The 67,744-nt window shown below is 40.5% G+C and overlaps 2 pseudogenes across 1 annotated transcript; one reads left to right on the forward strand and one right to left on the reverse strand.

The window, feature by feature from the left end:
- Positions 1–856: 856 nt before the first annotated feature.
- Positions 857–4,418, reverse strand: LOC144374056 (arylsulfatase D-like; annotated as a pseudogene).
- Positions 4,419–14,339: 9,921 nt separating this feature from the next.
- On the forward strand, positions 14,340–36,936 carry LOC144374057 (uncharacterized; annotated as a pseudogene). The gene is made up of 4 exons (XR_013433584.1): positions 14,340–14,520; positions 31,742–31,868; positions 32,048–32,108; positions 33,142–36,936. The product of XR_013433584.1 is annotated as an uncharacterized LOC144374057 (transcript).
- The last annotated feature ends 30,808 nt before the right edge of the window (positions 36,937–67,744 follow it).

Raw genomic sequence — 67,744 nt, forward strand, 5'->3', positions numbered from 1 at the left:
TTTCCTCCTCATATTCCTCCTTCTCTCCACCTCGTTCTCCTCCTTTTTCTCCTCCTCAGCCTCCTTTTCCTGCTCTTCCATCTCCTTTTACTACTTCTCCTCCCTCTCCTCCTTCTCCTCATCTCTCGTATTTTTCCTCCTCTTCATCTCTGCTACATCTCCTCCTCCTTCATCTCCTCTTGCTTTTATTCCTCCTCCTCTTTTTCCTCCTCCTTCTCCCCTCCTTCTCCTCTCCCCTACCACCTCCTCCTCCAAATTCTCTTCCTTTTTCTCCTCCTCTTTTTCTCATCCTTTTCCTCTTTCCCATCCTTTTTTCCCTTTTTTTCTCCTCCTTCTCTTCCCTCTTCCCCTCCTCATCTCTCATCTTCCTCTTCATCATCAACATCATCTCTCCACCTCCTCCTCCTCCTCCTCCTTGTCTTTCTTTTTCATCTTCTTTCCACCTCTTATGCCTCCTCTTCCTTCTTTATTTTTTTCCTCCTTCTTCTCCTCCATCTCCTCCTTCACCTCTGTCTCTTTCTCCTCCTCTTCATCATCATCCCTCCCTCCTCCTCCATAGTCTCCATGTTCTGGAACCTCCAATGCGGACTCTTTTGGCTCCCTGTCTCCGTCCCTCCCTGTGGCTAGCCCCTCATCTCTGTAGATCCCGTTGCACCTCCCCAGCTGCTGGTGTTCATCTGTGGCCTCAAGTAACCCTCCATGATCGGAGTCCTAATAGGTGATCGTGGAGTTCTTCAGACGGTTCTAATCAAGAGCTTGGAGGGCTTTAACTGTGGAGAAGGTGGAAGGTGTCAGAGAGAGCGCTCACACGGGTCTCAGCTGGGGGCATGAGCTTCCCATTCTATGCACAAGCCACCTTGTACTGGACCGTCACAGAAAGAGCCCCCTGCCCAGAGACTACAGGGATATGTGTCATCACGGTGCTGAGACTGTCATGCCCAGGTCTTCTTAGCACTGTGTCACCTCGAAAATCAGGAGAGACTTGCAAAGAAATATCCAGGACGTCGTCAGCAGGCATGGTTTTGATGTGCAGTGCCGGTGGGGTCAAGTGCCCTAATAAAAGGGTGAGAGGGTGGCCAGGGTGGGGAAAAGCCATGACAGATTCCAGCCCACATGGAAGGAACCACAACCAATAGCAGCAAAGTTTATGATGGCCATGATCAGAAGAGCACAGGACACCTGCAAACCCAGCAGTATCTCCCTGCACCATGGAGACCAGCGGTCCTTCCTACCTCTGAAGGCACAGAGGCCAATTCACAAGGGACGTGAGCTGCTGTCCTCCTTGGGAACATGTGCCTCTCACGTAGTTCAGATGTCAGGATATTCGTGCAAGGACATGTCACCTGACCTGTGAGGGCTTTTATGTCTCCAGGAAACCCTCGCAGATGGAAGAGTCTGCAAGTTCTTCCTTCTCTCTAGCGTGTCCCCAAGCCCCGAAAGCAGAGCCCTTTTTCTCCACGATGCTGAAAGCTAACGTTTTCTCTCTGCTTCCTGTAACCACTAAGGGTGACGCTGAATGACAGCTTCTCACAAAACTGACTGCTAACGAAATGATTGGTTTTGTGCAAAATTAGACTATCACTGGGAAGAAATGAACAAACAAGTGACACGAGTGGGGTGTACTCTCCCCGGTTATTGATCTTGACTTACCTACAAACCACTCCATCCCCTCCCCGTTGTCTCTGTATAAACCATGGCATCTTCTCCTGAGGAAGGCTTTCAAGGTCACCAGAGGAGTGTGGACGTGCAGCTGGAACACAAAGAGGAGAAAGGGCCTGTCCTTGTTTGTGAAATTAGAAAACCACTGGAATTATTGACGGGAGATGATGGTGTCCACAGTGGACCTTGAATGTGCTGCATCCGTTACCTGGGTTCACCTGCTGGGATTTCACTGTGAGGGGTCCCCTCAAAAACTCATGAGTGAGACCATGCAAGAAAGTTCACAGGTAAAATGATTAGATTATGAGAGGTGTGACCTAGAAGTGGATTAATCCACTTGGATGAACTCACTGGGTGGTGACTGTAGCACGTGGGGTGTGGCTGGAGGAGGGGATCCCTGGACTGTACCTTTGGGGTCTCTATCCTGTCCCTGGTGAGCAGAGCATTCTCTGCTTCCTGGTGCCCTGTCCTGAGCTGCTCTCCTCCTCCAGGGCCTTCTGCCATTTTGTTCTGCTCCCCTTGGGCCAGAACCATGGAGTCAATTGGCCAACCATGGACTGAACCTTGGAAACCATGAGCCCCAAATAAACTCTTCCTTCTCCAAATGTTCTTCTTGGGACCTTTGGTCACAGTGGCAATTTTGTCTGAGTAAAACAATATCCATGGTCAGTATACTACAGGAAGATATTTTGAGAGGGAGCGACGGGACACCCCACCCACCCACCCTGCGTTACAGAACATTGCCATCATTATTATTTTATTATTAGGTGCTGCTAATTTCTGACTTTCCCTAATTTATAAATTAAATATCTTCATAGGTATGTACGAATAGGGAAATAGTTATATATTATACTATATGTATGAATATTTATTTATTATTTATATATGAATGGTTGGGTACTCTCTGGGGTTTCAGGCATTCCCTGGGCCTTGGAAAGAGTCCCTGATGCATGACCACTACTTGGATACTTTCCAGTGCAACCCGGTAACTCAACGCAGAGATCCAAGTGTGGAAACCAATTCATACAAAGAGGTTGGACCTTTCCTTTTTCTTTTCTTTTCTTTTTTTTTTTAGCACCAGAGATGAAACCCAGGGGTTCTTCTCCACTGAGTCCCTTCCCCAGTCCTTTTGATATTTTATACAGACAGAGTCTCACTGAGTCTCTTATGGCCTCTCTCAGTTGCTGAGGCTAGCCTCCTACTTGCCATCCTCCTGCCTCAGCCTCCCCAGCTGCTAGGATGACAGACATGGGCAAAGTGACTCCATAAAAAAATCCTTCAGCATATACACTGTGGATTACTATGTAGCCATGAAGAAGGATAGCTTCCTTTTATTTGTGAATGAAGTGTGAGTTTGGACCTTTTCAATGCTCCTGCTGCTATGGGACCCCAGGGTAGCTCATGGCTCAGAAACTGCCCCACACCCCGGATCGTTAGGGTCTCCACCTTTGAATGTAGGCCGTGGCTTTCTGCAGCATCCGTCTGGTGGTGCTCCCCACATCCATGGGCTGCTCGGTGACCTGGTGGTTCCGCATTAGCAAACAGTTTTCCAGAGTCGCAGGAACCCACAGCTGGAGAACCACGTGGTGAAGACGAGGCTGGCTGTGCGCCCGACTGCGGTCTAGGGATCCGAGAGGAGGCCACTGAGTTTGGCAGCCATGGGTGTCAGGACGCCCAGAGCCAGGATTCGGGTGTAGCGGCTGAACTGGGCAGCCACTGTGACGCCCAGCTCTGGGGGCCTTTCAGGGTCGCAGTTGTTGATCAGGGTGAAGGGCAGTCCATAGAAGTAGTGGAAGCTATGGTTCAGCGGGTGGTGGCAGTAGTCACCGCGGCATGCGCAGCTCACGCCCTGGTGCCACTTTCCTGCTAGTGGAAGTGGGTGGTCAGCCACACAAAGGGCGCACGCTTTTGCCTGGGACAAAGAACCCCGAGGCCATTTGGATGCAGTCAGGGGAAATAAACCCTCAAAAGAGCAGATCCTGAATCAGCAGAGGCTATGAGTGACCTCAACCAAGACTTGCTTTTGGTTTTGGGTACCAGGGATTGAACTCAGGGCCACTCGACCCCCGAGCCCCATCCCCAACCCTTTTTTGTTTATTTAGAGACAGAGTCTCGCTGAGTTACTTGGGGCCTCGCTAAACTGCTGAGGTGGGCCTCTAACTTGCCGTCCTCCTGCCTCAGCCTCCCAAGCTACTGGAATTACAGGTGGTGGAGCCAGTCTCTGAAGAGCTTTCTGATTCCTTGGGGCTGAAGAAGATAGACAGGTTCATAGAAGGAAAGAAGGCAAAATATAAATCAAGAACCCAAACCTCTGCAATGAGGAGAACTTCTGAACTGAAAACCATCCGAGAGGGCCGGAGTGGAGCCAGATACCAACTCAGGAGGCGGAGAAGGATGAAAGTTTTGTTTTTTTTTTCCTCCAGAGGAAATTGGTCCCTTGACATTTGGATGGGAGGGGAATCAGGTGTTCAAATACTTATGAGGCTGGTAGCATAGCCTTGTTCCTTTGGGATTTTTGCAAAAGTGGTTTCATTGGCAGGAAGCCTGCCTGAGCCTGCATTCCAGTAGAGGACCAGGTACTCATTGTTGTCCATTCCTGCGGATCCCACAGCAGAGCAAGGTTCATGTTCCCTTTGCCAGGAACAGGTCTTAGCAAAGGGATTCTGAGCACCAGGGGACAGTGGGCAAGAATCTGGCTGTCAGCACTTGGGGAAGGTGGAGAAGTGGTGCTCTAGGTAGGAAATGGGTGCACATCAGAGAGGTTGTTGAATGTGCTATTGTGCACAGCATGACCCCACCACTGAGCATCATCTGCCCCAATGTCAGCTGCATAAGTTGGACACACCTTGCCTATCATGAGAACCAACCCAGTCTATCTATCTATCTATCTATCTATCTATCTATCTATCTATCTATCTATCAATCATTACCTATCATCCAGGTGCCATTACGTTGCATCTATCCCCTTTCTATCCACACATCATTTATCTGTCACCTGTATATGCATTATGCATCTGTCACCTCTATATACCTCTATCACCCATCATTAGCTATCACCTGTTCCTCTATTATCTATTGACAGGATTGCTATCAATTGAGCATCATTAATCCATCTCCTTCATTGATGGTATCACCGTCATCATCTATGGAGCATTGTATCTCACCTGTCAATCACCGTATTTCTGCTTCTCATCCACAAATGATGGTGGTTATCCCATCCCAGAAGGCTCTCTCTGCACAGCCTACCAAGGGCACCTACCTGGCAATTTTATGAGACAAGAGCTGGTATGTGGAAAATATCAGAAGGAAAAGAACTTTTTCCTGTACCAGACGTGCACAGATATTTGTGTTGGGTGTTTTTTCCCTGAGCAATTTTTTTCTCTGAGTATCAGCACGATTCCCGCAGAACCTGCAGTGTGCTGTGTGTCCCAGATCAGCTAGGGATGATCTAGACCTCAGTAAGAGGTGTGTGGTTATCTGTGACTCCCATTTGATTAACCCAGGGGTACCTAACCCCTGAGTCCCCTCTGTAACCCTATTTTGCATTTTACTTTCAGACAGGGTCTCACTGAGTTGCTTAGGGCCTCCTTTTGGCTGAGGCTGGCTTTGAACTCGTGATCCTCCTGCCTCAGCCTCCCAACCGCTGGGATGACAGGCGTGTGCCACCATGCCCGGTATTGTGCGTAGGTTTTAACACCCACAGGGGCTGAGGGTCGTGAGGGGTGAGGGCATCGAGGTCCTGTTCAGAGCACACACTGCAGGAAGGTGACAGGATGGGACATTAGCTTTCAATTTCCCAGTATCTGCGGGATCACTACCAAGCTAGAGTGGCGATGGGGTCCAGGCTGCAGCCGGGAGCTGCTGCCCAGGGTCCCTGAGACACCCACCTGATTGGAGTGGCTCTGCTCGGGGTTCAGAGAGGGGGGGCCGCCAGGTGCTGTGTGAGTCTCATGCCCCCCTCCACCAGCCGGTCGATATTGGGGGTCCTGAGAAAATCAGATGAATGTCCCTTGGGAAAGGGCTGGGAATGCTCTGGGCCTCAAACAAGGCCTACATGGAACTTCCCGGGGCTGCGTGGCACCTGTCTTAGTGCGCCCACTTCTCTGAGTTTGCAAAGGACAGATGAGGCTCACCCTGGGCGGTTCCTCCTACAGCCCTCCTCCCACCTCAACTGATGCCAAAGCAACAAAGAGCACCCCAGATTTTGAATTTTGGCTTTGGCCTGGAGGGCTGGCACAGAGACACCTTGCCTGTTTCACTTTCTGGGAGTCATGAATGACAGATGTTGCACAGTGATTATAAAAACGGGCTGTGAGAGACACTTTTGTCCAGCTGGGGAATGACGTGGGTTCTGAGCCCAGGCAGTCTGGGCTCAGCCAGGACCTTAGGTAGGTTCGGGGTACAAAATGCACATCTGTGTGGTGACATTCTCCTCTTAGGGTGGGTTACGGCGGACCCCTTGTCACAATAACACTGTGGTTACATCGCAGGGCTTCTTAGAGGAAGATGGACCCCAACAAAATTACATTTAAAGGAAGAGATGACTGATCTCACACACAAAGGCAAAGTTTTTGGCTTTTTCTTATTTTTTGGGGGGGTGGTATGCAACCCAGGGGGGCTTGTATGCTTTAAATATCCCATCAGCATCCACGAAGGGTGCACTCTGAGTTTCCTACCAGGTTTCTCAGGTGCAAAATTCAAAGAGAAGATGAAAAACTTCTCCTAAGAGCTTTTGCAGTCAGATGTGCAAAAATAGATTGAAAATCTCACTATAGATGCAAATCCCAAAGGCAGTGACCCAGCCCCTAGAACTCAAGGAATTCCCCAAGGACTGTCAGATGACAGGTGCTACTCTCTTCCCTTCTCCCTTGGAGGAGGCTGCATCTGGTGGGAGCTAAGGTATAAAAGCTCAGACCTTGTTCTTCATGCGCCTAAAGCTGACTACTCAGTGAATTCCCATAAGAAAAGTTTTGCTCCCCTGAGGACAACTGGAAAAGTGCAGAGACACTGGAGGTGTCCTACTTTGGGATGTGGTGCTATTGGTGAGCAGCAGGTGGAGACCAGAAATGTTGGTCAACATCCTACAATGCATAGGATGGGCCCATCACACAGAGTGATCTGAGCCAGTGTACCAGTAGGACCAAGGCTAAAGAACCTTGTCAGTCCTTCCATCCATCCATCTACTCACCCACCCACTCATTCATCCACCATTCAACAATCCATCTATAAATACATCCATTCATCCATTCACCCATTTGCACATCCACAAACCCACCCATCCATCCACCCACCCATCAATCCATTCACCCATCCACCCTTCTACCAATTTGCCCATCCAACCACCCATCTGCCCACCCATCTCCCCACTCATCCATCCATCCACCCACCAAGCCACCCATCCATTCATCCATTCATCCAGGCACCCATCTATCCATCCACCCACCCACCCACCCACTCATCCATCCATCCACCCAACCACCTATCCATCCATCCACCCATCTATCCATCTATTCGTCCACCCATCCACCCACCATCCACCCATCTATCCATCCATACATCCAGGCAACCATCTATCCATCCATCCATCCATCTATCCATCCATCCATCCACCCATCCATCCATCCATCCATCCATCCATCCATCATCCATCCATCCATTTATCTATCCATCCACCCATCTATCCATCCATCCAGGCAATCATCTATCCATCTACCCATCTATCCATCCACCCACCCACCCACCATCCACCCATCTATCCATCCATCTATCAACCCACCCATCCATCTATCCATCCACCTATGGCAGATAGACAAATGGATGATGCCTGGATAAAAACATGGACAGATGGGTGGGTGGAGGAATGGCTCATTCATAAATGGATAACTAAGATTCAGGCTGATGGATTTGGGGTAAAATTCTAGTGATTTGCTAACCCTGAGAATAAAGGACTCAGAACTGAGTTCTATTTTATAAGCCTGTGTGTAACCCTCTACCCAGTTTAGCCAAAATAAGAAAATACCCCACCCTCTCTAAGATCCTCTGGCCTCCAAAGACCCCCATTCAGACCTTCTCCTGGCCACCATTTTGGCCCTGGCTCCCCCACACCCCACTAAGACATGCGTTTTGCCCTAGTCTCCAGACATACTGGGGATCAGGGTTTCTGTGAATACAGGATATTTGGAAATTAAAATAATCAATACAAGGTAAATCTGATCATTTAAATACTTGTACTACTATCTATAACTTAAATTGATGATACTATGACTTATGCCAAGTCTTTACTCAATTTTATTAAATAAAGAAAAGGGGGAACACAAGACCCCAGAGGCACACACTAGATCTTACAAAATATTTGATTTTTTTCTTAATTGTAATATTGAGAATCTCAGGGGATATAACTCAGTTGTTAGGGTGCTTTGTTCACATGCACAAGGCCCTGGGTTCAATCCCCAGTACCACCAAAAAAAAAAAAAATTGAGACTGCTGCTGAATTTATTGAATCATGTTCACTGCTGCTGAACATGATTCAGTAAATTAAATCAGGTTTGAAAAGATAGAATTTAAACCTGTCATCATTAAAATGACTGAAAAACCTGACACAGGAAGGTAAATCTTCTAACTGCAGAGTTTACAACCATGTAGCTTCATGAACTTGTCAGGTAAGCAAAAAATTATGAAGAGACTTCTATGGACCCATTTCTCAGATCTATTTTTTTAATTTGTTTTTTAGTTGTAGATGGAAACAAAATAAACAATTTTGTTTATTTTCTCATGTGGTGCTGAGGATCAAACGCAGGGCCTCGTATGTGCTAGGCGAGTGCTCCACCACCGAGCCACCACCCCAGCCCTCAGATCTATTTTTAATGTGCATTGTAGTGTGGACTGGAAAATCCACCCATGAAACTAGATTAATCCTACTGACTGTAGTGGTCAGTTATATGTCGATCCTATGGCAAACAGATTGTCTGGGTTTTTATTTGAGGAATAGACACCATAGGAGAAAGCTAAACCAGATAATCATGCTGCCCTTGGAAATTAAGACTATTTATCTGAACAGTTGTCCAAAAAGAAAGATTGTTGAAATAAAATTTTTCTCTATAGGCCAGTTATTTACATAAGGTATCAACAAATGTAGGGTTGCCCTGATCATTCTACAATAGAAATGGGCACCTTTCGTAAGTATTATTCCTGAGTATTCCTGAGTATTATGCAAATGTCTAGTCAGGACAACTCAAGAGGTCTAGAAATAGTGGATGCATTTAGTCTGGTCTCCTAGAATGGACAAGAATAATTATAGGAGGATGCCTGTCACCTGGAAGTTTATTGGTAATACCCTAACCCTCAGTGAGATGAAACCCAAAAGGATGTTAGGATGTTTGTGTTCTGCCTTCAGAATATCTACATCACTGACAGACCTAACAGACTCCTTACATGTGAGAATTAAGAGAAAAGATGATGACTATCCTCTAGCCTGTATGAATACAACTCATCTGATGGCATCACTAGTTATTGCCAGCTGATATTTCAGAGCTATACTCTGCTGAAGTTAAGGTTCAGGTCTGACAAAGGTGCATTCTAGTTAACCAGACCTAGGCCAGCTCTGGTTCTCATGATCTTTGAAGTGACTACTTTAAATATTATCCCTCGCTTCTTTATGGCTCTGTTTCAAACTTACAATATAGGGATTCTCTTAACGTTGAACTTCAATTCCTTCCAAGAGCTTTCATAGTCAGATAAATGCTGATGGAAAAACTAGAGCTGAGTTAAAATGCTCTAAAGGCCACTGTGATTAATGTTGTGACTGAGCCCCCTGCTCCGTGGTTTGTGGAGAGGCTGAAGCGTCATGCCAAATGAAAATGTCTGTGTTACCATTGCCAAGTGCAAGGCTTCCAAATAAAATCGAGAAAAGATAAAGAATCTTCTGATGAGTGTTTGGCAGAATAATAATAATAATAATAATAATAATAATAATAATAATAATAATAACAACAACACCAACACCAACAACAACAATAATAACCTGGATCTTCCAAGTTGGTTATGTCCAAGAGATAGTATGTTTTCTACTAATGCCTTTTGTGTTTCAATAGTAGATAATGATGACCTTGGACAAAGAATCCAGTGACTGAAAGATACAATTTCCCAATCGCCTGCAAATATAAAGGAAGAGGAAATATATGGGGTGCCACTCTGAATGACCCCCCGCCTTCCAGTCCTGAAGCAAGAGGCTCTGATGGATCACTACATTAATCCCTGAAACACTCTTTCTCTCTCTCTCTCTCTCTCTCTCTCTCTCTCTCTCTCTCTCTCTCTCTCTCTCTCTCAATTTCTGTGAACCCTTAAGGTCATAGGAGCCATCACAGAACCCAAAGAAAAAGGTATCTGTGTCTCTTGTGTGGTTATTTCCTGCAGCCCAGTTCTCCTGGCATGACCCTGAGTGTTTTAGTGTAAGGAACCAGCAGCCAGTGATGCAGACATAATCCCTGTCCAGCTTTCTGACTCTTAAGCTTGTATGTACTGTGAGCTTCACCCTCACCATGTTGATGTCGTTAGATTTATATCTGCCCTTTTACATTCTATTTTTTTATGTGTTTTTTGAGGGGGGTGGGGACTGGGGATTGAACACAGGGGCACTCAACCACTGAGCCCTAACCCCAGCCCTATTTTGTATTTTATTTAGAAAAAGGGTCTCACCAAATTGCTTATGACCTCAACAGCTAAGGCTGGCTTTGAACTCATGGTCCTCCTGCCTCAGCCTCACAAGCTGCTGTGACTTAAAGTGTGCGCCACCATGCCTGGCCCTCGGAACTACATGACCTAAACTACATCTCTATTGTAAGTTTTATTTTGAGACAGAGTGAAGCTAATTGTGGAGGCTGCTCTAGCAGTTTATTGATCTATTTTTGTTGTTATTGTTTTTTTTTTTTTTGCTGTTTGTTAATGAAAGTTTCTGATTATTTTAAGTGAATAAACTCATTGTAGACCTGGGACCTCCTGAGTAACTGAGGCAGTGAAAAGACCCTCTTGAACCCTTGATTTTTGCAATCACATCAGAAAGTTTTCAGACATGTCGCCCTGTAACAGGCATGAACTTCTTGAAGGGGAAGGGGACATTCTCAAGGGCGAGAGTGGGTCCTCTCAGACAGCAGAGGGACCCTGTGCCTCTTCTGCACTCTAGTTTTATTGGAGTTCGTGGGAAGTTTCCAGAGAATCCTGCCCAGGTGAACTTTTGGACTTTTGACAGCAGGGTGACATCATACTTTCAAGTCTCGAGGGTCATGGCAACTCTATGTCACCTTGGCCCACACTGAGCCATTCTAATTGGATTCTTATCCAAAAAATTATCCTTTCTTCCAAAATCTGGTCTGTGGAAAGAGTTACAAAGTCTGTCCCGGCATAGTCACTTGGGTTCCTCTTAGGGGGTTTCCTGCCTGCATTTCTCATGCAGATCACAGGCAGTTGGCTGTGGAATGTGACATCTCCTATCCACTTGGGCCAGGCAGAGTTGCAGGTAAATTGCTTTTTGGAAATCATGCATGTGCAGGTCAGCACGGCGTGCCCATTTTAAAGGATTATTCTCTTAACCGTCTGTTCTCACCATTCTTGCCTGTGTTCCTTAAAAGACTAAGAGACACAGGTACAGAAAAAGCACAGCTTTTGCTGAAAGTGTGACAGGATGGAACATCTGGGCGAGTAGGCAAGTTGCAGTCAGCATTCTATCCTCTGGTTCACAAGGGTCCCCGCTTTCCACCCCAGTTCCTCTTTGGCAAAGTACTATGGGGTGCACCAACTTCCAGATCTTCACCTGGGTTTCCCTGTGTCCCACTGGGCTGTTTAAAGAAGCATGCTGCAGGGCAGAGTGGCACATGCCTGAAATCCCAGTGGATTGGGAGGTTAATGCAGGAAAACTGCAAGTTGGAAGCCAGCCTCTGCAGCTAAGGGAGGCCCTTAGCCACTTAGCAGACCCTGTGTCAAAGTAAAAAAGATCTGGAAGTTTGGCTCAGTGGTTAGGCAGTGCTCAGTTAAATCCCTGGTATCAAAACCCCCACATATTTTCATATAAAGCAATACACCCTTATTTGTCCCCAACTCCCTTTGTCCTTTTGTGCCAGGAAAGTCTTCTTGGACTGAGTGCATGTTGGACCTAGTCAGTTTTGACTTTCCCTGAATCAACACTGTTTCTTTCTCTCTTGGTCAGGGTGACCCCTCCCTGACCTCCTGTGTGTCCAGGGTGGTTCAGGTGCACGGACTCGGGATCTGCCACATCCACAGTCAGGTTACTGTATAGGTTACTCTCCATTTTGCTCTACTTGCCCTCAGGCTGCCTTTCTTATATCTCAATTGTATATTTAATGCAAAATACTATATTCTCACACTCAGCCATGTTTGATATTTTATTTAGAGTCAGGCTCTCATTGAGTTGCTTAGTACCTCATTTTTGCTGATGGCTAGATTCGAACAAGCAATCCTCCTGTCTCGGCCTCCTGAGCCTCTGGGATCACAGGCATTAACAACCATGCTTGGTTTCACCCTCTGATTTGTCAACTTCTTCATTGGATTGATAGTAGCTTGGAGTCATCATCTGGAGTTATTCTCTCAGGCCCATTACAGTTATGCTCACACCCACCTTCTTTGAACCACAATAAAAGGGATGCTCAGTGGCAAAGTGCCCCTGCCCTCAATTCAGTCTCTACCATGGGGGACAATAAAGGCACCTGAAATTCAATTCTCAGCCCTGGTAGCTATGTGTCTACTTTTCTAATGACTTTTTACACATTAGCCCCCTTGGCCATGGGCAATATTGTTCGGTAGAATGAACTTGGGCCAATGAGCAGGATGTGATAGACTTCACAAAGCCCAATTTAAGAGTAGAGAAAAAAATTGTACTTAATTTCCAAGAGGGGTTAGACATTACAGGCAGTGTTGGCCCCAAGTGGCAATTTTTTATGGTTTAAATGCAGGGTTAATGGGCCCAGGAGAGCAGGGATTTGGTTTCTTTCTGGTTGGACTATCAGTTGAAACCCAAGATGCTGAGAGTGCTGGGTCAGCTCCTGGGGCTATGTTGCTTCCTATGGCTTGTGGCTTTTGTTGAAAACCTTGACATGGAAAGAATACACTGGAGGGGGATTTCCTCCTGACAAAGTGAGTTCAGTCTGTGCAATAGAGTGACATGCGTCCAGGGGGCAAGTGAGTGTGAGTTCATAGACAGGTTATAAGACCACAGATTCCTGAAGCTTAAATCCTACAGATAATACTAAATTCTAGATACAATCTCCCCTATCCATACATGCCTATGATTACCCTTTCTACAAACCTCAAAGTCCTTGTCAGCATCTGAAGACAGGGTAAGGACAGGGTTTCCTTGTCTTCCTGGTGTAGCTGCACTGGTCAAAGTTTCTTTCCTGGTTTGCATCATAACCTTATCTGTTTGGTTGTGGGTGAACACCTGACCAGACCTGTGGGGTCACCAGAGTCACAACTCTGCAGAAGACTTCCTAACAGTTGAAGTAGAACATCACACTAAGCCCAAAGCACCCGTTTTATTTCCACCCCACATTGCTGCCCTAGAGGATCGCCCTCCTTCCTCCCCACCCTTTCTACTGGGGAGGAAGCCTTGGCCATCAGAGCCAACCTCAGTTGCTTCTTTTCATAGATTAGGAGCCTCCTCAAAGAAACAGAGGCCAGGAGATGAGGAGAGTGACTAAATAGTTTTCAAATTGTTTTTATTTTTAGTTATTATATATGAGTCATATATATATGATATCTTTAAAAAGTATTTCAAAAATTTGGAGACCGTATCTTTCTAAATCACTTGAGGTCGCATCAGCTAGGGAAAAAAAAAAAATATATATATATATATATATATATATATAAATATAAATATAATATATACATGTATTATATATATTATATATATATAATATATTATAGATAATATTCTGATTAGATGTATTTGGTGTGAGAAATATATATATATATTATATATATATAAATATATATTTTACATATAAAATATATTTTATATATAAAATATATTATATAAAATATCCATTTTATATATAGAATATGTTATATAAAATACATATTTTATATAGAAAATATATAATATATTATATATATTTTACAAAAAATATATGATATATATTTTATATATACAAAAAATATATAAAATATATAGTATATATATAATAAATAATAAAATATCGTACTTTCTTTTTTAAGGTACTGGGGAATAAACCCAAAGAGGCTTGACCCCGTCCTCTGAGCTCCATCCCCACCCTTTTCAATTTATGTGAAAACAGGGTCTCACTGTTTGCAGATGCAGACCTGACCTTGGGCTCCTCCAGCAGGAGCATCCTGGAGAAGCTCTGCTTTGCTTTTGTGTTGAGGTTAAACCCAGGGCCTCGCCATGCTTGGAAAGCACTCTATGGCTGAAGCCCAGCTTAGCGCCAGGCGTCACCTCTGTCACAGAGGCTAAGCCAAGGCTTCCCACCTTGATTCATTCCCAGCACAGCCGGGAAGCTCCTCCTGAAAAGGGCTGGGACCAAGAATCTTTCACTCTACCCAATTTCAGCCAGTGATTGGGCGATTTTAGCTGTCAGTCACGATCCAGAGGCGGGCCTGGAGGCCATTCATCCGGGTCGCTGGGGGGAACTGTCCAATCAGTGCGCAGAGGGAGGGGAAGGGCGGGCTTCCGCAAGCTCGCGGGCTTTTCTTCCTCACCGACTGGGCTACTCCTGCTCCAGGCCCCGTGTTCTCTGCTCCAGGGACTCAGGTGACTGCGCTGCCCGTGTTCTCGGGGATCTTGGGTGCCCAGAGATTCCTCCAGAGGACGCCAGGTCACCAGAGAAGCCAAAAATGGTGAGTTCGCTGAAGATAGGCGGTCAGCACCTGCCTTGGGGCCTGGCGGGCGGGAGAGCTGCGGACTGGCGCGCGGAGTCGCCGCTGTCAGGTGGCCCTGGGCCCCGTCCCCTGGTTCCCTTGGTTTGGAAGGGTAGCTCAGGTCCCAGGTGTCCCCTTTGCTCTCTACCTGTGGCCCGCACTCACTTTTCCCAACGTGTAGGAAGCAGGACCATAAGTGCACCTTCCTTCTCCCAGTGGAGCTCCACCCAGTGGAGGTCCTCCAAATTGCAGGCGCCTCCTGCCTTCTAAAAGGCCACCTCCCTCCACCTCAAAGCTCAGCCAGACATTCTTCTTCCCACTCGTTTCAAATAGACACCGTCTGCTAATTGTCATCGCTTAGTGAAATATTGGAAAGAATCAATCAATCTTCCTTCCCCTCTCCCTTTCCCCCTCCCTCCCCCCTCCTTCCCCCCTCCCTCCCCCCTTCCTCCCCCCTCCCTTTCCCCCTCCCTCCCCCTTCCTCCCCCCTCCCTTTCCCCCTCCCTCCCCCTCCCTTCCCCCTCCCTTCCCCCTCCCTTTCCCCCTCTCTTCCTCTCTTCCCCTTGTGTTGGAATCTGGGCTGGCCTGCAGTTTGTGATCCTCCTGCTTCAGCCTCCCGCTTAACTGGGGTTACAGGCCTGTGCCAATGTCCCTGGCAAGAACAACACTTTTGAAAGCATTTGTTTTCAATTTGTGATTATTATCCTTGAGGGGAAAGAATGAGCACTTAACACTTCCTTGTGTTTGGTCAGAATAACTGCTTTAAAGGGAATAAGTGGGTTGTTTATAGATCCCAGGGATATGGAATTCTGGGCTACATCAATATCGTATAAGTGCTCCTTTTTCTGATAGTCCATTTTGTAGAGTCACACCAGTCCTGTAGTTAGGTAAGCTCACAGGGTAATAATGATGTAGGGACTAAGGAGGCAAGGCACTGAAGGTAGTTGTAAACAGTTTTATCTGGCTGCAGCCAGTCTCAGAGGGCACTGTTTTTGCTGTAATCAATCCATCCATCCCCTGAACCCCGAGTTCAGGTGGTTTCAGAATTTTATACCCAGCATGTAAGGGGAGAGGCTCAGAAGTTCACTTTGTAATAGCGGGACCCCCAAATAACTCTCAGACCACACAGTCTCATTCCAGTTAAGCCTTTATTGCTGGCCAGTGGCAGACACTCTGCTCTCGAAAGAATGAGATGGTCAGAGTGGTACCCCTGCCTTCAGTTGGCTCCATATTTAAGCACAAAAACCACAAAAGGGAAGTTTGGGGGTTCAGGCAAAATAAGCAAGCCTGAAAGTTGTGGTCAGTTAGTCTCCAGTTGGCCCCATAGATCATTCTGTGTTCTTGGGGAATTTTCATGAACAAAAGAATCCAAACTGCCCCAGTCATGAGCTTTTTGAGTGTAATGGCTGAGTTCACAAAGTGAAGTCACCATAGTCAAGTTGTCACATCACACACATAAAAGCTGGTTTTTCTTTCTCTATTCTGACCAAGTTAACCCTTCAAGGACAGCACCTGAGGAGGGGAGAGCTTCTTCTCCCCTTTCTTTCCTCCCCCACCAGCTGTTACCATGGAGCCCAGTTGGTGACTTGTCTGTGAAGCCCAGCTCAAGGCCAGAGGCCTTGTTTGCACATTTCTACAAACTATTATTCTGGATACAAGTGTGTAAAAAACTAGTAAAGGGGAGTCCAGCACCTGGAGTGCTGATTTCTTTTTTTTTCTTTTTTTTTAAATTTTTGGTTTAGAGAGAGAATTTTTTTAATATTTATTTTTTAATTTTCGGCAGACACAACATCTTTGTTTGTATGTGGTGCTGAGGATCGAACCCGGGCCGCATGCATGCCAGGCGAGCTACCACTTGAGCCACATTTCCAGCCCAGTAGTGCTGATTTCTTCCAGATTAGCAGCCCAGTAAAATAGGGCAACACAAAAATAGGAAGTTTATCTACACTGAACTTTTTTTGTGGATACTCTTTTGTTGACAGTCCTAAAATTAGCCATGGTGCATATTTCTGGAGAAACCCAGTTATTTATTTTTTTTTGTGAAAAAATTGGATGCCACTACAATAATGTCTGATGCCTTTACTGTCCTTCATCCCATGCTCTTTTCAGTACGATTTTCAGAAAGGATCTGACTATGGTGCCCAGCCCTGGCTGAAAGTTGTGATCCTCCTGCCTCAGCTTCCCAGTCTGTTGGGATTAAAGGCATCGACAACCCCAGCTACAGAAAATAGTTCATTTTAACCCAAATATTAATTATCATACTAAGGAACATGGATTCAAGTTACTATGAATGATGTGTGTGACCCTCCCTAGAAGAGATTACATCACTTCTTTCTTTCTTTCTTCTTTATTTTCTTTCTTTCTTTCATTCTTTTTTCTTTCTTTTTTTCCCCTTTTTAATATACCAGGGATTGAACCCAGGGGCACTTAAACACTGAGCCACATTCCAAGCCCTTTTTATATTGTATTTTCAGATATGATGTCACTAAGTTCCTGATGGTCTCACTAAGTTGCTGAGTCTGGCTTTCAATTTAGCAATCCTCTTATCTTAGCCTCTCAAGCTGTTGGGATTACAGTTGTGTGCCACTGTGCCTGGCCTCCATGAACTTTTATAACAGAAACTGTGTATCAGTGCATTAACCAATTGCATTGGTAGGAACATCAGATTGGTGGGATACAGAAAAAAAGTAAAGAAAATTCTGTATGTCTGTTATTGCATTCTGAGCTTTGATAGATTTTAGAGACGTCTGGTCAGGTTAGTGAATATATTTTGAGAAGTTTTGAGATTGTGGTCTGATACAGAAATTAAGATGATTGGCTATTAAAGGGCTTAAGATAGCCCGAGATAATGTTTGCTCTCCATATAGAACCCTGCCTTTCCACCCTCATGGTGGTCTAGTTAGCTAAAGTCAAGTACTCTGAAGGTTCTTTGATGTAGATGCAACTGTATAGAGAACTTGAGTTCACAGCTGTAAAAATCTTGTGCTTTTTCTTTTGTCTTCCTTAGGTGTAGGCACCATGTCAGATTTCTTGGGTAGAAGTTCCCTTTGGACACATCACAGAATCCCATGTCCTCAGCCAGTGTCCTCTCCTGGTGCTGCCACAGAGTGCCCACAGCTGCCCTGTGCCTTGCAGGGTGAACAGAATTTCAGGCCCTGGGTCAGCTGCTCCCAGAGGGCAGCCTGAGGTGTGGGGTGCAGCCTCTCAGGGAAGCTGCTGGGGGCCCTGGGCTGAGGAATCTCCTGGAAAAGGCCTCATCTAAACAGCTACTTCCTTGGGACCTTGTTTTCCCCAAGCTCTGTTCCCATTCCTTGGAGACAGGCGGACAGTCAGCCTGTGGATGCTGGTGCTGAGGGGCCAGGTCAGCAGTGACTCCTGTCCTTTTAGTCTCTCACAGTGTGAAGGAGCAAAACCTCTCCCAGAGCATAAGTACCACCCACCCCAGTGCAGAGCTGTGCAGACCTGAAAATCCTCATAGACTGGAGTCATGGTCCAGGTGCCTGGGAGGGTGATCCTGGATGCTTTCCATGAGTAAGACCAGGAGGAAGCATATCCCCGCTGTCAGGGACCTTCCCTGCCCCTTGAGCCTGACACATCTGTGCTCCCTCAGCACCAAAGCTTTCTGTGTATCACTTTGAAATGATGTGCTAACTTATCTGAGGCCCAGGTTTATTTATTCAGAGCCAAATGGGATGGACTATTATTACAGAGGCAAGAGAGAGGTGGGTTAAAATCCACCATTTCTTTTTTTGTTAAAAATCGCAGCTTACAGCCAGATACAGTGGTGCACACCTGTGATCCTTCCTGCTCCAGAGGCTGAGACAGGAGTGTTGCAAATTTGAGGACAGCCTTAGCAACTTAGCAAGGCCTTATGCAACCTGGTGAGACTGCGTCTCAAAATAAAATATAAAAATGGCTGGGGATGTGGCTCAGTAGTAAAATATCTCTGGGTTTAATCTCGGGGGCATCAAACAAGAAAGGAAAAAAGAAAAAGAAAACATCTAATTGCCTAATTTACCTTTTGCGACCCCTGAATATGTGTAGAAAGTTTGTAAGATTCAGATTTGTCTTTTCAGTGGTTTTAAATTGAAATCCAACCCTGGATTCCTAAATACCACATAAGATACAGAGAAAGTCTGTCTTGCATTATTGTTGCAGAATTTGAGTCCAATTTTACAAAAATAGTGGTGGATTAATTTATGAATGTGATTTCATGGAAACTTGTGTCTGTCCTTCACAAGGTGATGAATTTGACAAAGGACGACAGTTTTTCACCGTTGTTGTCTGAACTTGGCAGGTTCATGCCAACTGTGTGGATTTTTGTTATCAGGAATGGAACCCAGAGGTGCTTAACCACCAGCCCCTTTTAGATTCTTTGTTTTGAGACAGAGTCTTGCTACATCATCTAGGGCTGCTGGGGTTACAGATGTGCACCATCACACCCATCTTCATTGTAATTTTTAAGGACAACTTTGGCAATGCCTTGAATACACAACTGTAATCATTTAATCACTGAATATCAGTGAAAGAGTAAATGACACCTGTTTTCTGCAAAGGAGAGATCCGTGTGTCTAAATAAGGGTGCTGATCTCCTCACCATGTCACCTAATTCCTGTTCCCTCCCAACTGCCTCCTCGTAGGGCCACCCCTTTGGGACCTAGCCTTTTAGCTTATGAAACTTGGGAGTAACATAAATACTCTCTCTATTCTCTCTGTCTTGTACAACATTTTGCCTCGTCTTAGACACAGTTTATTGTTTCCAATTTTTTGAAAAGTGTTTTTTGTTGTTGCTGTAGTTGGACACAATACCTATTTATTTATTTTTATGTGGTGCTGAGGATCAAACCTAGGGCCTCTCATGTGCTAGGCAAGCACTCTACTGCTGAGCCAGAATCCCAAACCTCCTATTTCCATTTTTAAATGTAGTTTTTCTTAAGTTTACCTCCAAAATACAGTAAACCATGCCCTAAATTTCACAGAATTTACTGAAACACTCAGTGTTTTTTCAGAGAGTTTAGATCATGGGAACATTCAGTCTTCTTTGTGAGAAAGTGTGGTGTCTTTCCACTGATTTTGTTGTGTTTTTATGCCTCTAATTGTGTACCTTTTGTATTATAATCATTTTTATCTCTCACTACATGTAGTTTACCAAGCTACTCTCCAGCCCAAGAGAATTCGTATTGTAGACTATTGTTTATTTATTTGCTTCCTCATTGAGTGCTGGGAATTGATGCCATGAACTTGCTCATGCTTAGTTATCTCCCAGAAATGAATTTCAATTTCTAAGCAACGTTCTGGAGGTGGGCAGGTGTTTCGCTGGAGAAAAACCTACAGGCACTCGTCCACTGAGCACATCCTCAGCCCTTCTTATTTATTTATGTTTTTTTTTTTTATATTTTGTATAGTTGTAGATGGATAAAATACCTTTATTTTATTTATTTTTTTGTGCTGCTGAGGATCATACCCAGTGCCTCACACATGTTAGCATGTGGTCTGCCACTCAGCTACAGTCCCAGACCCCCTTTTTATTTTTGATGAAGACCAGTCTCACTAAATTTCTGAGTGTCTTGCTCTGTTGCTGAGACAGGCCTCAAACTTTTGCTATTTCCCTGCCTTGACCTCCCTAGTGGCTGATATTACAGGTGCACACCACTACACCAGTAGTTGGGATGAGTTTTGAAGACTTATCATCCAATTTCTTTCCAGATGCAAATAGTATTGAAAATCAGTTTTCTTGCTTTTGTTTATACTTTTGAAATTTGTAACTATGACTCTTCCTCTTTGCTTTATTTTTGCATTATTATGAAAAACGTATTTAGCATATAATATTGTTTCTTATGTATACATTTTTAAAACTTCATGGCTTGATAGTTTATTTACTTCTTTATTAGAAAAACTTTGTTTTCATGAGCAATTTTAGGCTTACATAGTTTTAGTCAGTGTTCTCTAGAGGAAAAGTATCAAGAGGAAGTGTAATTATCAAAGGGGAGTCATGAGATTGGCCCACTTGACCCGAAGGTGGATGTCCATAGTGGCCATCTGCAGGCTGGAGAGCTTGAGAAGTACTAGCTGCTGAGTCCCAGAGGCTGAAGCCTCAGAACAAGGGGGATCAATAGTGCTGCCCTAGACCAGACCAAAGATTCTGGAAACACACTAGAGAATCACTGGCAGAGTCCACTTTGAGAGAGTGAAGAATTTTGTTCCACCCAAGACACCGTCCTATTGGATGGTGCTGCCTAGCTTAAGGAGGTTCTCCAGTTTGGCTCACTATCCCATATGCCCATCATTTGTAGACACACCCTCATGGACACACCCAGAAACTCATTAATCATTGGCATCCTTTAACCCAATCAAGGTAACAATTAAATGTGCCATTACACTTAGTATCAAATACCCCTTCTCTCCAGCTGATAGTCTCCACTGTTTTCAACATATTGCATTGGTGTAGGGTGTTCGTTAGTTACTAAACCAGTGTTGAACATTGGATAAAGAGAATGTATGAAGCAACATCTTATGATAAGCCAAAGTTCACCCTTTACCTTAGGGTTTCTTGTCTGTGTGATGTGATTGTGTGTCTCATGTTGTATACAAGGTAATGTCATACAGAAGAGTTTCACTGCTCTGGGAATCCAATGTTCCACCTGTTTATCACTCCTCCTCATTCCTTCCTCCCTCTCTGCCCCCTAAGTCCCTGGCACCCATCAGTTCTGCTAATGCATCTATAATGTTGTCTTTTTCAGAATGTTCTTAACTTGGAATCTTACTGCACTTGGCCATTTCAAACTGGCTTCTCTCACTTACCAGTCTGCCTTTAAGGGTGCTGTATCTTTCCAGGCTGCAGAGCTCATTTTCTGGGTGATGCTCTTCAGCTTGTCCATTCAGTATTGAATGGTGCATCTTCCTTGCATCTAGCTTTGGGCAGTTCTGGATATGGCTGCTGTAGTCACTGCAGTGAGGGTTCCTGTGCCCATAATTTTCACATCATTTGCATAGACACCTAGAGTGTGATTACTTAATTGTACATTTTTTTGCATTTATGATTAAATTTTGCATTTATGATTATGAGCATCATTCATAGTTTTCTTTTCTATTTAATACTTTTCTTAATCTATTTAATTTGGATAATATGGTAACTTATGCCTCAGGAAGACTTAGGAGGTTTAACTCAGCTTTTATGTTCTGGACAAAAAGTAGAAAACTGGTGGCAGTTCTTATGTGTTTCATGGAAGCCTGTTTGAGATGTCAGAGCCTTGCTTTGCCTTTTTGGGAAGTAATTAGTTATTGAGTCTGTTTTTCTCAGCAGCCATGGGCTCATCTATTATATGTATTTCCCCTTGTGTGTAAGTTGTAGGAGATTGTCTCTCTCAATGAAATGGTCCAGTTTCTGTAAGTTGTCTAATTTGTGTCAAGCACATTTATGATAATCTGAAGTCCCAATGCATTGTTGATGATGACACTTTTAAATGTGTTAGTAGGTTTTCAGTTCTTGTTGTTTTTTTCTTTAATATTATTGTATATTTTACACTTTTTCTTTCTTTCTATTTATGTGGCAGTGAGGATTGAACCCAGTTTCTCCCAAGCACTAGGCAAGCAGTCTTCCACTGAGCCACAACCCCAGTCCCTGTCCTGTGTATTCTTAGCCTTTTGTTAGTTAATCAGTGATGCTGATGTTCATGAAGAACTTGATTTTGCAGACTGCGGATTTCCTGATTGTTGTTTCATCAACACTTTCTCTGTTACCTACTGTTGAGAGCCACAGCCGAAGGGGCCCCAGCAAACATTCAGACTGCCAGCTGATGATTGGCTCACAGCGGCCCCAGCAACTTCTAGCTGATTGGCTCCTCTGCGGTCATGCTCATTGGGCTGTTTCCCCGTGCTTTCAGACTACGGAGCTGCTCATTGCGGGACTTTTTTGGCTCCACCCACATGACCCAGCCAATCGCCCTAAGAGCAAGAGGAGTGGGGGAGGTGGAGAGGCTTGTGGGAAGCCGGTGGTGGCAGTTGGGCTCTGAAAGTTTTTCCTGATGAGCTTTTTTGTTTGGCATGTGTGGTTCTAAAAATAAAGTTTGTTTCTTTTGACAAGTGGCTCCTGAATTGTGCCCAGCCAGACTGCGGCATTTGGTTGGCCGCACGGGGAAGGACTGAGGGTGAGTGATAAGGTAAACTGCTTGCCCCTGAGGGCAGGGTGAGAGGATGGGTAGCCATTTTAAGATTCTTCTTTTGTTTTGCTTAACTTTTGTTTGAAGTTGCCTGTCCTTGGAGATGAGTGAGATGGAAGAAAAACTGCTCACATGTGAGGAAAAACTATTTACGTCTGAGGAACAGATACGGAGAAAGGACGGATGCACATTTCAGGAGGATAGAAAGGCTATAATGATTTTTGTTGTTCCATTTTTATTTCATTCTATCTTGGTTTTGTTTGGCGTCATCTTGTTGGGTTATAGTATAGTAGAAATATGGGATCAGAAACTAGTAAAAAAACAAACTGAAAGAGTGTTAAGTAAATTGTTAGAGGAAAGAGGCATCCCAGTAAAATGAAGAGCAGTCAGGGCATACGTTGATACAATAGAAAAATGTAGCCCATGGCTTTTTAAGGAGGAGTTGTTGAATATATCACAATGGAATCATCATGGTGAAGATTTAAAAAGAATAGAAAAGAAAAGCCCAGGGACTCGGCCAGTTGGCACATTGTCATTGTGGATGTTTGTATGTTGTTTGCTTAGTCCAAAGGCCTCTTAAGCTAGTCAGAGAAAGAAAGTGTAAAGCAGAAAAAGCCGTCAGGGTGAAAGTTACAACAGGAGACTGCTACTAACACTTAGTTCTATCACCAGAGGGTGTAAGTGTCCAACCAACAGCACCACCTCTACAGGAGACTGCTACTAACACCTTTCTATCACCAGAGGACATAAGTAATCAACCAACAAGGCCATCTCCATATGCTGGGAGGCCCCCAACCCCCGCAGTAGATAGTTGGGATCCTGAGACTGATTCTCAAATATGCTCTGTATTTGAGGCAGGAGGGCAGCGAATTCACCATGCTTTAAATTTCAAAAAAGTGAAGCAGCTAAAAGAGGCTGTAACAACTTATGGTCCTCAAGCACCCTTCACTGTAAGCATGGTCGAATCCGTTACCAACTTGAACATGACGCCAGCAGATTGGGCTAATATCTGTAAAGCTGTGCTAAATGGAGGACAATACCTGTTATGGAAGGTTGCCAATGAGGAATTTTGCAAGGAGATAGCTAGGCAAAATGCAGTAGCATTTTGTATGCTAGTACAAAAGTAGTAGTATCCTCAGAGAAATCTAGATATGTTGTTAGGAAAGGGAACTTATGAGGATCAGCAGCAACAAATTGCATATGATCCTGGTGTATACGCACAAATTGTTGTAGATGCGGTTAGGGCATGGAAGACATTACAAGGGCATGGAGGTTTACAAGGTCAATTATCTAAGGTAATACAAGGAGCTAGTGAATCTTATGCTGAATTTGTAGATAGGCTTATTCAAACAGCTACCAGAATTTTTGGGAATACAGAACAAGCAATGCCATCAATAAAACAACTGGCTTATGAGCAAGTGAATCATTGGTGCAGAGAAATCATTAGACCATGGAAACAGGAAGATTTAAACACATATATTAAATTATGTAGAGACATTAATGAACAAGGGCAAGTCGTGGCAGCTGCAGTAAAACAGGCTTTAGATGCCAGGCCAAGAACATGCTACAATTGTGAACAAACAGGACATTTTAAAAGGAATTACCCCATAGGAGGAGGGTTTAACAAAACTAGGTATCAAAGGAGTAGAATACCGGGTATTTGCTCACGATGCTATAGAGGGAAATATTGGGCTAATGAATGCCGTTCTCAAACCACCATAGAGGGTACTGCATTATCAAAAAATGAACAAGGACCAGGTTTTTATCCACGATATCATGGAGAAAGGCATCGGGCTCCATTGCCAAAAAATGGACAGGGGGGCCCAATGCTCCGGGGCCCAAAACCACAAATATACGGAGCACTGGAGGAACCCAGCAAACCCATCAGGTTAGTGCCCAGGACACATTGTCCATCAGATCCCTCATCAGACAAACCAGAGGGAGTGCAGGGTTGGACATCTGCGCCTCTGCCAGATCAGTACTAACTCCAGAGATGGAAGTTCAAATCATTCCCACAGGGGTGAAAGGACCTCTTCCCAAAGGAACAGTAGGCTTATTATTGGGACACAGCTCTTCTACTCTAAAAGGAGTTATGATAATTCTTGGGGTAATTGATCCCGATTATGAAGGTGAAATAAAAATTATAGCCAGTTCTCCAAAGGGTATATCAGTAATTTCACCAGGAGATAGAATAGCACAGTTACTAATAATACCCAGCATACATGATAAATTTTCCAGTCGTACTGTAGAAAGAGGTTCCAAGGGATTAGGCTCCACAGGTGTAGATTGGGCTATGCTGTCTTTAAATTTAGATTCTCGCCCCATGCTAAAACTAAATATTCAAGGACATGAATTCAATGGCTACTGGATACAGGTGCAGACTTTAGCATTATCTCTCATCAAGAATGGCCAAAACACTGGCCATTACAACAAGCCACTGAAAAGCTTCGAGGCCTGGGAGTGGCGACTAATCCCCAGAGAAGTGCAATGGTATTAGATTGGAAGGATCCTGAAGGATGTGAAGGAACTTTACAGCCATATGTATTGGATCATCTTCCCGTAAATTTATGGGGATGAGATGTCCTAGATCAATTAGGTTTGACATTAACAAATAACATCAACCAAAATGCACCCACTATTATGACTACACAAGGCTTTAGGAAAGGAAAAAGATTAGAAAAACAAGAACAAGGTACAGCAGCACCAATACAAATAGATCAAGGAACGGACAGACATGGGTTGGATTTTCAGAAAGGGCCACTGAGACAATAAAAATTACGTGGAAATCAGAAAGACCAGTATGGGTTCCTCAGTGGCCCGTGACTAAAGAAAGATACAAGCAGCCCATGACCTGGTCAAACAACAATTAGCAGAAGGACATGTACCACCTTCTGTATCTCCCCATAATACTTCCATTTTTGTCAATAAAAAGAAATCTGGTAAATGGAGATTATTGCAAGATTTAAGAGCCATGAATAATGAGACGGTTATTATGGAACCTGTTCAATCAGGGATTCCTCAATTGTCTGCTTTGCCAAAAACTTGGTATGTTTTAGTTATAGATATTAAAGATTTTTTTTTTTCAATTTCAATTCATCTTGAGGATAGTTCACGTTTTGCATTTCCTATCCCTGCACTGAATCATGAAAGTAGGTCCTGATCAGAGATATGAGTGAAAAGTACTCCCTCAAGGGATGGCTAACAGCCCAACTATGTGTCAAATTTATGTTAACAAAGTAATCCAGCCACTTAGAAATCAAAATCCTGAACTACAAATATTTCACTATATGGATGATCTATTATTAGCACACAAAGATAAAAACACATTGCTAGAATGTTATGCCACACTCACAAACTTATTAAAAAATTATAATCTAGAGATAGCAATAGATAAAGTACAATTAAATTTTCAAATTAATTATTTAGGAGTTCTGTTATCCTCAACCATGGTCCGTCCACCAAAAATTCAAATAGGAGTAGATCAACTCAAATCATTTAACGACTTTCAAAAGTTATTAAGAGACATAAATTAGATAAGGACTTATCTAGGTATACCAACAGGAGAGTTGGGACCTTTATTTGATATCCTAAAAGGTCCATCAGATCCAAATTCACCCTGAATGTTAACGCCTGAAGCAAGAAAGGCATTAAAAATCATTGAAACATATATGGAAAATATGCATTTGGATAGAATTGATATAAGTTTGCCTTTATTATTTATTGTACTACCAACAAAAAATATTCCTACAGGAGTATTTTGGCAAGAAGGTCCATTATTATGGATACATTTATCTTATTCTCCTAACACTACTCTTACTAGGTATCCTGAGGCTGTAGGACAATTAATACTCAAAGGAATAAAAGCAGCAAAGGGAGTGTTTGGAATTTCATCCAATAAAATTATTACTCCATATACTATGAATCAAATTGATGAATTAGCTAATGAGCTAAATACTTGGGCAATAATCATGTGCAAATCTAATGTTTCATTTGATAACCACTTACCATCTAATCTTTTATTGTCTTTTTGGTCATCGCATCCTGTAATTTTTTGAAAAATGACAAGAAAAACACCTATCATGAATGCTCCAAATATATTCACTGATGGGTCAAATAATGGTACAGCAGCAATAGTTACCAAACTTTTACATTTTTAGTTCCCAAACAATCAGCTGAAAATGTAGAGCTTAATGCAGTAATACAAGCTTTTGTGATGTTTAAAGGTTCTGTATTTAATTTTTTTTCTGATAGTCAGTATATAGTTAATGCTATAGTATCCCTTGAAGACGCTGGTAGGATTTCCTCTTCCTCTACTGTTTTCTCTTTGCTTTCCAGTATACAAAGTCTAATCTGGGACAGAAAATATCCATTCTTTATAGGACATATCAGGGCACATACAGGATTGCCTGGAGCCCTTAGTTTGGGCAATGATTTAGCAGATAAAACTACACATGACATACATATTTTCCCTACACTATAAGGAGCTACAAATTTTCATAAAAAGTTCCATGTCAATGCTAATATTTTACAAAAGCATTTTAGAATAACTAAGGAACAAGCTAGACAAATAATAAAACAATGTCTAAATTGTGTGACCATTTTACCACAAGTTAATCTTGGAGTCAATCCTAGAGGACTGATACCTAACCATATTTGGCAGATGGACGTTACACACTTGCCAGAATTTGAAAAATTAAAATATTTGCATGTTACAGTTGATACTTCTTCTGGATTTTTGATGGGTTCCCTTCATGCTGGAGAAAAAACTAAAGATGTTATAGCTCATTGCTTACAAAATATTGCCACTGTGGGCATTCCAAAACAGTTAAAAACAGATAATGCCCCTGGTTATACTTCTACCTCTTTTAAACAATTTTGCTCAACATTTGGCAATACTCATATAACAGGAATCCCATATAATCCACAGGGACAAGGCATAGTTGAAAGAGCTAATCAAACTATTAAAATGTACTTATTATAGCAAAAAGAAAAAATTGGGAAGGGGTATATATTCCCCAAAGTTAAACTTAAAATAACCCTTTTTACTCTAAACTTTTAAAATTTGGATTTATCAGGGATTAGTTCTGCAGAAAGGCATATGTGTCCAAAAAATGTACATAAGCCCAAGGTACCTTGGAAGGATATTCTTACAGGACAATGGAAAGGTCCTGACCCAGTAATTGTCTGGAGTCGGGGGGTCTGTTTATGTGTTTCCACAGGGAGAACAGTAGCCGATTTGGATTCCAGAGAGATTAACCAAAGTGATTTAGTTTCTTTTTTTTTTTTAGAGAGAGAGTGAGAGAGAATTTTTTTAATATTTATTTTTTAGTTCTCGGCAGACATAACATCTTTTGTTTTTGTATGTGGTGCTGAGGATCGAACCCGGGCCGCACACATGCCAGGCGAGCGCGCTACCACTTGAGCCATGTCCCCAGCCCTAACTAAAGCGATTTCTACAGACCAAAAAGAAGATGATTTGGTTCAAATCCATAACAGCTGATATCCAGAACTCCAGTTTGGCTACCCTTACATTTTCGACAGAACCAGGATGCTTTTTTCAATATCTATTTTATTATTGCCCTCCTGCATCATGAAGTTCTATGATGTTTTTTTGAGCTCATTCAGACCTAGGTTAATTTTTTGCTGATCAGTTCTATTTTTTGACTATAGAGTTTTTAAACATTGCAATGGAGATTTCACCTGTAAAAAGTTATAAAGCCTTTACTTGTTATGTGTTTTGTGCACACTTGTGTTCTATGTTGTATGTTTGTATGTATGTATGTCCATATATCATATATGATGAGCGCTCATGAAAAAATGGATCCAAATATTTTTTTTCACGTGATTTAAATGGTTTATTTTAAATTGGGTAAACAACTGTTGAAAATTGTTTTAATATGTGAACAAAAAAGGAGCTTAACAGATTTGTTTGTTTACTTTCACCTTTTCTTTTCATTATATTTAATAATTCTCTTCAAGATAATGTAATTTTTTAAGAAAATTGTTTTCTTTTAGTGCCTTCTGGAATGTTACATAATTTTTTCTTTAGCCATTATTGCCAGAATTCCTATTTTCATCCCAGTGCTGGTGAAGACAAAGATAAACTACAGCTTCTGCAATAGCCATCACTGAACTGCTTGCAGAACTTGCCTGGACTATGTATCACTTGTGTGCATTGTGAACTCACCTGTATGCATTGTGAACTCTCTGTTGGTGAAGCAAATTGTGGTAGCATTGGGGTATTTTTGCTGATGATGTCATTGGTGGTACAATTTTTCCAAAAGGAGCCGTCAATTGGCTTGGTGTATCTTCCTCCCTTCTGCTTGTCATGATCATTCAGCTAAAATTTGGGGCCAACAAAGGTGAGGCAAAGAACCTCACCCCCCCTCCCCCACTGGTACAAAGACCTATCCACAGGTGTGGCTATATATTGTACTGGTAGTCAGTGATGGGTAAGATCCAATTGCAATTGTACCAACTTAAGATAACGGGTAAGGACCATATGTACTATTGGACAACCGAAGGCAGGCACGGTCCCTAAGCCACATGCTTGTTGTTTAAACAGAGAGGGGGAGATATTGAGAGCCACAGCCAAAGGGGCCCCAGCAAACTTTCAGACTGCCAGCTGATGATTGGCTCACAGTGGTCCCAGCAACTTCTAGCTGATTGTCTCTTCTGCGGTGATGCTCATTGGGCTGTTTGCCCGCCAATTCAGACTACGGAGCTGCTCATTGGGGGACTTTTTTGGCTCCTCCAATGTGACCAAGCCAAGTGGCCTCAAGAGCAAGAGGAGTGGGGGAGGTTGAGAGGCTTGTGGGAAGCCAGTAGTGGCAGTTTGGCTCTGAAGGTTTTTCCTGAGGAGCTTTTTTGTTTGGCGTGTGTTGTGCTAAAAATAGTTTCTTTCTTTTGACAAGTGGCTCCTGAATTGTGCCCAGACAGACTGTGACAACCTACCTGTGGTTAATTTAGGTTTACCTTGCTCTTTCTCTGGTTTTCTGAAGTGGCAGTTTTATTGGTTGCTTTTAGCCGTTCTTTTCTGAAATGTGTGTTGGATGACTTAGATACCAATACAGCACCACCTCTGGTGTTCTCTATGAATTTCCTATGATGGACTTTTATATTTTTTTCTTTCATAATGGTCACCTTTTCTCTTGAGTCACCTCTTTGTCCTGTGTCTGTTCAGAGCCCTGTGTTTCTTTTTTTTTTTATTTTTTTTTTCAGAGCCCTGTGTTTCATGTCTCCTTCCCTGGAGGCTTTTCAGCTTCTTGTGATCTGATTTCTGCTTTAGCTCTCATATTCTTTGAGCATACATGGTATTTCACTGGTGGTGCACTTGTAGGGTTGTGGTTTATGCCCTGTAGAGTGTAGCTGTGACCCTGAGACCTCAGTGTGCTTCCCATTTGGTTGAAGGTCCATGAAGCCCTCCTGTCTGCATCATTGTCCTGACAGATTTGGGCTGATGTCTCTGAGGGTAATTGTGGGTTCTTCATTTTTTGGGGTGGTTCTTTATGGTTTCAGTTTTTGAGTATGCTTCTGTGTAAGTGGCAGGGACATTTTCTTTTTTTCTGTTCCTTCACTGTGCAGACATCATAGCATGCTTACAGATGTGAATGGTGGCCTCTTTAACACACAGACTGTGTGGGATAGTTCAGAATTCTGGGCTACAAACTTGTTGCTTTATCACACTGTGGAGGAGCTTCTGCCTTAGGTTTGCTTGCACCACCATTTCTACAGGCACGATGAATCTCTTTCACCACAGACAACCATTGCATATGTGGCCCAACCTTGATCAAAATGTCCTTGAGCACAACATTGGTATGTGTCTCATGACTTTACATCATGGTAGTGAACTGGCTGCTGTTAAGAAGAGTTTGACAATCATTGGACATTCATTGTTGCTCTGAGACTTAGAAAAATAGCTCCTGCTGTTTATTAAGAAGATTGTTTTGAGAGTTATAAAAATTGGTAAAGCTGTTGTTTGGAGAAAGTGACTTTTTTTTTCTTTAGAGAGGGATAAGAGAATTTTTTTAAATATTATTTTTTTTTTTTGTATTCGGTGGACACAACATCTTCGTATGTATGTGGTGCTGAGGATCGAACCTGGGCCACACGCATGTCAGGCAAGTGTGCTACTGCTTGAGCTACATCTCCAGCCCATGGTGACATTATTGGGTCATAGAGTTATTTCTAAGACACGTGCCATCTTTCCACTTACCCCATTCTGCTTTGACAGTAACCATAAGAAATTATCAAATTGTTGTGTTTATTAATAAATAAATTAAATTAATCAAATAGAGAACTCATGTTTGTTTTGGTCATTTAATAGTAAGCTAGTTGACTAAATTTGTTCTGGAGTAAAGCACCTGCAAACTTCTAGTTGTTCTTAGTGTAATCACACAGAATGAGCTCAATCTCCAGTTAACACATTGTGACAACATGTGTAAAATATTGTCTAAATGTTGTCTATGAAGGAATCTCCTTAGTGACCCCATGCTCAAAGGGTGGGAGTGGGGGCTGGTTCTAGGCATTTCTTTAAGTATCGAACAATAGACATTCAGAGGAAACAAGACATCAGTAAATACCATGTTGCCTATATTAACCTTGTATGTACAGGGAGCCACTGAAGTTGACAGAATCTCTCTCAAATGCTTAGTTTTATAAGCATACTCATCACCTTTTTTTTTCTAAAGATAAATACTATCAGAAGTGCTTATATTAGCTCTGTACCACACAGGACATTTGTAGGACATGTAATAGAGGTGCAACCATTAAAGAAGTTATGAGTGAACTGGGAGCCTGTCTTACTTCCTGTGAACTCACCAAAGGAAGGGTATAAATCACTACAATGTTTGCCTTCTGAGTAGCCAATTTCTAGTGTTGGAATGGGTGTAAGAAATTGAGTGCAGTAAAGATTTGATGGACCAAATCATGGAATTAATCAGAAGGCCAGGGAATCATGTGAACATCATGCATGTCGAGTGCAGATTTCTCATGCTGTCAATCTTTTCTGGCCTCCACTATGCATTTGTGGGGTATTTCAGATCTCAGTGACCTTTGAGGATGTGGCTGTGAACTTCACCAAGGAGGAGTGGGCTTTTCTGGATGCCTCCCAGAAGAACCTTTACAGAGATGTGATGCGGGAAGTCCTCAGAAACCTGGCTTCTATAGGTAATAATGTTGGATTAAAATTAATCAAAGCGAGAAGTCATGTTTATTTTGGTCATTTATGTAGAAGGTGAAAAGGATATCAGTTGCTGAATTATTGAAGCATAAATGGCACCTAAAATTTGGCAAAGCATTTCTAGGTCCTAAATATTCATAAAGATTGTTATGTTGTCTCATTTTAGGAAACAAGTGGGAAGACAAGACCATTGAAGATCAGATTGAAAACTGTGGAAGCAACCTAAGGTAACTCTACTCACAAGAGGAATTCATGAGGGAATCTGAGAATTGTCATATAATTTTTTGAAGCAAACCAACCGAAGAAGTATGCATAATTTGAAATGTATTTATTCTTATAATATTTTTTACCAGAAATATATACTTATCTGTAACAGGTATTCAGTCTTTTCAAATACTTTTCAAGTATTTGACATGCAAAAAGTAGTATGAAATTGCCTATGTGAATATCACTATGTGAAAAATAGCCATAGAAAAGCTGTGTTGCAAAGGATTGCTTCCTTCCAATCTCTTTATTTTCAGGGAACTTTAACAAGTCAGAAAATCTAGCCTTTACGTGATGTCGGTAGAAATTTAAAGACCTATAAATAAATAGAAAACTGTGAATGAGTTAGGTATCAATTATGTGCTGGTCACTTCTTCAAAGAAGTCCTATGGTAAACTTCAAACTTTCCCCACAGAATAGTGTGGGGTAACCTTCAAATCGATTCCAATTCTTAATCAAACAAAGAAAAATTTTAATAGAGTAAATCCATGTGACTTCATTATGTGTGCAAAAGATTTCATAGGTCCTTCATTTCTTCATAGGCACATCACATCTCACTCTGGACACAAATACTATTAGCATGAAGAATGTGAAGAGAAGCCGTGTGCATTTAAACAATATAGGAAATCTCTGGTTTCTCTCAAAAGTGTCCACACACAAATGTTGTTACAAACTGGAGATAGACCAAATGAAAGTACAGTATGTGGGAAAGTCATCAGTTGTTCCAATGACATTCAAGGACATGAAGAAACTCATACTGGGTGGCAACCCTATGAATGTCAACAATGTGGTGAAGCCTCTTCTTCTCTCCCAGGTGTTCAAAGACACATGATAACACACAGTGGAGATAAACCTTTTCAATGTGAGGTATGTGGGAAAGCCTTTCATTTTTCCTCTTTATTTAGAAGACATGAAAGAACTCATTCTGGAGAGAAACTCTGAATGTAAACAAGATGGTCAAACCTTTATTTCACACACAAGTCTTCAAAAGCGCAGGATCACGAACACAGGGAATGCACATTTCAAATGTAAGGTATGTGGGAAAGACTTTGCTTATCCCAGATTACTTAGAATACATCAGAAAACTCACACTGGAGAGAAGCCCTATGAATGTAAGCAGTGTTGCAAAGCCTTTTCTACATCCTGTCAGCTTCATAGACATGGAAGAACACATACTGGAGAGAAGCCCTATGAATGCAAACAATGTGGAAAAGCCTTTGCTACATCCTATCAGCTTAACAGACATGGAAGAACACACACTGGAGAGAAGCCCTATGAATGTCAACAATGTGGAAAAGCCTACACTACTGCCTTTTACCTTTGGATTCATAAACACACTCATACTGGAGAGAAGCCCTATGAATGTAAGCAGTGTGGAAAAGCCTTTGCTACATCCCGTCAGCTTCATGCACATGGAAGAACACATACTGGAGAGAAGCCCTATGAATGTAAGCGGTGTGGAAAAGCCTTTGCTAGATCTAGTTACCTTCAGATTCATATAAGAACACATACTGGAGAGAAGCCTTATAAATGCAAACAATGTGGAAAAGCCTTTGCTATGTCCCATCAGCTTAACAGACATGGAAGAACACACACTGGAGAGAAGCCCTATGAATGTAAGCAGTGTGGAAAAGCCTTTGATAGATCTAGTCACCTTCAGATTCATGGAAGAACACATACTAGAAAGAAACACTTTGGATGTCAAGAATGTGGAAAAACATTTGCTTCATCCCGTCGTCTTTACATACATGGAAGAATGCATACCAAAGAAAAGCCATATGAATGTGAACAATGTGGAAAAGCCTTTACTGCTTCCTCTTACCTTCAGATACATGAACGAACTCATACTGGAGAGAAGCCCTATGATTGTAAGCAGTGTGGCAAAGCCTTTGCTACATCTAGTAAACTTCAAATACATGGAATAGTGCATACTGGAGAGAAGCCCTATGAATGTAAGCAGTGTGGCAAAGCCTTTGCTAGATCTGGTGACCTTCACATACATGAAAGAACTCATAGTGGAGAGAAGCCCTATGAATGTAAGCAGTGTAGGAAAGCCTTCACTCAGTCCTCTCACCTTCACTCACATGAACAAACTCATACTGGAGAGAAGCCCTATGAATGTAAGCAGTGTGGAAAAGCCTATGCTAGATCCAGTGAACTTCAAATACATGGAAGAGTGCATACTGGAGAGAAGCCCTATGAATGTAAGCAGTGTGGCAAAGCCTTTGCTAGATCTGGTGACCTTCACATACATGAAAGAACTCATAGTGGAGAGAAGTCCTATGTATGTAAGCAGTGTGGCAAAGCCTTTGCTACATCCCGTCAGCTTCTTGAACATGGAGGAACACATACTGGACAGAAGCCTTATGAATGTAAGCAGTGTGGAAAAGCCTTTGCTAGATCTAGTCACCTTCAGATTCATAGAAGAACACACACTGGAGAGAAGCCCTATGAATGTAAGCAGTGTGGAAAAGCCTTTGCTAGATCTAGTCACCTTCAGATTCATAGAAGAACACACAGTGGAGAGAAGCCCTATGAATGTAAGCAGTGTGGAAAAGCCTTTGCTACATCTAGTTGCCTTCAGATTCATGGAAGAACACATACTAGAAAGAAACCCTATGGATGTCAACAATGTGGAAAATCATTTGCTTCATCCCGTCTTCTTTGCATACATGGAAGAATGCATACCGGAGAAAAGCCCTATGAATGTGTACAATGTGGAAAAGCCTTTACTGCTGCCTCTTACCTTCAGATACATAAACGAACTCATACTGGAGAAAGGCCCTATGAATGTAAGCGGTGTGGGAAAGCCTTCACTCAGTCCTCTCACCTTCGCTCACATGAACAAATTCATACTGGAGAGAAGCCCTACGTATGTTAGCAGTGTGGCAAAGCCTTTGCTAGATCTGGTGACCTTCACAAACATGAAAGCACTCATAGTGGAGAGAAGCCCTATGTATGTAAGCAGTGTGGCAAAGCCTTTGCTAGGTCCAGTGAACTTCAAATACATGGAAGAGTGCATACTGGAGAGAAGCCCTATGAATGTAAGCAGTGTGGCAAAGCCTTTGCTAGATCTGGTGACCTTCACATACATGAAAGAACTCATAGTGGAGAGAAGCCCTATGTATGTACGCAGTGTGGCAAAGCCTTTGCTACATCCCGTCAGCTTCATAAACATGGAAGAACACATACTGGAGAGAAGCCTTATGAATGCAAATAATGAGGAGAAGCCTTTGCTACATCCTATAAGCTTAAGAGCCATGAAAGAACACACACTAGAGAGAAGCCCTATGAATGTAAGTAGTGTGGCAAAGCCTTCACTCAGTCCTATTACCTTCACTCACATCAACAAACTCATACTGGAGAGAAGCCCTAAGAATGTAAGCAGTGTGGCAAAGCCTTTGCTAGATCCAGTGACCTTCACAGACACGGAAAAATGTATACTGGGGAAAAGCCCAATGAATGTCACCAATGTGGAGAAGCCTTTGCCACATCTTGTCTGCTTCACATATGTGAAAGAACACATACTGCATAGAAACCGTATGCATGAAAACAATTGGTAAACTCTTCTGTTATTACTGTTGCACTCATATACATGTAGGAAGTTTACTGGAGAAAAATCCTTTGAATGTGAAATATGGTAGATCAATATTTCATGTCATCCACAAAGACAAGAGAGGCTCACACTGCTGAAAATGTGTGTGTGTGTGTGTGTGTGTGTGTGTATGTGTGTATGTGTGAGATAGAGAGAGATCAATCAATCAATCGATCCACTGGGGATTTAGTCTGGTGGTGCTCTACCACTGAGCTACATTCCAGTTCCTTTTTAATTTTTATTTTGAGACAGGGACTTGCTGAGTTTCTTAGGGTCTTCCTAAGGTGCTGAGGCTAGCCTCCAACATTGATTCTTCAGAATCAGCCTCTGGAGTCTCAAGAATTAAAGGCATACACCACCACATCCAACTGAATAACTCTTTAAATGCGTGCTTGGCAGGCATTCTAGCACTGAACGCTCTGTATCTCAGGTGGTGAGTTTGCTGCAGCTGTGAGTGTGGACCCCACGGATAACCACATCAACAGATGTAGCTCTGCAGGTGTTTCCCCCACAATTGCAGCCAATCTCTTCCTTTTTAAAGGTCTTTTATACCAGTGAATTTTTTAAAAAAAACTACATCCAATTTAGGTTTTCTCCCCATGAATAGTACTTAGGTGGAATATGCCAGAAAACCCAGGCTTGATTTCTCTGTTTTAGAGTACCTCAGTAGCCCTGGAAAAAATTGTGTGATGGTTTTCTTAACAGACACTACATGACCAAAGGCTTGGTAAGGAGCATCCCATTCTGATGTCCTAATATAGCGGCTCTCCCTTCTCCACCAAATAATCTTAAATAAACTTCTCAAGAGACCTTCACCATAATTTTCTTTCAACAGAATGTCAGGAAAAGATTTTGCAAAGATCTCAATGTGGGTTGTAACACAGACTTCTGCTTTTGTGGCAAAGCTTGGAAGACCTCTGACCAATCTTACAATTGGTACACAAAGCACTTTCTGTGAACTAATCAAAACAACAACAACAACAACAACAAAACCTTTATGTATACCCCTACAAAAAATATAAACCTCCATCCCTGTCCCACTGGATGTAAATAAAGATCAATGAAATTCCAAGCAGTGAACCAAAAAATATTAAGTAATACCCCTCAGAACCTAATTAATGTGCTCCTGGAACATTCCTTGGGTGTCTAGCCTCATGTGCCGTACATCACTAATAAAGCTACAGCCTCCAATCAGGTGATATTGTGCAGTACTTGCTGTGAAGTGGGCTGTTTCTGCTCAGGCTAAAAGATTCAGTTACTTGTCCCAAGGATTCAAAGCCTCCTGAGCAAAACCTCACCCACAACCTATTCAGGTGTCATGGATCATGTGTGATTATTGGTAAGAGTTCCTTACATACTTGTGTCCAAATTTTGAAGTTTGCCAACATGCCAAAGATGGGTTGATTGTCACTGCTATCTCTGTTCCAGCCTTTTGCTGTGTCTTAGTGCTCTTTTGGAAAGGAAGGCCAAAAGAGTGTGCTGTGGCCCTTCTGTTTTTGATAAATACAGCCTAAGCCATCCTGTAAAACTTTTTCTTTTAAAGATAGTTTTGAACGCTTCCAAGGATTTCCAAAAACTTTCTTTGCAGCTAATGAGTCAGTGTGGAAATTTCCTAGTTTTACATTTTTGATTTAGTAGAAATATTGCATAGAGGTGTGTGAGCACTTGACGCAGTCTGGACTTCTTTGTAATGAATCCATTTGCCAAAGGCAGTAGTTGCAGGCTTGTTCCTGGGCAGTATGAGGGACTGGAGTAAATGCAACTGTCCTGGGGTGTGGCCATTATTTGTAGGAGTTCAGTCTTGGTGAGTACATCAGTGTAGGAATCAGACTCTTAGGAGGGCTACAGAATCTCCTTACAGAACCTGCCTGTCCCTTTTGGACAGTAGTGTTGTCATGTGAGCTGGCAGGTGGATGGCTACCTTCTGATGGATTTGGGTTTGTAGCTGAGCAAATAGTGAGAATGTACAAAGATTAAATGAGAATTAAAATATTTTTTGTCATACCAAAGACATAATTTTGGGGGCAAACATAATAACAAGTAACCTTGGACCTTGAATCACATATTTTCCTTCATGTATGCATTTTCTTACAAAGTTTTGTAGTGTGATGCTTATGTGGAACAAACTGCGATAAACATGGAGAGGTTTATTTAATGGTACAGTGTACTAGAAGTTTTAAAGATTTGCAGCAGGCTTAGATTCCACTATTGTTGAAATTTTATGAAACACTCTGAAATTCTCAAAATTCTTGAGAATCCCCAGGTGCTGTGGCATACACCTGAAATACCAGTGGCTCAAGATTCTGAGGCAGGAGGATTGTGATTTTTTTTTAACTTTTTTTAAAGAGAGAAAGAATTTTTTAATATTCATTTTTTAGTTTTCAGTGGACACAACATCTTTATTTTATTTTTATGTGGTGCTGAGGATTGAACCCAGCACCCCACGCATGCCAGGTGAGCATGCTAACATTTGAGCCACATCCCCAGCCCATCTTTTCATTTTTCTTAAAAAGTTACATATATATCAATTTTTTTTTCTTAAGAATCAAATCCAGTGCCTTCCACATGCTAGGCACATTGTCAACCTTTGAGCCACAACCTTAGCCCAAGGGTTGTGATTTGAAAAGTGGCCTCCCCGAATAACAAGGAGTAAAGAACTCAGTGAGACCCTGTCTCTGAGAAATAACTCAAATAATAAATAAAAAAGAAGGCTGGGAGGTGGCTGAGTGGTTGAGTGCCACTGAGTTTGATTCACAGTACTCCAAAGAAAAATGCATTAGGAACCAAGTTTTAATAAAGCGTATGATGAATGGATGGGCTTTTCCATTATATTGTTTTCTTTTTTGGATTCTTAGGCATGGTTTACTACTTCAGGAACTCTGTAAAATTCACCAATTCAATATAAAGCAAGTGTATGGTTTTTAAAAATAATAATATAGCGAGGTTCATGAGGGGCAGCTTCCTGCTCTGGGAACCTCAGTAATTGGTAGTCATCACAAGTGGCCATAATGTCCTTATTATACAGAGTTTGTGAAAGCTTCTATTGTGCAGGAGTCTCTGAAGGTGCTAAAAGTGCCTGTCTTTTCAGAGCCTTTTGGTGGAGGAATTCCACATGGAGGTTTCTGATTTATAGATGATGTCATTGGGGAGCTCAAGTGAAACTGATAAGTGAAGAACACATTGCCACATGGTCTAGGGCAGCCTAAAAGGAGTCAGATTTTCTTGTCTTCAAGGAGTGTGTCAAGCAACCTTGGAGGAGGATGTCAGCAATTTACGATGTGCTCCTGCAAAAACGTCTCTGCTCAGGTCATTTGTGAAAAGCTGATGAGTAGTCTGAAAATTTATTTGGTCCTGTTAGTGATAAGGACAATTTGCATTAGAATGCTATTGAAATAGAGAAAACAGAAAATGTTAGCCATTTCTGAGGCCAAAATATATACCAGTTGTTGATTAGATAGGATTAGTAATTTTCATTATATTTGGTATTGGGTATGGATACTTACAGACGGGACCAGATCATCAAAGTAGCAGTAATCTACCCAAGGCAAATGTTGAGATAGAGAATGTCTGTGTTTCTGTGGTTGGTATTTTATTTTTTTCTCTGTGATTATCAGTGACTATGTTTAAACATTTCAGGATGCCCAGATAGAACTCTAATTTTTCCATATTTAATGAATTAGAAAATGTTAGACTATTAAATATTCTGAGAAGCACATCAGATTTTATAGGAATTTTTAGTTTCCATATACCTTGTTTTAACATATCAAAAAATATATGAAGTGATTTAATTAGAGATTGATGGTGTTTATTTATTTATTTTTGTTACTGGGGATGCTGCGACAAGTGAGGCCAAACTAGCAGGTTCTGGCAAGGTTTGACGGGACAGTGGAAGAAATAAAGAGTCACACACGCAGAAGATACAACATCTTGGTTCGGGTGGAGCACTGCTTTATGATGGAGCAGCAGGTCTAAAGAATTATGCCAGGGGGACTGGGGATGTGGCTCAAGTGGGAGCGTGCTCACCTGGCATATGTGGGGCACTAGGTTTGATCCTCAGCACTACATATAAATAAAATACAAGATGTTGTGTCCACCAAAAACTAAAAATATAAATGAACAAATGTTAAAAAGTATCTCTCTTAAAAAAAAAAAAGAATTACACCAGCAATCTTTATTGTATATCTTTCGCTGATCATATGAAAGACTATGCAAGCATTATTCTTTGTATTTATGAAAGTTACACAGTTAGCAGCAGTATGCAGCTATTTCCTCCGTTACATTCTATAGTTGGAATGTGCAATGTTGAGAGCTCTGTGCAGCTCTCAAGAAAGTCCATCATTTAAAGTTACTTTAAAGCATACTTTAAAGCATCGGAACTGGTGAAACATTGTGGTGGACTTAGCAAAAAACTTTGTGCCTGAGAATAAGGTAAAAGCTGAAAAGTCTCCCACAACAGAGTCTCCCCCATGGAGAACATTGCCATAGCATCCTATACTTTTGCATAGAAACTTCTCCAGTCACCAAGCATGCCACTGCCATTACGTCATTAGAGACCTCCATCTCAGACACTTGTCTCCCAATCACTGTCCTGGTCTCCACAGGGGATTGAACCCAAGGCTGATTTACCACTGAGCTACACCCTCACCAAGGCTCCCCCTCTTTTTTTTCTTTCTTGAGATAGTGGTGGACTCTGTTGCCCAGGCTGACCTCACACTCATCTAAAACTAGAGCAATGTGGTCTCTGAACCTTTACCCGAATGGCAGTCACATTTGCTGGTAACTCAGCTGAAGTGGTTCAATTAAAGTAATGACTTTGGAATTTTATAGGATGTGACTACTGTTTCCAACCCATTCTACCAGGCCTGGTAGAAATTTGCAAGTCCATTTTTATGTCCCAGATTATAAGAAAAAATATTTTTTTTTCAAAATTTCACAGATATACCAATATCACACAGACCCTAAGTACTTGGATTTTAGGGCAGGGATTATGGGAAGTTCATTGGAATTGTGTGGATCCATCCTGGCTTCTGATATGTCTTCCCTGTTTTCTCTCTCACTCAATATAGTACAAGGGGTTCTTAACCACTAAGCCACATCCCCAGACTCATCCCCAGACACATCCCCATGACAGTAGAATGCATATATACATATATACACGCACTTTGGTATATCATACTTGGATGGGGTATCATTTCTCATTTTTCTGAGTGTACATGTTGCAGAATCATATTAGTCATGTAGTCAAATATACACATACAGTAATGATGTCTGTTTCAATCTACTTCTATCTATCCTATTCCCACATTCCTCTCCCCTCCCTCCCATCATTTCCCTCAACTTAATGTAAGGTAAAGCTATTCTGGCCCAGTGCTCCCTCCCTCCTGAATTAGCATCAGCATAATAGAGAAAACATCTTTGGTTTTGCAAGATTGGCTTATTTTATTTAACATGATATTCTCCAACTCCAACCATGTACTAGAAAGTGCCACAATCTTAGCCTACTTTAAAACTAAGATTCCATTGATTATATATACCACATTTTCTTTATCTATTCATCTTTTGAGAACCACCTAGGTTGGTCCATAGTCTAGCTATTGCAAGTTGAGCTGCTATAAACATTCATGTGGCTGCTGAGGAGTCATACATGTGAAAATATTTTTTTTTAAAACAAGTTGCTGAGCAGGAGAAAATATTTTACATTACATATTTAATTATTTCATAGTATTCAGACTATAAAAGGAACTCTAGTGACTCCATAATAAAATGATCAACAAATTAAAAAATGAATTCCGAATTGTGAACCCCTCAGATATTTCTGCTACTCTTTATGGTGTTTTCTGAGAATGATCTTCAAAATGCTAATTGTTACTTTTTATTCCCAGTCATTTGGAAGTTTCTAGAAAAAGGGCGCCCCTTTCCTGCACTAGGCTTAAGTTCCAGTAGTTTTGCTAAGTTCTGTTGCTGGAAGAATTTCTTCTCTCTCAACTCAATTATAGGTATCAAAGGGGAAAATTAAACAAACTACCGATAGACTCAATAATATTTGAGCACTTTCTGAGCCCTGACCTACCCTTGTTCATCCCAGTAATAATTCCAGGCCTTCCAGTTGATTCAGAAGTAGTTTCTCCATGTACTGAGCATCTAAAATTAGTGACTTGTGTTCCAGGGGGTATATCCTAAACGTGCAATTTCTATAAGCAACAGAGACAGAGCATGTGCAAATATTCATACATTACAAATAGTTGGATTTGCATTGTTTGTAACTACTTCCAAAAACTAAAATTTGCAGCAGTAGTGTTAAAAATGTGTTAGAAACCACAGATTCCTGTTTCACCACAGAAAATACAGTACACTCTTCTTCTAGCTACTTGACAGCCTGGAATATAACACACTTGCCTCAGAAATTTAATGCATCAGTCAAATGAAAACTTTCCTTCACCCTATGCAGTCTTGTCAGAATGCCTATGATAAAAATCTGAAAGATAGGGGCTGGGGTTCTGACTCAGTTATAGAGTGCTTCCCTACCACATGGGAGGCACTGTGTCCAAGCATCTGAACCACATAAAAACAAATAAATAAAATAAAAGTGATTTGTCTATGTATGACTAGTAAATAAATAAGTAAATATTTAGAAGTAAAAAATAAAAATCTGAAAGTAGGTACTCCAGAGCATGTGAGAATGGATATAAAGATTCACTTGTAAAAATGCTGGTGAGAATATAAATTAAATAAAGCTATTTTTGAAAATGGTATTAAAGTTCTTCAGTAAGTTAAAATAAAAATGTCATATGATTCAGTAGTAGTAATTCTGGGTATGTATCTAAAAAATTGGAGTCATTAGATCATAGAAGAGACTACATTTATATTTTCATTGTGGTAATTTTCACAGAACCTGGTCAAAGAACGGAAGTACTTTTAAGGTAAATGGTAGGTTGGGCATAGTGCCACATACCTGTATTCCCAGCAGCTTGGGAGGGTGAGACAGGAGAATTATGAATTTAGAGCCAGTCTCAGCAATGTATCAGCCAGGCACTAAGCAAATCAATGAGATCTTGTCTGTAAATAAAATACAAAAAAGGAGCTGGTGATGTAGCTCAGTGGTCGACTAGCTCTGGTTTCAACACACAAAACAATTAATAAATAGGCTCAACACATTGACTCTATGCTTTATGTTCCAAGAAGCAATTTACTTGCACCCTTTCTGGATTAACTGGACAGGATGTGTTACATTCTTTAACAAAGTATTACCTGCAGGGGAAATGCAGTTTCAAAATAATGTTTGTAAGAGGAACACAAGTTACACTAAAGGGGAGACTTTCGTGATCTTGTTAAAGACCAGATTCTGGAACTCAGGGAAGTAAAGATAATTTCTACTAACCATAAAATCTGAAAGAGTTTATGATTAAGAATTCAATTATAAATCATGAACATGAGGCTAATTAACCTAAAGTTTTCATGGCACTGGGTACTTGAGAGTTTGATATTATCCTGCTGTCAGTCCAAAATCAAAAAGTGTACCTGGGCAGGATTCTTTAGAATCTTTTTTAGATCTCTAATAAAAATGGAGAGAAAGAGAGCCATGTTCTTTTCTTTACAGAAGAGGACACATTCTCTTTAAAGTGTCACCTTTTTCTTCCTTCACATCACTTCTAATAATCTCATTGTGTCTGGTTGTTTCTCATGTGAAACGCTCACAAAGAGAAAGCAAAATCTATAAACTGCCATCCAGTTCTTGGAAGAAAAATTAGAAATACTGCATCCATTTTAAAAATAGCATAAAATAGTTGATAAGGCAAAGACGGAATGCTGGCATTAAAATTATGAAAAGAGCTGAGTGCAATGGTGCACTCCTGTAATCCCAGGGTCCTGGAAGGCTAAAGCAGAAGGATCATGAGTTCCATGCCAGCTTCAGCAAGGGAGAAGTGCTAAGAACTTCTTTAAACAAAATACAAAATACTGCTGGGGATTTGGCTCAGGGGTCGAGTGAGCCAATAAGTTCTAGAATGACTTGTTATCCAGGGACAATTAATTGACCCACCATAGGCTGGAACTCAAGATTCAATCACAAGTTCCAAAGAAATCATATGGAAAATAGTTGGTGTCTTATAGATAATGTGGTTAAGTTGTTCCTGCACCCTCTGTCTGATAGGGTCACAGCATGGGAGATGCTGTGGCAGAGCTACACCATTTGAAAACTGAAACCATGGGGAAGGTTAAATGTATTGTTTATGATACTCATGTTATGGATAATAGCGTATACATCAATCAATAATAAAAGTACATATTGATGGAAATGGCAAAAAATTTTCCAAAATGAGACTAAAGATACACTTAAGCCATGCCTGGAGATGTGTTTTAATATCTCTCAGGACACAAACAATAGCGTTATTCCTCAAAACTTTATGAAGAAAATCTTACAAATCTCAAGGTTCTTGAGGAAAAACTTAACAATTGGCATTAAGCCCCACATTTTAAATCTACAATCTGTGCAACATACATTTCCCCTCACTAACAGGCCCTCTTTTGCCTTACACAGGAATTCATGATAAAAATGTGAAACACATTGTTAATATTAATGGTAAATGGGCTGTGTTGAAAGGCTGCTTTTTTGTTAACGATTACAAAAACATAAGAATAGTTGTATTTTGAAAAAGTAGCTAAGAAACTCTTAAAGCAGTTAAATAGGTCATATGAAAAAGAAAATTACCTTTGGAATTAAAAATAGAATAATATAAAATTAATATACATACATTTTAAAAACACTTCCGAAAAGTGCTTTTAAGTAATAGGCTTTAACTACTTTAAGTGTTTTATTGATACTTTAGAAGTAAGAAAGCTTACCAATAATCATATGTATGCTTTAAAGTTAAAGGTTAATGATATAATTATACATGTCCTTAAAGTTAAAAGTTAATAATAGGTCAAGATACATCTAGTCGAGTTGTGTGGTCTAGCACTTATTGATTGAGGTGAAAATGTAAAAGCTTATTCGTGATTGGCAAAGGTTACATAAAAATATTTTAAACAATTTACTCAATATCTTAGGTAATTAATATATTCTGAAAATAGTGTAACTCTTAAAAATTATGTAAATCAAAGAAATTTTGAGCTTTGAAGCTATCCATTAACTACATGAAAAAACACTTGTAAAAAATGTATAAAAATAAAGGCCCCTCTAGGGACAGCAGGTACTTCTGAAGGCTGCTCATAACTTGCAACTATAGTCCTGTTTCCTCTTCTTCCACCTAAGCCACTCATCCTTCAGGATCTCTGGATCTCTGGTAGCTAGGGCTTGACCCCAGCAATAGAGATTTAATTGTTTTTCTTTTAAATTTAATGTTGACTTTGTTGATGGGCTGTATTGAAATATATATAAAATCTGTGATTTGTGCTTATATTCTCATAGTACCCTATACCAATGATGGGGGGGGGTAGACATCATAATCCTACCACTATGCTCAAGGTAAAATTGCAAATAAGTCTGTTTTCAATTTTTTATACCCCAGAGTCTAGAGATCTGGCACCCTCCATCTCTTTTTCATTTTTATTGTTAATACTAGAAACTTTAAATTTTATTTGTACTTTTCAAGTACAGCATAAGGTGTGTAGAAATGGTGGGTATATTTTGGACTGGTCTCCTAAAATTGACAAAAGGCAGTTATGCAAGGGTAATGCCATGAATCCTGGAGGATTTTTTAGTAGCATCCTGACCTTCAGGGAAGGTGGCATTCAGAAAGATGTTTGGCGCTTAATTGCTGCCTCAGAATTCTCACATTTTACTGACAAAGCTTTACCAGACTTTGTAGGCAAGAACTGCAACAGGAAGGTTCTTGCTACAGCTTATGAGACTGTGTTCAATCTCCTTATGTTTTAATTACAGGAAATGAAAAAGTTAAAAGGGAAGATGATAGGTATCTTATAACATATAGTAAATGTAATTTAACTAATTTTATCACCAGAAATAATAGAGAAAAAAGGAACGATGATGCTCCATCAGCCCTCCTTTATTACCAGGAAATATTTCAGAGCCATGGTAGGCTGATGCTGCTTTTCAAGTCTTACAACAAATACACGCCCAGCTAGCGAGACCTAAGCATGCTATTGGACTCATAATAGTGAGAGTTGTTCCCTTGGTTTCTTTTATTGCTTCCATGGTGACAGCTTTGGTGGCCATATCTCAAATATTCAACATGCACATTTTCTTAATTATTTGGCTCAGAATACTTCCAAGGCTCTTCACAATCAAATAAATGTTGAAGAAAGAATTGAGACCAAGCTAAATGCCTTAGAGACTGCTCTCATGAATATAGATAATGCACTTTTCACTTTGAAATTCAAGGAAAGAGTTAAAGGTCATGCTAGCTATAAGTATGTGTGTGTTACTGGTGCCAAATGCAATGCTTCTTAGTGGTATTGGAAGAAGCTTCAAAACCATTTGTTGGATATTTGAAAGAAGAATGCTTGGATCTTTTGGAGCTGCATCATCAGATTCAAGATACAAAAATGTAAGATTGGTTTTTCAGATCCTACTTTTTTAGCTGATCAAATACTTAGAGTTAAACAGCTTTAACCCTGGAAACATTCTTAAACACTCTCCATGGTATATCCTTGTATTATTCTCATTGTTACTTATTCTCTCTTGTGTTGTAATTGTAGGATGTTGTGCCCCTAGAAGAAGAATTCAGGGACTCAAAATAATGACCCATCAACTGCTTTTTCAAAGAAGGAAGAACAGATATGTGGTAAGCTCTTCTGAGTGACCCATGCCTTCCAGTCCTGAAGCAGGAGGCTCTGACCAGTCACTACATTTGTGGTGACTTGGGCATTGTCCCAGCTCAGATATAGAGGGGGTCTTCAGATGTAGGCATTATTTATGAGGATTGACTTACCCTCATGGTCCTTGTAATCCTGCTCCTCTGGCCTTTTTTGAATAGAACTTTCTAAGAACAAGAGTCTTCCAATGAAAGCTCTCTTCTAAATGTGGTCACTTTCTCACCAGCCTCTCATGACTTTCTCTTGCCCTCCCTTTTGTGGATCCTGACGTCAAGAGTGGAGAAGCCATCCTGAAGCTTGTATGAAGGTAAAGTGTGTCTGTGTTTTTTTTGGTGTCCCTGGAAATTCACATGAGTTCCCTTAAGTTCAGCTGACTCTGCAGGTTGGGGGTGGCAATTTGTAACTGCGTGGGCAGCAATTTGCCTGACCTGCATGGGCAGCAATTTGTAACTGGTGTTCAGAGGGATTACACACACACACACACACACACACACACACACACAGAGACACACTGCTTATATTTTTCAAGAGTAAAAGCTGAAGCAAAAATGCGCCTGAGATGACTAGATATCCACAAGAAGAAAAATGTATTTGGATACGTACCTCACATCATGTACAAAAGTAAAATTAAAAAAGCATCAAAGTTCTTTGTGTAATAGCTAGAAGCATAAAAGTCATAAAAACAGTTGAGGAAATTTTCATTACTTTGGATGTGGTTATGGCTACATAATATTTGTATTTATTTTAATATAATAATCCCCGTTTAAAAGTGGTATGATTTCATGTCAAAATAAACATTAATATTATGTGTAACTGAAATTCAAAAATAAAAAAAAAATTTAAAAATGTAGCTCAGGGGTAAAGCACCCCAGTGTTCAATTCCCAGTACCAACAAATAATTAATAAAGGGACAAAGACATTTCTCAATGTAATAGGCTTAATCTTCACTCTTTTGACACTTCTGTGAGTTCAGTGAAAATGAGAACCTTTTTCATGATAATTCATAATTTGTTAAAAAATATGCCCACAAAATTATAAGATTTCTCTTTTTGTTGACTCAACAATACATTCATGACTACATGAAGAAGCGAGAAGTATACAGATGTTATTTGGGGTCAGAAGGTAATTAGTTAATATTATTTCTTTTACAGCCCTTCAGCTAATATGATTCCACACAATGCTATGGATCATTTGGCTCTAGAGGAATAATCTGTACTCTTGAGAAATTTCAATTTTATTTAAGTCTATAGATTAAGAAAAATAGATGTCCAGGTTTGACTTTTACAAGGTAAATGTGGTTGGAGTTTTTCAGATAGAAGTCCCCACTGAGGACAGTGAAATTTCAAATAGTATATACGGAAGGCTAGATAAAGTCTATAGTTTAAAAAAACATATTGGCTAAATTATAAATATATTTTTCTTTACCCTTCACAAATTTTATTATGCCACATCATAAACCTCATATCTAAAATCCTGTAGATACTTTCTAAATATGTGGCATTATAAGCAGTATCTTTTGGCACCTGCCTCTAATCCCAGCAGTTTGGGAGGCTGAGGCAGGAGGATCACATGTTCAAAGCCAGACTTAGCAATTGGACTCTAAGTAAAATTTTTAAAAATGCAGAGAATGTTGCTCAGTAGTTAAGCTCCCCTGGGTTCAATCCCTGTTACCAAAAAGAAACAAAGAAAATTTGTTTTTTCTAAGAATCCATTGTTCAATGCAGGATCATGAGATTTTTACATGTTTTCTGCCAAGAATCTTGTAGTCCCAATTCTCATATTTACACTTCCATTTAAAATTAATTGTGTAAAGTGTGAGATAGTGTTTGAGATCATGTTCCAAGTTTTATATCGGTAGTTGTTTCAGATGATTTGAAAGCATTTTTTCCTATAATGTCTTGGAATTCTCCTTGAAAAATATTCGACCATAAATATAAGGATCTATTTCTAAATTATATTCCATTTACTTATTTCTTTTTGCAGTAATGAATTTGAATCTAGAAACACTATACCACTGAGATTTATCCCAAGTTCATTATTTATTTGGTTTTGAGACAATATCTTGCTATGTTCCCAAGGGTGACCTCAAATTGTCAATTCTCCTTCCTCAGGCCCCTGAGTTGCAGGTACTATAGGCATCCACAACCATGCCTGGCAATATTATTCCATTTAATCATTTTGTAAGTGTGTCTCAGTACTGATTTCAATAACATTTTCAAAATAGCTTTGATGAAAATGTACTATATATACATAATAAAGGGCCTCTGCATGGTATTTTAACATATATGCCACATCCACTGATAAAATCCCTTTCTCATTTCCCACCTTCACTCTTTAACCTTTAAAAATCACAAACCTAAATTCAGGTTTAGCCTCCCCCACATGAGGGACAGCATGCAGTGTTTGTATTTATGTGTCTGGTTTTGTTTCATTTTGCCACTCTACCTCCAATTTCACCCAATTGGTTGCAGGTGGCAGGATTTGATTTTAATGGATGTATGTCTACATATATGCCATATTTTCTTTATCCATCTGCCCCAGAATTCCTAGGTGATTTTACATCTTTTCAATTGGGATATGCCTCAATAAACATGGGCATCCAGGTATCAGATGAAGGTTTCATTCTTGTTCATTACATACTCCCATGTGGGATACCTGAATCAAAAGGTAATTCTATTTTAGTATTATTTAGTTGAGATACTGAAGACTTAACCAAAGCCTCATGTGCTTGGCAAACATTTGACCATTAGACTACATCACAGTGCCTTATTTATTATTATTATTATTATTATTATTATTATTATTATTATTATTATTATTAATTTATTTTGAGAGAGTGTTACATTAAGTTTCTTTAACCTCACAGCAGATTCAGGATCCTCCTACTGTAGTCTCCCAAGTTGCCTACTTTACAGGCATTTATCACCATTTCTGGCTTCCAGCATATTTCTTTTTTATTGGAATCAGGATTTTGCCCTCTTTGACTTTGAATTTGCACAAGTTGGCCTTAAACTTGTAATCCTCTCCTTTAGCTTCTTAAATATATGGGATTAGTTGTGTGCCATGATCCAAGCTATTGTTAGTTTTTTGAGTAATATGCACAGTTTTTCATATCAGCTACCCATTTTACTTGCACACACCCGTGCCTAAGTTTTGATTTTTTTTTTTTACATCCACATTGTGTTTGTCACTTTTCTAATTTATCCATTCTTACTGGGATGTGATGCACATGCAAGGCAAAAGCACTCTACCTACTGAGTTATTTCCCCAGTCTTCTTCATTGTATTTTTTATTTGCATTTTCCTGAAGGCTACTTATATTGAATATTTTTCTTCATGTTTGCTGGAACTTTTTGTTTCTTTTGAAAAACTGTCTACTTTGTTTTCCCACTTGAATGGCATTACTTAGTTTTTGATTGTTTGTTTGGTGTTATGATTATTTTTGTTCTTTACATATTCTAAATATGAAGATTGTATCAAACACATACTGGGCAAAGATTTTCTCCCATTTTATTAGGATTCCCTCCCCCCTTTTTTCTTTGCTGTTCGTCAACTTTTTAGTTTAATGGAATTTTTAATCTTTACTTTTTGTGATTTCAAAATTCTGTCGAAAACATTTGTTATCCTTACAAGAGTCTTAAATTGCTTTGCCCTGTTTATTTTGTAGTTTCACAGTCAGGTCTTTTACCACTTTTGAATTTATTTTGAACAGGGTGAGGAATAGAGATCCAGTTTCTTTGAGTACTGAAAGTTTATAATGAGCTTTAAATTTAGGATGTGTGAGTCTCCCAATTTTGTTTTTTATATTTTTATTGAAAACAAACAAACAAACAAACAAACTGTATTTGGTATTTGAGGTTGACTGGACTTCCATATTCTCTTTAGGCTTATTGTTACATCATTTTCAAAAATGACATGTGGGAATTTTTGTAAGGTTTACATTGATATGTAAATTAATTTGCATTTTACCACCTCAGCAACATTAATCTTATCAATAAATAGTCAATGCCTATTTATTCTTTTAAACATTTTCTATAGTATTTTCTGCTTACAAAACATATCTGTTAATTTTTTGCTATGTATATAATATTTGATACTACCATAAATGAAATGTTTTAAAGTAATTTTGCTTTTAATATTTATTGTTCAGATACAAAAATTGTATGATTGGTGCTATATCCTGCACAAATGCTGAACTTTTTTATTTAAATCATTCTTTCGTAGAGACCTTAGGATTTAATTCACACAAAGCTATCTATCTGTTTTTAGAGTTAGATATAATTTGATAGTTTCACTTCACATTTCTAATATGGAATTTTGTTGTTGTTGGGTACCAGGGATTGAACTCCAGAGCCCTTGACCCCCGAGCCACATCCCCAGCCCTATTTTGTATTTTATTTATAGACAGGATCTCACTGAGTTGCTCAGCACCTTGCTTTTGCTGAGACTGGCTTTGATCTTCCTGCCTCAGCCTCCCAAGTCACTGGGATACAGGTGTACACCAACCATGCTCAGCTCTGATATGGATGTTACTATTGTGTTTTTTTACTGATTCATTCTCTTATTAAGTCTTTTGAGATTTTCTATGTCTAAGTCAGTTTTGATGGATGTTATGTAAAAATTTGTTCACATTCAGTTTTTATATTTTGCCCTTAAATTTTTCTCATTTTTTTTTTGTGGAGTCTGTTTTTATGGTCTCACTTTTTTTATATATATATATATTTATTAACTTGAGTACTCTCTCTCTCTCTCTCTTTCCTTGGTTAATTGAACAATCAATTTTGTAAATGTTTTGAACAATCAAGTTTGTTTTCTTAATTCTTTTGTCTATTTGTTTTATGCTTGCTCTATTCTTTATTAAAATTTATCCTCTGCAATTTGATTACAGCTTGCTTCTCTTTGTCTAGTACTGTGTAAATTTAGGTTTTTGTTTGGGCAGTTTTTTTTTTTTATAATGTAGGACTTTGTGGTTATGAATTTTCTTCTAAGGGCTACTTTAGCTGCATCTCATCAGTTTTGGCATGGTTGCTTTCATTTTCATGTTTGATTTTCATTTTTATCCATTTAAATTTGTTTCTATTTTTTTCTTTTTCTTCTTCCTAAAGAGTTCACTGTCTAATTGCTACATGTTTGTAAATTTTTAAATTTTCTGTTTTATTAACTTTAGTTCATTGTAGTTACAAAAGATACTTGTCCTAATTTCAGTGCTTTTAAATTTATTGACATTTTTATGGATTTAAAATGGGAAGTCCTGCACAATGTTTCCTACAAACTGGAGTAAAATGTGTACTCTACTCTTTCAGGCAGAATATTCTATGTAGTCCTAGAGATTTAGATTTAAACTTGGGAAGTATTGCAGCTCCCCAAGGTGCATTAAATTGCCCAAGGAATATGACCTCTAAAAGTTACTAGGTGATATTCATTGGATGTGACCTAGATTAAAACTAGCCACTGCAGATTTGTGTCCTTTATTTCAGATTGCACAGGGAGATCCTTCTCTACCTTCTCATCAACTTTGGCAGAAGAAAGGATTGCCATAACAAAAGTTGAATCTGCAAGGATTACTACACAGCTTACTACAATTAATCCACAAGAGCCTATATATTGATTAACATTTCCCACTGTTCATTCTCCTACAGGAGCAATATGGCAATAATTGGCAATTATTGAGTGGCCTTGCCTACCTTATTCTCCTCAAAGTCATCAACTCCATACCATGGCTTTATTGCTCAGTTAGTTACTAAAGGAAGAACACGAGTTTTGCAGAGAGTTGGGTCATAGCCTAATATTAATATTGGCCCTTTTTCTACTCAAGAGCATGATTGGCTTTGGCAATCTTCTAATACTTGGCAGATAGCTTTTGCAAATTACCCTGGCCAAATGGAAAGCCATTACCTTCATGAGAAAATTATTCAGTTTACTCTTGTGACTACATTTATTTTCCCCAAAATTGTATGTGCTTAACCAATAGTTGGAGAACTAACAGTATTTGCTGATGGATTGAGTTCAGGAAAACCAGGTTTCTATATCCATGTATATACAGAGATAATACAGACAGCATATACTTCTGCAGAATGAGCAGAAATTTAAGCTCTCATTTGGGCTTTAATTCGTTTTGCAAATTAGTCAATCCATATTTATTCTGATAGTTTATATTGCAGTTGGAGTCACAAAAAATATTGAAACATCAACTACTGGGAACACACCATTGCAAGAGTGTTTCAGACCTTATAAAAGACAATTCAAATGTGTCACCATCCATGTTTCATTAGCCATATAAGGGCACATTCTAATATTCCAGGTCCTTTAGAATCAGGTAATAATAAGATTGATAAACTTATTGCCATTTGTGAATAAATGTCTTTATATGATTGTGCAAAAGCCTCACATTCTTTACATCATCAGAATGCTTCTAGTTTACATAAAAAAATAATATTCCTGGGGAAAAACTTGTCAAATTCTACATCAAATCTCACAATATTTTATACATATTTTATCTTCACCAACTAGGGTTAATCCCATGGTTTATGACCAAATCAGTTATAGCAAATGGATGTAACTCACATCCCTCAATTTGGCAAACAGTGTTAAGTTCATGTTATTGTTTATACTTACTCTAGATTTATATTTGCCACTGCCCGTGTAAGAGAAAATACTCAGCATGTTATTTCTCACTGTCTAGCTACTTTTGCAGCATTAGGATGTTCTTTTAAGATTGAAATTGATAATACACTATCTTATACTAATTTTTCTTTTCAGCAGTTTTGCCACCAATTTTTTATTGATCATAAAAATGGTATTCCCCATAAGCCTCAGGGTCAAGCCATTGTAGAATGAGCTCATTTATCTATTAAGCTACAATTACAAGGCCTCACAAAATAACCTTAATCATGCTTTGTTCTAATTTTTTTAATTGTGACTCTGAAAGTCACACTGCAGCCAAAGGACTCATTTCTTCTACTGCAGCTGGTCCCTTTAGCCAAGGTTTGTGGAAAGATTTACAAACATAATAACAGAAAGGATCAGATCCAGTGATAATGGGGGGTAGAGGTCATGCTTGTGTTTTCCCAGAAGGTGCCTCTCATCCTATTGTGGTACCTGATTGTTCTATCGAACATGGAGGACCTAGAACCGAGGTTCAGATACTGAAGATTGATCCAGAGATGTCAGCCCTTATCCCCAGCAGGAAGTGAGAGCTACAAAGGACGAAGAGGAGGAAGAAGGCCCTGAGAGACTGAATGTTGAAACTATCATCATGGAGGCAACTGTAGAATCTAGCGCTATAGCCTCAACAGATACTTTGACACAAGGAGGAACGAACGCTGCAGCAACAATGTTTGTGGCCATGTTAGCTCTGTTGAGCTGTCCAGTAAATGGGGTCCAGGGAGAAACCAATTGGACATATTTCCAGACCCACCTTTGGTACACCCCATGGTGTGGACCAGAGAATCCATCCCAGAATTTATGAATGATACTCATGTACTGTGTGGTTTTACAGATAACTCGGATTACACCAAACACTGTGACTGGATTTAGTTACACTGGTTACAGTGGACAACTACGTATATATTGGTCCCATGATAAGCATGCTGGCTATTTAGGGGTATCTTCTGAAAAAATACAGCATATCTGGGGTCTAGGAAAGCCAATCGTACTGGACCCTGGGACTGTAAGCAATATGTCCAAACAGTTATTAAAATGGGACTTTCTCATAAAAAGCTAATCATTGTCACAGAACGTCTGCCAATACCTTACTGTCCTTATCATTCTGCAATAGAATTTGGCACCTTTCCTAAATGGATAGACTGTGCAGATGTCTTGCCAGTGCAACAAAAAGGTTCTAGAAATAGTGGATATATTTTAGGCTGGTCTCCAAGAATTGCCAAAATTAAGCACATAAGGATTCATGATCCCTGGAGGTTTTGTTGGTAACCTTCAGTGAAGTCGGTATCCAAAAAGATGTTTGGTGCTTAATTGCAGCCTCAGATTTCCTATATTACACTGTCAACCCTATGCCTGACTTTGTAGGCAGGGGGTGTAAAGAGGGTTCCTGGTATGACCTGCCGGCTGTGTTCAAGCTCCTTATGTTTAAATTACTGGAAATGTGAGAGTTAAAAGAAAGGATAATAAATATCTTGTAGCCTGTAAAAAGTGCAATTTACCTAATTGCATCACTAGATATAACAGAGGGGAAAGGAACATTAATCCTTCACCAGTCTTCCTTCATCTTACTACCGGTCAACATTTTAGAGCCATGGCATTCTGATGCTGGTGTTGAGGTTTTACAATAGACGCATGCTCAGAGGACCAGACTTAAGCGAGCTCTTGGACTCATAATTCTTGGTTATATTTTTTATAATTTCATTTAATTTCATTCATTATTTCTATAGTTACAGCCTCAGTGGCTAGATCTCAGAACATTCAACATGCAAATTTTCTTAATAATTTGGCTCAAAATACTTCCAAAATACTACCTATGTGTCTTTGGTTCAAAAAGCCCTCAATAATCATAAATATGATGAAAATATAGAAACTAAGTTGAATGCCTTAGAAACTACTGTCATACATATTGGTTATGAGCTTTCTGCTCTCAACTTTAAGGAAAGGCTTAAATTCCATCTGACTATGAAGATCTGTGTTACTGCAGCCAAATATAAGCCTTCCTAATGGGATTAGGAAAAGTTTAAATCATCTAATGGGTATTTGGCATAGCAAATAATAGTAGCCTGGATCTTATGGAGTTACAACACAACATCCAGGATATTCAAAAATCAAAATTGAGCTTATGGATCCTACCTCTCAAACTGGAAATACTTCAAGAATGGAATGGCTTTAACCCTGGAAACATGCTGAAACACTCTGCATGGTATATTATTGGAATGAGGTGTTTGCTCCTAGTTCTTTTTTGTATTGTAATAATAGGTTGTCACACTATCAGAACAAAAATCCAGGAACTTGAAATAACAGCTTATCATTTTCTTTTGCAAAGTAAAAAGGAGGAATATGCAGGGTGCCACCCATGAATTACTTGAGGGTCTTCTCTGGGTATGGAGCCATGAAGAATTAGGTCTTACCTTGGAAACTATCCACATCTCCTCAGAGTGCACTAGATTGCCCAAAGCACATGACCCTCTTGTACCTCCAGAGTTGGGCATAACACATTGGGAACTTCAAAGCCCACCTTCTACCTTACTTGGCAAAGAACATTCTATGGAAAACCTTTGATATTTCCTGATATAAATAAAGCAAACAGGGGCTCCATTTTGCTCTTTTGAGTGTGGAAGCTTCATCGCTAAGATCAGCTAGCCCACCCCATCCCCGCTTTTAAAATTACTTTCTGTATCCTGTGGGTTATTCTCCCTGCTTTACCTTTCTTAGCTTTTATTTTGCAGCCAGACCATTCCACCAAGAGGAACTCTATTTATACCACCTGCAGTTTTGAATTCATGATCCTCTTGCCTCAGCTTCCCGAGTCACTGAACTACTGTGGTGGGCTCTTGATTGCTATTTTTATATTTTTTTATATTTATTTTTATTCTCATCCTGTCTTTGTCTTGGAATCTAAAGTGAATCTGACGTAGACAGTAGAATGATTTTATTTGGTTCCAGGTCTTATGCCCAAGGGTGTAACACTGGGCTACATTCCCAGCCAATTTTTAATATTATTATATTTTATTTTCAGACACTGTTACACTAAGTTGCTGAAGCCAGCATCTACCTTGTGATACCCTATCCTCAGTCTCACAAGTAGGTTAGCAACAGCATTGCACCACTGTGCCCAGATGATGATGAGACAGGCTCTCCATAAGTCATCAAATTTGCCCTCAAACTTAAAATCCTCTTACCTCAGCCTCCTGAGTTTCTAGAGTCACAGATGTGTGCTGCATGCCCAACTTGATCAATATGTTTTCTAAAATTGGAACAAATTGGATCTATATGCAGTAATAGTAATGAAAAAAGTAATAGTAATGAACCAAATGCTTCTTCTGTGTTCCCACTTGTTTTCTACCTATGTGTTTTTGGTTCATCAATTTTTCCATTATTGCCTATTAATGAATCATTTTTCTTCTGTACCATTTTTATTTTATTTTCTTCTTTTGGCACATTGTTTAGTTTTTCCTTAGTGATTGTGCTGGGAACTCTAACATCTTAAATTTATGACAATCAGTTTTTATGCATGACAAATTAGTTTCAATAGTATAGGAAATTTTTACTGATCTTACAGATTTGTCCCTCAGAATTGGTTTGCATCTTTGTCATAGACTATAACTTCATGCATAGTGCATCTTCTATGGCTTGGATATCATTTGTCCACAAACAAGCTTAGGTTTTGGATACTTGGTCCTCATTATGGTAGAACTGAGGCAGGGTAACCTTACAAATGTGCTGTCTACTGGGTGTTAATTCAGTCACTGGGGACACCACCCTCAGGAGGAATGGATGCTAGTCTCTTGGAATGAGTTTTTGAGAAAACGAGTTGTTATGAAAACTCAAGACTGCCGCTCTCTTCTCTGTGGCTTGTATTTGTCCATATGATTTTCCCTCTTCCACTTGTCTTCACTCTGATGACAGTCGTCATGCTGGAATAGAGCAAACAGGGTACTCCCCAGAAGCCAAGTGGATGGCATGCCTTTATCTTGGACTCTAAAATTCTGACCTAAATGACTTTTTATTCACAAACTACACATCCTTAACTATTTCCTGATAGCAATTAAAAATGGAGTCTAGTAATCATTCAACATCAATGTTTGTTTGATTCTAAGTGTTATTTTATGTTATAAGTGTTATTTTTGTGTTCTAAGTATTACTTTTGCACTCATTTATTCTTAATTGTTTTTAACTTTATTTTTTAAAATACATGACAGTGGAATGCATTGCAATTCTTATTACACATATAGAGTACAATTTTTTACACTAATATTTTTAAAACACATAGAAAACAGTTAGAAACTAAATACTCCATGACACTGGCTATATTTAGCTACCATATTGAGCTACTGAGCTATATCTACCACTATTTCTCATTATTTTATGTTGGCTCAACGTTCTGTCTTTTTTTATTTTCTTTATCCTTGATGGCTCTATTGGCATTTCTGGAAGAGTTGTTTACTCACAGCAAACCTTTCCTTGTACAAATCTCCCCTTATCTTTTGAAGCACAGTTTTGCAAGATATAAAATTATTGATTGTTTATAAAAACAAGTTCCATCATGTCCTCCCCCTGCCTTCCAGCTTCTTAGACTCTCTAGGGAAACCCACTAATGCTGTCTTGTACCTAAACAACTGTTTTTCTCTGACCACTCACGAGATTGCCTCTTGGTATTTGTTTTACAGAAATTGGACTATCATAGTTCTGCTTAGCCATGGTTTCCCTTTCTGTAAGCTATAGACAATTCCAGAATAAGCAACTCATAAGTTTTAAACTGCAAAGTGTTCTGAGGAGCATGATGCAATCTCCCCCTATCCACCCCAGCCCTCCAGGGGCAGGAGCCTCTGCCTTCCCCAGCAGTTTCCCAGTTGATATACTGTTTTTGGATACCTTCCTGTTAGTTTCTAGTTGCCATCTTTGTTTAGAGACTGACTGTCATGATAGTGCTCCACTTGTGTAGAAGAGAACATCTCTCCAATTACTCATGCACCACATTCTGTTTGTGAAGCACATTCTGTTTGGAACCTAATTTCATCTTACAACACAAGGTAACCCCTCCCCCCAGTGCCACTATGATCTGAGGAATGAGGTATCAGTCCCTGGGCATAATGAGGAGCCAGTGGAGGTCCTTGTTCTCTCCAAAAGAAAAATGCTGTAGTCATCATCCATAGAAGAATTTAAGCCTCATTCTCAAAGAATATAATGTATGCAGAAGCACATATTTTTTGTGATCCTTGGCTAACATTTTGCAACCTCTACTGAATACTAGGCTGTGAGAGTTTGAAAGTTTCTTAGAAGAAATTTCAGTGGTCACTTCTGCTCATTATTTATTTAATTATTTTTGGCACCAGGGATTGAACCCAGGGCTACTTAACCACTGAGCCCCATCCCCAGCCCCCCCTTTTAAAAATATATACTTTATTTAGAGACAGGGTCTCCCTGAGTTGCTTAGTCCTGACTAAGTTCTGAGGATGACTTTGAACTCGTGATCCTTCTGCCTCAGCCTCCCAAGTTGCTAGAATTATAGGCATGCAATGTTCTGCCTGGCTCAGTTAATTTTCTTTAATGATAAAAATAATGATTGTTTCAATGATTAGGGTTTATGTCAAGAAGTGAGAGAGAAGTTGTTTTTGATTTGTTTTTTTTCCCCACCAGTTTAAGCAAGAGCCAGTAAGGGTTCGTGCCAGTGCTGGATGAGAGAGAGTTGCAGAAAAACTTCCATGTGAATGATTGCAAGTAATAGAATAGATAGCTGACCAAGGACAAGGAGTCAAAGCCACTTCAAATTTCTTGGTGACAAAATGTGAGAACCCAGATTAAAAAAAAAAAGTTTGTGGGAGGAGAAAAGTGAAGACTGATTTCAGCAGTGGAGATGTCTTGCAGTTTGCATCAATCATAGGTGGGTGACTTGTTCCAGGCCAGCAATCCCCAAAGCATTGCAAAGTGCATCAATTTATGTATACAGTTTGCAGACAGCCTGCTCACCTCCTTCTATAATTTAAATGATCTTTGGGTCACTAGTACAATTTGCTACAGGGCTGGGGCTGGGGATCAGTGGCAGAGTGCTCACCTAGCACTTGTGAGGCACTGGGTTTGATCCTCAGCAACACCTGGAAATAAATAAATAGAAAAAAGTTATTCTGTCCATATACAACTAAAAATATTTTTTTAAAAAAAAACTGGTACAAAGTAACCACTATGTAAGTAGCCATTATGCCATTGTCGTTACTTGGGAGAAAATATGTACATTTACTTGGTACATGAGCAGTTCATTTTCAAATCCTTCCCATCCACCAGGGTTTGAGACCTTGGGTGCAGAATCCATGCATATGGCCACAGGTATGGATGGGCAGATTGTCTAAAAAAGGCTTAGAAATATGTTGTAACAATTCCAATAACATCTGGACCAGAGAGAGAGGCAAGTAGAGGGTCAGAGATGACACCTGGGAAAGTAGGGGGTGACAGGTGGAGCTATGGGTAGCGAGGTGGCAAAGAGGACAGGCAGAACCTCTGGGGACACAGGGGCATGGGAAGATGTTGAGACCTGGAAACACTGACTGCTTGGGAAGGCAGACAAAGAAAAAAGATGTCACCGTTAATAAAATAAAAAATGGGGACAGAATAGATTTAGAAGCTCAGAAAGTTTTGACCTTCAAACTCCTCCTCCATTCCAGAAGATTCCATTCCCCTTTCTGAGCAGAATGCCCAGTGGGGTTATTTGTTTTGTTTTTGTTTTATGTTTTTTTTAGAAAACTGATAAAATGTTCTCTGGTTTTGAAAGATGATTTATGGCCCATGAATAAAAGTTTTCTTGAGTTTCTGGTCACACAATATTGGTCTCTACTTTTTTCCATTTTTGATGAATATCTAACACCTGGCCTACCAGTGGATACTAAATTTATATGCCAATGATTGTATTTTTAAAATGCAAAATTATTAGGGAATTCTATGGGGTGATACATAATTGGTTCTCAAAGATGCAGCTCATCCCTGCCTTAGTCTATCTATCTATCTATCTATCTATCTATCTATCTATCTATCTATCTATCTATCTATTTTCAGTGCTGGTGGTAGCTCTACCACTCAGCTGCATACTGATAGAGACAGGTAGCATGCAGACGTGATTGATGGGATCATGCAGATCAGGAAGTCATTTTATAAACATGCCCTCTGTGCAGACCCCCACTTTTCTTTTAGAAATGTAATTTACCTAGAGCCCTGCCTGGGTCACGTCGATGTGCTAGATTCCATTTCTCAGCCAACAACCTATGATTTATGTGAGCAATACAGATATTTCTACCAGTGAGAACACAAATTACGCTGGTGGGGACAAGTTCTGAGACCCTTTCACAGACTAGATTCCAGAACTCAAGAAGATAGGATGATTGCACCTAACCATCAAATATGTAAGAACCATTCTAGACCAGCGTGGGCCAAAGTGACCTAGAATTGTCCTGGGTCTTTGGCATGTCAACTTCCTGTTCCTGTCACTAGTGTGCACCTGATAACTACTATTTCAGACACACCCCTCACTCTATCTGGTATTAGTTTATTTAAAAACATAGGGAAAGGAAGGAAGGACATTCTCAAGCTGGAGTGTCCTCTCTGATAGTATGTTGTGCCCTATTTTCCTACTGGTCCCAGAAAAGGTCAAATTAGAACTTGTCAGTGCAGAGCAAGGTGACTTGAGAGTTGCATTTATATATTTAGAATATCATCTTAAACTTTTTATAATAAGTTTTTTCTATTGATTTTTAAAAACTAAATGTTAGCAGCATGCATTACAATTTTTATTACACATATACAGCACAATTATTCATACCTCTGTTTGTATATAAAGTATGTTGACACCAATTTGTGTCTTCATACATGTACTTTGGATACTGATGTCCATCACATTCCATCATCCTTGCTAATACCCTGCCCCCTCCCTTTCCCTCCCACCCCTCTGCTTTATCTAGAATTCATATATTTCTCCCATGGTTCCCCTCCATACCTTACTATAGTCAGCCTCCTTATATCAGAGAAAACATTTGGAATTTGTTGTTTTGGGATTGGCTAACTTCACTTAGCATTATCTTCTTCAATGCCATCCATTTACCTGCAAATGCCATGATTTTATTTTATTTTGTTGCATAGTAAAATTCCATTTTGTATATATAATGCATATTTTTTATCCATGCATCCATTAAAAGGCATCTAGGTTGGCTCCACAGTTTAGCTATTATGAATTGTGCTGCTATAAACATTGATGTGGCTGTGTCCCTGTAGTGTGCTGATTTTAAGTCCTTTGGGGTCAAATGGTGATTTTATTCTCAGATTTTCAAGGAATCTCCATACTGCTTTCCATATTAGCTGCACCAATTTTCAGTCCCACCAGAAATGTATGAGTGTACCTTTTCCCCACATCCTCACCAACACTTATTGTGTTTGTCTTCATAATAGTTGCCATAATAAAGTTTTATTACAGTAAATTCACACACACACACACACACACACACACACACACTGTTTCCTTTGGTGTCTCTGGACAAGACCATGTGGAGTAGAAACCTACAAATATGATGCAATCGTACTGCCATTTAAGAAGTAGGATTTGGTCCATGGGCAGGCCTCTGGTATCACCCACAGCATCTCCCATAATCTTGAGGAGCAAATTGGGTGTGAGGCCTACAGATGTCAGAGAAGCCTCACTGTTTCCTCTCTCCCTCCTGCTAGTGATTTCTAGGCCAATAAACTTTGCTCTACTTTGATTATATTTTATGTATTATCTGAAATCCTCTCTGGCTTTTTTAAAATTTTTATTTTTAAATCTGATCTTTATTTTTAAAAATAGTTTTTAGTTGGACAGGATACCTTTATTTTATATATTTCTATTTAATGTGGTGCTGAGGATTGAACCCAGTGCCTCACAGGTGCTAGGCAGGTGCTCTGTCACTGAGCCAGAACCCCAGTCCTTTGTTTTTAATTTCAAAATTTGTGGGCATTCCTGCATTCTGGTGATTTATGAACCTTCTCCTTTGAGGTTCAGAGTAACTTTATTCTTGGTATCCAGCATTTCTGCCCCAACCAGACATGTTCGGTTCTTTATGACCTCAAGTGTTGCTAGAGGAATTATTAAAAGCAAATAGGGCAGTGTTTTCAGGAAGGAAGTCTTAAGAGAATGCTCGTTATTCAATTTCTATTTTTCCTTATGTATTTAGCCATGGACTCATATGTTTTTTGTCGTTATCCTCAAATGTGGTCCACAAACCAGCAGATTTCAGAAACTTTTCATGTTGACAGCTATTTTAAAATGGTGGCATGCTGATTGAGTCACATTCGACTGAGGGTAAACATTAAGATGCTTCTAAAGTGCTTATGATTTTTCCTGGCTAGAATATTGCAGAGGGTTTTGCCAGTTTTCTTGCCACTCTGCTTATCTCCTTGGTGTTGAAAAACGTCTCAGATGCAAGGAATGCACCCCAGAAGACAGCTCCTGCAGTTGGCCACCCATTTAATTCTCCATCCCTCTTTAATTGGGTGTCAGGTGCTGTTGGATTGTTAATTATTGGGTAAAACCCAGTGTTTTATTCCCAAGAAGCCCAATGTCTAGCTTGTTAGTTTTGTCTTTTTGTCATAACAAGACAAGAACCACTAAGTTGGTTATTCAGTTTTCCTTGCCTCTCAAGACAAATCTGAGCTCCATCCAGGGACCTATATTTATTGGCACTGGTAGCTTAGGAAAATTTCTAATTTTTTTTAAGAAAACTAACAGCAAGAATAATTTCCCTCATGGGGGATGGAGGGGTTCTGTCCCCAAGGTGTCCCCAGCTCTTTCCTTTTTCTCACCCACATAGTCTCCTCATCATGGGCAAGACAACCGTGTACTACTCATCCCTGAAATCCTGGGCATGTGGCTTTACCTTCTCAGTCTTCCTTCTAGAGAAATGTTCCCATTTCACAAATGCAGCAAAACTGGTCCCCCAAATACCTGGGCTGCTGTTACTGAGAAGCAAAATAAAAAAAATACTGAAGATAGGGATTCGGGCTGGGGCTCAGCTGTCGAGCACTCCTGTAGAATGTGCGAGGTCCTGGGTTCCATCCTCAGCACCACAGAAAATATATGGATAGAATAAAGGTTTTGGGTCTGACTCCAACTAGAAAAAAAATATTTTTAAAAAATACTGAAAAGGCAATGGATCTAGCACGTTGGGAAATGCAAATTAAAACTCCATTGAGCTTCTCTTTCACTCCAGTCAGAATTGCAATTATCAAGAATACAGTAACAATAAACTGGTGAAATTGTGGGGGACAGGGAATGCTCACACCTTGTTGGAGAAACTGCACATTGGTGCATCCTTTCTGGAAAGCAGGATGGAGATTCCTCAAAAAACTAGGATTCGAAACACCTTCTGACTCAGTTATCCCACTCTTCAGCACAATGGATTCTATGGCCATGTATAACTAAGGAGAAACAATAAAATAGAAAAAGACTTAAAAGTACTGAAAAGGACCATGGGTCCAAATTGATAGCATCCTAGCCGGATGAGGAAATATCTTTAGGTACATTCCAGAATTTTCTAAACTGCTCCCCCATTGGATGCTGCAAAATGTGTTAGAGCCTGTGGGAAGGTGGAGGTTCAGGGCGCTGCATGGAGTAGAAAGCACTCCCCTGCCCCACATTCATCTGCAGGTGCAGAGGTCCCAGGGGGCAGGTAATCTCGAGGCCTCCTAGGTTAACTAAGGCAGAGAGAAGCAGGGTGCATTGGAGTCTATGGAGTTATTTACCAAGTTAGGAAAACCTGGAATTGGCTTTCCTGGACTCCCAATTAAACCAAATTGCTTTTTCTTAAAGAGAGAGATCCTTGATTTCCTTTTAACAAGGAGTCTTCTCTGTATTATGTGACTTTTTGCACCACTGAACTTTTGGGTCAAGACCAGAGATCTCTTTGGAAACACATCGGCTTTGTTTGCATCAAAACAAGCAGGTAGGATCTGTCTTTTTTGTTCTTTTTTCTTGTCAAGTGCAGAGTATTCAACTGATACTGAAGATGCACACCTGGGCAGGGGGTCTCTGGTTTTTGAAAGAGGCAGGATCCCATTGCCTGGGGTCCAGGGAACTGGTGGGAACCAAAGAGAGCACTCTGGGTGGCCTTGATCTGTGCAAGGCTGTTATTGTGTGTCCACCACAGGTATTTCTCTCAAAAAGAAAGAAAGAAAAAAAAGTGGCATACGCCTGTCATTACAGTGGCTGGGGAGGCTGAGGCAGGAGGATGGGGAATTCAAAGGCAGTCTCAGCAAAAGCAAGGTGCTAAGAAACTCAGTGAGATCCTGTCTCTAAACTTCAAGCTAGGGCTGGGGAAGGGGCTCAGAGGTCAAGTCCTCTGAATTCAACCCCCAGTGGCCAGATAGTGAGGGAGCCTGGGTGCAGCTGGGGTTAACTTAGGTCTGTGCTCTCCGGATCTCTTCTGTGCTGATCTCCTTTCTCTGCCTCCAGCTCAATGTGGACTCCATATACAGAGTCAGCTCAGGTGCAGGAAAATCAGCTCTCATGCTTCCAAGCGGGTGGGAGCCTCCTCCAAGGAGCCTTCCAGGCCTCTCGGGAGCCTCTACCAGCGCAAACCATGACTCACTGGGCAGTTCCCAAGGGGTGAAAGGGGACTTCTGCTTGTAGAATTTGGCACAGATAAACAGAGGACAAGTCAGCCTCCCTAGGACGCTCTGGGTGGTCTTATAATAGGAGGAGGCCCAGGTGGTGAAACTTTCAAGAAATGACTTCAATTTCCTAACATCAAAACCCAACAGAACTTAGAATTATGGTCACTCTAACACTAACCCAATGCCCAGACCTCAAAAGGAAAAGAAAAAAGAAAAAAATCTCTACCCAACCCTTCCATTCTGGCCTCCTTCTTGCCTGGAGCATATATCACCCCACTGTCACTCAATAAGAAGGCACCCTGTGCTCAGGTTGGGGGGGGGAGCAGAGACTGACTTACGCCCTGTCCGATCAGAAGCCCCCGTGCTGAGCTCTGTCCAATTCTGAGAGCAGCCAGCGAGCAGGGGGCGGGCCTCCGCGCTTGGGATGGGATTTATTTCTCTGAGGTCGGGGCTTCTACGATTCCTGCAGTTGGAATCCAGGCTTCGCTCTGTGCCAGGGATCCTGCGTGGGCCTGCCATGCACGGGCTTAAGTTCTCCAGGGCAGTTTTGGCTGCTGGGCACCAGGAAATGGTGAGTGTGCAGTGGCACCTGGTGCCTGGACAGGGAGGCTCAGGAGGGAGGCGGGGCAGGGAGGCCGTCTGGCAGGACCGGCTGTGGGGGGAACCCGAGTTGGCCGACCCTGACTCCGGGGGCTCTCTGCATCCACAGGCCTGAGCCCATTTGGGACAGCGCCCCTCAGTGTCCATGGCCAGCCAGGTGGAAAGCGTGACAGTGGTGGGGACCCCTCACAGCCTCCCCATCCCCCAGGGCAGCTTCAGCCCCTGCTCAAGTCCTAAGTGGTAGGTGAGCGAGGTTGCCTGGATTCTTCCCGGGCTGTGGTGATTGACAGGTGGGACCACTAGAAGAATCCAATCTCCTAGCCCAGCGATGACACCCACCTGTCATCCCAGAGGTTGAGGAGTGGGGAAGAGGCTGATGCTGTAAGATTGCGAGGTCAAGGCCAGCCTTGGCAACTTGGCGAGGCACTTAGAGACCAGCTAGATGAGACCCTGCCTACAAATAAAATGCAAAATCCTTCAAACACTTTTTTCCTGTAGGAGGGGAGCTGCAGTGTACAGGGACCTTGCTTATTCCTGTGCTAGTTTTGTGGAGTTTATTTGTTTTGTGTTTTGGTAATTAACAGAAGGGTGCTTTACCACTCATCTCTGACCCCGGAAGTTTTCAGTTTTTATTCTGAGCGCGGGTCTAGCTACATTGCTGAGATTGGCCTGGTTAGGGTTTGATTGATAATGACTTTTCCATTGAAATTAAGTGTATGATTATTACATCCACGTGGGTCTATGGGTGGACTCTGTTGACATCATGATTCCTTGATGATAATTGTAACAGTTATACCAAATTATATCAGGAACCTCCTATTCTGGTATAATTTTGAAAAATAATTCTGCTCAACATGTGCTTCTTTGGGGTGCTGGAATATAATCCAGTACCACGTATGTCCTGCCCCAAAGCCCTACCAGTGCTTTGTGCCTCCAGTTCCCACATCTCCCTTCACGTTGTGTTGTTTTGTTCATTCACATCAAATCCTCTGCTGGAGATGGTTGCATTTAGCTAGGCCTTTTCATTGCACTTAACAATAAAAATAAATTTACATATATGTGGAGTCATCCATGAAATTGATGCATTATGATTTTCTTGGTCCTCAAATCGGTGTATTACGATAATTTTATAATACACATTAGTGCCTGGTAATGATAGCTCATGCTTTTCCTCTTAGAGTTCAGAATTCTTGTCTAAATTCATATTAATTTCGCCTTTCAGGAGAATTTTCAAACTTTTTGGTTAGTCCCCTTCTTCAATTAAAAGGAAATCATGGTGAAATTTTGATGGGGTGTTATCATAGATGAACCTGAGGGTTCTTCTTTAAAATGAAGAGTCCTATCATCTATTCCCAGGGTGTGTAATTCACTCTGTTTTGTGGTGATCTGTATTTGTATTTTTTTCAAATTCTGCAGGTGCCCTTTTAAAATATGTTTATGTGTGAAATGTGATATTTATGTGACATCAATATAAAACTGACAGTGTTTCATAGTGTTTGTCCAACTGTATGTAATATGGCAAACAAAATGTGGCTGATTGCCAGAAATGGTTATTTCTGGGTTCAATTTCCAGAGTATCCTATTACTGAACTATATCCTCAGCCCTTTTAAAATTTTTATTTTAAAAAATTAAATTTTTAAATGTTTTTTGAATTTAATTTTTTTAAAATTACTATTACGTTTTAAAAAATTAAGGCAGGGTTTCACTCAGTTGCTGGGGTCAACTTTACAATTGTGATTTCGCCTGCCTAAGCCTCCAGAAGACTGGATATATCAGGTGTGTAGCACCACATGCATCCCATCTCACAATTTCTTTCTTTTTTTCAGATTTTTTAGTAATGATTTATTTTTTATTTTCTATGTTTTTAAATATTTTTATTATTCTTAAAGATAAACAATAACAGTGGATTGCATTATGATCCTTATTACACATATATAGCACAATTTTTCAAATCTCTATATATAATGTATGTTCACATCAACTTGTACGATTATATATGAACTCATTTCTTTCTGCAATTCAATACACAAATATATCACAATTTTCATGTCTTTGTATATAAGATATGTTGAATCCCAAATCAAGTCTTCATACATGTACCTTGAATAATGATGTTGATCATATCATTGTATAATGAAAACCATCTCATTCCACCATCCTTGCTAATCCCCTTCCCCCTCTAATTCCCTCCAACTCCCCTTCCCTATCTAGAATTAATCTAATCCTCCCATGCTCTCCCTCCCTACCCAAGTGTGAGTCACCCCTCATATATCAGAGAAAATATTTGGCATTTGTTTTGGGGGGATTGGCTAACTTCACTTAACATAATATTCTCCAACTCCA

The sequence above is a fragment of the Ictidomys tridecemlineatus genome, unplaced genomic scaffold, assembly GCF_052094955.1.
Source record: "Ictidomys tridecemlineatus isolate mIctTri1 unplaced genomic scaffold, mIctTri1.hap1 Scaffold_568, whole genome shotgun sequence".
NCBI classification, from domain to species: domain Eukaryota; kingdom Metazoa; phylum Chordata; class Mammalia; order Rodentia; family Sciuridae; genus Ictidomys; species Ictidomys tridecemlineatus.